At 32.0% G+C, this 72,089-nt stretch overlaps 2 protein-coding genes and 1 non-coding gene across 8 annotated transcripts; 1 reads left to right on the top strand and 2 right to left on the bottom strand.

Moving 5' to 3' along the window:
- Positions 1 to 25,130: 25,130 nt before the first annotated feature.
- LOC121214931 (small nucleolar RNA R71) lies at positions 25,131 to 25,237 on the top strand. The gene has a single exon (XR_005910668.1). It is a non-coding gene; the product is annotated as a small nucleolar RNA R71 (small nucleolar RNA).
- Positions 25,238 to 59,881: 34,644 nt separating this feature from the next.
- LOC107936456 (alpha/beta hydrolase domain-containing protein 17B) lies at positions 59,882 to 62,792 on the bottom strand. Its single transcript, XM_016869185.2, has 6 exons — positions 61,857 to 62,792; positions 61,696 to 61,732; positions 61,121 to 61,357; positions 60,958 to 61,005; positions 60,383 to 60,837; positions 59,882 to 60,289 (listed from the first exon to the last, which is right to left on the bottom strand). The coding sequence occupies exons 1-6, from the start codon at positions 62,159 to 62,161 to the stop codon at positions 60,217 to 60,219; spliced, it is 1,155 nt and encodes a 384-aa protein (XP_016724674.2). The 5' UTR covers positions 62,162 to 62,792; the 3' UTR covers positions 59,882 to 60,216.
- An 872-nt stretch (positions 62,793 to 63,664) lies between these two features.
- Positions 63,665 to 68,782, bottom strand: LOC107936434 (putative pentatricopeptide repeat-containing protein At1g13630). Of its 6 annotated transcripts, none has more exons than XM_016869164.2 (4): positions 68,120 to 68,782; positions 65,640 to 67,762; positions 65,017 to 65,121; positions 63,665 to 64,352 (listed from the first exon to the last, which is right to left on the bottom strand). In XM_016869164.2, the coding sequence occupies exons 1-2, from the start codon at positions 68,553 to 68,555 to the stop codon at positions 65,706 to 65,708; spliced, it is 2,493 nt and encodes an 830-aa protein (XP_016724653.2). In that variant the 5' UTR covers positions 68,556 to 68,782; the 3' UTR covers positions 63,665 to 64,352; positions 65,017 to 65,121; positions 65,640 to 65,705. The 6 variants fall into 6 exon arrangements, with proteins under 6 accessions (XP_016724653.2, XP_016724659.2, XP_040944544.1 ...); XM_016869170.2 differs by having other exon boundaries at positions 65,017 to 65,149; positions 68,120 to 68,753; XM_041088610.1 differs by having other exon boundaries at positions 63,665 to 64,294; positions 65,017 to 65,149; positions 68,120 to 68,753.
- Positions 68,783 to 72,089: the final 3,307 nt, after the last annotated feature.

Raw genomic sequence — 72,089 nt, 5'->3', positions numbered from 1 at the left:
TCTAATGGTTTAATTACCATATAAGTCCTTTCACATTAACTAAATAAACCAATTAACTAATTAAAACCAGTAGGAAGTAAATTTTGTAACTTTTACAATTTTAGTCCTTTTACCTTAATTAACTATGCAAAAGTTAAAATTTTTGGACCAAACTTTAATACACCTATATAATCACTCTGTAAATATTTAATAAAAATATTTACAGGCTTGGTTTATAGAAACAAGGTCTCGATACCTCATTTTCTAAAACCACTTAACTTTAGGGACATACCACTTGAACCTAATTATTCTTTCATTTAACAAAAATCATTAAATCAAAATTTATCATTACACTATATTTGACTTGTAAATATTAAATAATAATGTTTTTGAACTCACTTATCAAATTTGTGGCCCCAAAACCACTGTTTCCGATATCACTGAAAAACGGGCTATTACAATCACATATCCTACCACCTATGTGTGCATTAAAATCAGTACATCATATATCACATACAAGTATTCTCACATACTACCTATCATAATAATATCACATTCCACAATTCAACACATATATACTTACTGAAATTCCGCTTGCTTTCGCTACATATTTGCATTATTAGCATATCATTGTCATTGTCATTTGACATATATATCATGCCCACAACACAACACAATTCACAATAGTCATCACACATGTCTCATATCACAATATCGTATCATAATAATCAATCCACAATTATTCACATAATGACATAATTTGCCAAAATAACGCAAGGGAAATAGAAAGTTTACACTCAGAACTTAAGATAGGAATTTAGACTATTCCTAAGCTCCCAATTAACACTATGAATCATATCTAAAAGTAGCGATTCCAAACATTCACCGTTCACGTTTTTACCTAATTGCCGAAAGCCTAAACTAGCTTTTCTTTGCCTTTAATTCTACTCATTGAAGGTCCTAATGATTCCGAAGCTTTAATAAGGGTAAATCACACAACAACAAAATCAACAATCAGCCAAAGACTTACTTCAAACAATCAAAATATAAGCCTAAGCTAAGTTCTCATGTAGACATAACAAACTTGAATTTCAATTATCTCGGTCTATACTTAATTTTTTGCCTAAAATGAATTTCATTCATCTAATTATTCACCTAAGATTGATTCTCAATCTTTAAACTACATTAAACTACCCAATTGATGGTATTAAAACTTTTCGACATGTTTATGGCAATTTTCACGAAAATTCATTAAAACGTTGGAAATCTTCAACGAAAATTTAAATTAAGTTTAGAAACCTTCTAATCATGTTAAAAGTAATTGAAAAACACTTTGAAATCGCATTTTTACCCAAAATCCCGAAATCCACGATTAACGACCTAATTTTTGACTTTATTTAAAAAAATGCGATTTAATGGCTAAAAAATCAATTTAATGGATCAAATAACATAAAAAAACCAATAAGGAATCGAATTGTTACCTTAGTTGATGAAAAACTGAATGTTTCATCGAAAACCTGAAAAACCCAAACATTGAACAATGGAGAAATCTATGGTGTTCTTGGATATTTTTCTTGAAATACTATAGAGATTTATGACTTGAGGAATGATAGAAATCTAAGGAATTAAGTTTGATAATCAAAATTGAATGAGAGGAGCTTTGGAATGCAATGGACAGTAAAACAAAAATATAGAGAAGAGACTAACATGGGTTTTATAAAGATGAAAGGGGAAAAGAGGGTGAAAATTAAAATTTGGTTAAAAACTCATAATTTAGACCCTTTTACAAATTAGTTCTTATTTCAAAATTGAAAGTCTTTTGAACATTATTTTCAGAAAGTGTTTTAATTTCCAAAATGCCATAGACAAAAACATTCCTGAATACCATGCTAATGAAATTCTCAAGCTCACTACAGCAAAAATCCTCATTTTACCCTCGAAAATTCTAGGCTCAATTTTAGGGGTTGTGACAAAGATGTTCATAGATTATAAAGTTGATATATCTATAACTATAACATTTGTTGCATCATGTGTAAAATTTGGCGAAGGATGTATATGGAGGGTACGGGCCTCATTTCTAAAGCAGAAACAACTATGGAAAATAGCCAATGCATTGGTCCTTATACCTACACCGTTCAATGATATCCCAAGATCAGCATAAATTGAGCTCAAATATGATAGACATAATAGTAGCACCACTAGTGGAAGAAAACCAAATGTTTCAGTTTCGAGGCTAATAGTAGATATTCTTAGCGGATATGGATACCAAGTATCGTATGCTAAGGCATAGAAAGCAAAGCAAAAGTGCTATAAGAAATTGTAGAGGTTGTTGGCAACATTACAATAATGGGTATCAGGTACCATAGTTGAGCTAGAGGCATTACCAGCGTACAAGAGCAATCTACTAGCACGGGGTAAAAGAAATTTTAGTCACATTTTTGGGACATTTAAGTCTTGCATCGAAAGGTTTTCAGATTATAATCCCATTGTCTAAATTGACGGTTTATGTCTTTACAAGAAATACAAAAATATACTCCTCTGACAGCCTATAAACTTGTTATGGTTTATAGAATAAATATCACACCAAAAATATATAAAATTAAATTGGTGTTCGTAAGTGTACGAATCAAATTCTAATATAGTAAAGTTTACAAAGAAAGAATGGTAAGTATTCCGAGGAGTGTACCTAAAGGATTGTAGATTGGAGAAATTATTATTAAATTAATTACAAAAAATTAGTAATCTAATCGATTCACGAATTAGTAGTGCGAATCCAAATTAAAGTATTTATTAAACTAATTAAATTATTAAACCTAAATTAACCTAATGGACTTTCCTATTCCTAGTGTTGACAATGCGAGCCTCTAGCCTATGGTCAATTAAATCCCAAATTAATAAATAGAAGATTAAATAATTTCATAATTCGGGTTTTAATATGAAGTGGCTATTAATTAACTAGTATTACCTCATGGTCTCTACTAATTAATTAATCGCTAGATATTCGCTTATCTCCCGACCTCACTTTCTCCATCTAGATAAATTATGTTTACTCAGCAAACTTGTCTCCCAACCTCGTTTAACCTTTGATTACTTCTTAGGGTTTTCAAGTTTAAGGTTTAAGAACACATAACTTATACCAACTAAGTCTATTATGAACCCTTATTCTTTTGTTAATTAATTAATCAGTTCAATAAATGAATCGTGCAAGATATGAATAAAGCACAAGATATTATTCTAATATTCATACAAACATTAGCTGATCAGGCTAATGAAATATAAATAAAATAATAAAATAGAAGAGTAAAGAGAATGCTCATTGATAAATATAATGAAGCATGGATCCGGAGCAATCTCCACTCGCAATTGCCTTCACATTAGAATAGAAAAGTTTTGACTAAACAAACAGAAAAGAAAAGAAAATTAAAATCTGTGTTTGATGAATGTATTATTTGATTGATGCCCTAATTTGTGTACAAAAGCCTCTTATTTGTAGGCTAAAATGTGTGCACTTTATGCCTTATATGCCCCTGATACTTTGGGTGTAAGTAAGAAATAAAATCTATGAGAATCTGTCAAAATACGATTGTTGGTGTCATCCTTGCTTGTGACCTACATTCAGGCCATGGCTCAACATAGGCTACTAAGGCTCAACATAGGAGTTGCTATGGCTCAACACACGGTGTGTGTCATGCCATAGACTTTCTATGTCGCGCTATAACAATGATTTTATGGCTTTGGATGTTCTTGTCGTGCTATCACTGTAATATCCCTAAATCGGGTCTATTTTTTTGGGGTTCTGAGCGTGAATTTAGGAATTATTGGGTTAATAGTAATTTTTATTCAATTTAGGAGGTCAATTTCATCTAAAATTGATTAAACAATAATCTAGAAAAATAAAAATATTTTTTGGAAATTAGTTTTAAAGTAATTAACTAATTATTAGTGAAAATAATTAATTTGGGTCGAAAAAGAATCTTAAAATAATTTTTATTGGGGGTTAATTTCAGTTAAATTTAAATATTAATTTAATTTAATTTAATTGTAAAATAAAGAAAATTTTGGAGTATTTATTTGGCAAATAAACCTTTAAATTCAGAATTTTGAAGGGAAATGATCAATTGGTAAAGTAAGGGAAATGTGGGAGTAACCATTGGGCAAAATTCTCAATTTTTAAATTTTTAGTGGGTTGTTTTAGTGTTAAATACAATGTATCTAGCCTACTTTTCATACCGTTAACATCAGATTAGAGAGTTATAAATATTTTTTTCTTTGCATGGTTTTAAAGTTCTATCATCAAAGAATAAATTCAAAAAATTTCCTTCCAAAATACTCTCTGTTTTCACCCGAAATTATCCACAAAAGTAACCAAAAATATTCTAAAATTTCTCAAGATTCTTGAATCAAGATTTCCAATCAAAGAATTTAGAACGAATAAAATGTAATTATTATTTCTAAACTTATTTTTATGCTGATTAGAAGCATATTTACATGATTTGAGTGATAATTGCATGATTTTTTTATTAATGTCATATTCTTCAAAAGCTTAAGGTGTTTTAATGGTGGATCTTGAATTTTGAGAGGAAATCCACAAATCAGTGGATGTTCCAACTCAAAATGGATCTATTAGAAATTTCTCAAGATTCTTGAATCAAGATTTTCAATCAAAGGATTTAGAAAGAATCAAAGGTAATTATTATTTCTAAACTTATTTTTATGATGATTAGAAGCATATTTACATGATTTGAGTGATAATTGCATGATTTTTTTATTAATGTCATCTTCTTCAAAATCTTAAGGTGCTTTAATGGTGGATCTTGAATTTTGAGAAGAAATCTACAACTCAATGGATGTTCCAACTCAAAATGAATCTATTAGAAATTTCTTAGGATTCTTGAATCAAGATTTTCAATTAAAGGATTTAGAAAGATTCAAAGGTAATTATTATTTCTAAACTTATTTTTATGATGATTAGAAGCATATTTACATGATTTGAGTGATAATTGCATGAATTTTTTATTAATGTCATCTTCTTCAAAAGCTTAAGGTGCTTTAATGGTGGATCTTGAATTTTGAGAGGAAATCCACAAATCAATGGATGTTCCAACTCAAAATGGATCTATTAGAAATTTCTTAGGATTCTTGAATCAAGATTTTCAATTAAAGGATTTAGAAAGAATCAAAGGTAATTATTATTTCTAAACTTATTTTTATGATGATTAGAAGCATATTTACATGATTCGAGTGATAATTGCATGATTTTTTATTAATGTCATCTTTTTCAAAAGCTTAAGGTGCTTTAATGGTGGATCTTGAATTTTAAGAGGAAATCCACAAATCAATGGATGTTCCAACTCAAAATGGATCTATTAGAAATTTCTCAAGATTCTTGAATCAAGATTTTTAATCAAAGGATTTAAAACGAATTAAAGGTAATTATTATTTCTAAACTTATTTTTATGATGATTAGAAGCATATTTACATGATTTTGAGTGATAATTGCATGATCTTTTATTAATGTCATCTTCTTCAAAATCTTAAGGTGCTTTAATGGTGGATCTTGAATTTTGAGAGGAAATCCACAAATCAATGGATGTTCCAACTCAAAATGGATCTATTAGAAATTTCTTAAGATTCTTGAATCAAGATTTTCAATCAAAGAATTTAAAACGAATCAAAGGTAATTATTATTTCTAAACTTATTTTTATAATGATTAGAAGCATATTTACATGATTTGAGTGATAATTGCATGATTTTTTATTAGTGTCATCTTCTTCAAAATCTTAAGGTGCTTTAATGATGGATCTTGAATTTTGAGAGGAAATCCACAAATCAATGGATGTTCCAACTCAAAATGGATCTATTAGAAATTTCTCAAGATTTTTGAATCAAGATTTTCAATCAAAGGATTTGGAACGAATTAAAGGTAATTATTATTTCTAAACTTATTTTTGTGATTATTAGAAGCATATTTACATGATTTGAGATATAATTGCATGATTTTTTATTACTGTCATATTCTTCAAAAGCTTAAGGTGCTTTAATGGTGATCTTGAATTTTGAGAGGAAATTTACAAATCAATGGATGTTCCAACTCAAAATGGATCTATTTGAAGGTTTTTGATTTTATTTATCAAGATTAAACATGTTTTGTAAGGTAATTTAAAGAAATTCAAATTTCATAATCTTCATGAATCGATTTTCTGGATTTTTGTGAAATTGATTTAAATGTGAAATTGATGCTTAGCATATGCTTATTGGGTCTAATATTGATGTTTGGAAGTGATTAGAAGGGCTGGAGTGATCGATTTTGTGAGGAATCGAGTTTTCAACTTGACGATACAAATCCGGTAAGGTAACTTTGAGTGAGAATTTAGTGTAGCCTAATTGATGAAGATTTGTGTTTATTATATCTTTTGAAAGGTGGTAATATCTATTTTATCTCTGTTGAAGCTCCGAATCTTGAAGAGGATCAAGCTAATCGAAATTGAAGCTTGGATTTGCTTGGTTGATTACTTGGTTGTGGTTGAGTTAGTTGTGTGGTGAGTGTTATTAAAGTGAGATTTGGTAAATTGACCCTCACCTATACTCAATTGGATGATTAATTACTGATCGCAAAAATTTAATTGAGGTTTGGTTAGTTAATTTTGCAAGATTATTGATATATGTTCAAGTGATGAAATTTTTGTTAAGTGTTGGTAAGTGAGCATCTAGTGATTTTATGTGTTTGATTTGATTGATTATAATGGTGAACTAAGCAAGCATGCTGGAGTTTTTGGTTCATGGTATGTTGATATTTCAATTGATAAATGAACATTGATAATTGGAAATTGGTATGCTAGATTTAATTTGACATTAAAATAGCTATGTTACATGATTCACATATGCATTTTGGCACTTTAAATTGAGCACATTATTGACTGAAATTATGTTATGATTGATTGATTATGTAACACCCCCATACCCGACCCAATCGTCGAGTCAAGGCATCAGGATGTTACATTCATCGCCAAAGCAACTATTGAAAATTAAGATCAATTTATCATATTATTTAATTAATGTAGATCATTAACTCATTTTAGTAATAATTGAATTTACGATAGAACTAATAATGAGTTAAAAGAGCTCATTAAAACATCCACAATTGATCAAAGGCCAAATTGTAAAGTTCATAAAAATTTCTGAACTGTCGTCGTGACGTTAGGGTTTCCACGTCGTGACATGGCGAACTTGTCATCATGATGTCATCTCCATTTTCTTACAAGTTCCACGCTTTATTTTTATTTATTTATTTTTATATATCATTACCTGAATATATATTCCGATGTCATAACCGCCACTTCATTTTACATACCATCCACTTACATCTATTTCTAATATCAAGTTCTCATAAAAACATGATATTCAATCAAAGATAAAAAAAAGTATATAAAATTAACACAAATATTAAAGTTTTACAAATAAGACCATTGGAGGACTTGCACTTTCAAAAGTAGTTTACCCACTTTATGTATATTTCATATTTTTTTCTAAATTGAGCCAATCAATTTAATTCTTCATAAAATTTTAACAAGAATTCAATATCACATCAATTAACAATTATTCACTTATTATTTTATCAATTCGTTTAAACATATTCACATGTATTAATCATTCCATCACTTACAACAATTTCGAAACATTTCAAATTCATCTACTATATATATATATTAATATATATATTTTCCTCCTCCTCCTCTCCATTCCACATCCTTTATGTATATATTTATTAGAATCTTTAGCTTTTAGTATATAACATGCTTATATGCAACATTGTCTATAATTCTACTATTTACTTATATGTTCATATCAAAGTTGTCCACTTGAGTCATAGTCACTAAATTATTTATATCTTGAACTACAGAATTTGAAATTATGATCCACTTGATGTTTTTTGAAACTAGAGTTAAATATATTTTTACCATAAAAAATTTAGAATTTATAATTTAGCCAATTAGTACAATAAATTATTCAAATTTGTCCCTATTCTGTTGCTTGACAATTTTGACCTTTCTTTACTAAAAATTAATTATCTCTTAGTACGTGATTTGGATTATTTTTTCGTTTGCTTCTATTGAAAATAGACTCATTAATAATTGAAACATATAAATTTAAACTCATAATCATATTTTACAATTTTTTATGATTTTCCAAACTCAGAACAGGGGAACCTGAATCCACTATGACCTTGTTTCACGAAAATTAATATATCTCAAACTATAAAATCCCGTTTCTTTCACCATTTCTTCCATATGAAACTAGAATCAATAAGATTTAATTCCATATTTAATTCAATCTCCAACTAAATTTCTATAATTTTAGTTGAATTTTCAAAATTAAGTCACTACTGCTATCCAAACTATTTTAATGAAAATATCTTCTTTTCCAAGGTTCTTTGCACTATCTTTCATTCAATCACACATAGTTGTCATACTTTTGATTACTATACAATTTAGTCACTTATATTTATGTGTAGATTACATATTAATTTCTTAATCTTAGCACTTTTCACCATACAAATCGCATTCTCTCTTACTAATTTAGTGTTTTAAGTCTTTATTTTTCATCAAATACTTTCTATTTCTAGTATTTAGATTAAATACATGTTTCATACATATCACTCAAAACATCTTTAACTCAATCTATTGAAATACAAGTAGGTTTAGTATGAAACTTATCTCATTTGTCAAGAATTTCTTCATTTCTTCTTCATTTCCATGCATTTCTCATCTTCACCACATTCCTTCCTTTTTCTTCTCATTTTGTCCACTTTCATCTACTATTTTCTTGCTTCTAAATTGATAAACATATTCTCTAGAATCTCTACTTCATCTTCTCTCTATTTAAGGAAATTTTCAAAAATCTTGGCTAAAAAGGTAAATTTTCATGGCAAATGAATAAATTATAAAGAAAAGAAAACTTCTTTTCTCATCCTTTCACTTATGTTGGAAGGATGATAAATTTTCTTCATCCTTCCTTTCTTTTTATACTACCATTTTCTAAATAAAATATAAAATAATATTTAACTAATTAATTAAAAAAATCACCAAAATATCATCAACATCGTCATTACATTCTAGAATTCTTCCTCTTGATAATTGACCATTTTACCCTTTATGATCTTTCAAAATTCCATCCTTGAATCATCACTTAATTTGGTAAAATTACGATTTAGTCCCCCACAATTCTTCACCTATTCAATTTGGTCCCTGCATGCCAATTCCATATATTAGTAAATTGAATTATTTTCACTTTTGATTCTTCAAATTTCTCATTTTTACACTTCGATCCCCTAAATTTTGAATATTTACACTTGAGCCAAAAACTTTTCACATATTTACGATTTAATCCCTTCCTTAATACATCATGTCATGCTTCTTGATTTGACTCTCTTTTGATATATTGCAACTTTCATTTTCTTTGATCTCATATTATTTATGACCAATGGGGTTTTGAGGATGTTACAGATGATATTAGCATTATAGCATGGTGGATCCAGTGGATATAGTTGGCATGCCATAGGGTTTGTGAGTACCCACCATATTGATATGTTATTTGTGAGCAATGAGGCTTTCGGCGGACTGATTTGGAGTAGATAAGGGAGTGTTGAGCTTGTGCCTCCACTAAACGGGACTGATTTGAGGTGATATAAGGGAGCGTGTGGCCTCGGCCCGCTCAATCCAGGACTGATTCTGATTCTGATTAGGAGTAAGGAAATCTATTTATTCGATGTATGATCACTTGGTTAAGCCATGATTGTATATGCCAATATAAATGTTTGAAATGTTATATGCTAAATTGATGATTATATGCTGTGATTAATTATGATTTTTGATACATGGTTAAGCATATGACATTAAACTATAATGGATTGATATTGTGATTGAAAATTTGTATTTGACTGGTTTCAATTTAAGCATGATTTGGGTGCTAATTTACTCATCGTTTTATTAGCATTCATTGAGCTTTTTAAGCTTACACCCTCACATTCGTATAGTTAACTAACGGGATTGAGGACCTGAGGAGTCGAGCAAGAGAGTTCCAAGAGATTAAGGCTCGATAGAGATTTAGTTACACATTTTAGAGATGTTAACAGGTCATTGTGGAACTTTCAGGACTTAGTTGTAATTGGACTTGGAAATTGGACATTTTTAATTTTGGATGGTTTTATAATATCATATATGCATGTTTGAGTTTTGAATAAATTATTGTATATTGTTGCTTGATAACACGGTGATTGATAACATGGTTTGTGAGGCATGATAACAAGTCAAAGTCAAAGTTATGTCTTGGTCTGAGTGGGGATAGCATTTCTCTTCTGCATGTCTATGGAGTTTTGAAAAATCCAAACATCTCAGAGATAGATAGAGAGGTAGGAATTAATCGAACAAACCGCACTTCTTTGTATACGTCAGGAGTCCATTAATGAGAAGGGGCCACGGAAAGCTTGAACCCAATTCCTACAGTGATAAATATAAGCGCAATTGAAATTCCTGTTTACACTAACCATTGTTTAAATGAAGTTTCATGGAGCGGGTTACTAGCGATTAAGGTACTCCACTTGTTTGAATTAACCAGTAGGTGATATGCATGAAATTGAATGTTTAATTCTATTTAATTGAGGCTTAATTGGGACCATTTTACCAATTAAGGCCCATTTTCAACTTTATTTATGGAAATAGGCCAATTTTTTCATTATTTACTAGAAAGGGCCGAAAACTACAAAACGTGTCCACGTAGGAGCATTTTAGAGGGAAATTTCAGCAAATCGCGTCCCTGAGAGAGCGATTTTTCCATGTCAGCACAAAACGCGCTGACATAGACGCGCTTTACCCTATGTCAACAAAAGCAAAAACGCGCTGACGTAGGCGCGCTTTTGCCCATTCTCAAATTAAATTTTCAAGAAAGGTCATTTTAAAAAAAATTTAAAAATAGACCAAAGTTTATGAATATTTACGAGAATAAGCCTTTATAAAGACCTGAAGGGGCAACACCATTTTTTTATTTTATTTTAAGGTGTCATCAATTAATATGGAAATAAAACTTACAAAACAGATCTTTATATAGACCCAAAGTCTCATTTCCCTTGTTTTCTTAAGCAATGTGGGATATGAGACATGTATATATGTTGACTCATGAATAGGTTTGCAGTTTGTTCCTAAATAATGTGGGGTTCCTTCATCTTTTAACTAACAACATAAGATTAAAGGTTACACTATATTTTATATTTTTTTACTTATAGAGTTTAAATTTTTTCACAAAAAGTTAACATTTGTTACTTATAAATAAACATTTTAAAATCTATAAGTAAAAAAATTATAAAATATAAAATGAGTATGGTAAAATATTAAAAAATAAATATTTAAAAAATTACTAATAGTTGAGTGATCATTTTGTAAGTTTTTAAAATTCAATAGCCAAAAAATCATAGTTAAGTTACTACTAATGTAATTTAATCTAGATATAAAAATATGAAAAATAATTTTTATATTATATTTTATGTATATTATATAATTCTATAAAAAAACTTATTTAACATAATTATATACTATGTTTAAATAGATTATCTAATATGTTTAAATAGATTATCTATCTAGTCAAAATACATCTGGAATAAATTTATCAGAATTCACTAGGTGATGAAAATTAAATTAAAATTAGTATTAAAAAATTAATGAGTATAGTAAAATATTAAAAATAAATAAATATTTAAAAAAGATATATCAATTTTTAAAATTACAAAAAATACTATTTGAGTACCAAATACTCACCATTTATTTATTAATCAAACATTCATAATATAAAATAAATAAAAAAAAATTAAAAGTATAACTTCTAAATTTAAATAATGGAAAATTATTTTAAAAATTAGAATTGCATGGATATTAACTTCAAACATTTAAAATTGAATAGAAGATTATTGCATGTACAAGTTTCATATGTGCAATTTATTCTTTTTTTAATAGTCCTTTTGTATATGCTAACAATTCTAAAATGCAACAAAATTAAATATCTCAAAAGATAATTTTATAATATGAGAAAATGTTAACAAAATATAAAAAAATAGAAATTGTTTTGTAAAAAAATTATAAAATATAGTGGAGCATTTAATCTTATGTTGTTAGTTAAAAGAGGAAGGAATCTCATATTGTTTAGGAACAAGTTGCAAACCTATTCATGAGTCTATATATACACATATCTCATATCCCATATTGCTTAAGAAAACAAGGAAAATGAGACTTTGGGTCTATATAAAGATCTTCTTTGTAAGTTTTATTTTCATATTAATTAGTGACACTTAAAAAAAAATGGTGTTACCACTTTGGGTCTTTATAAAAGCTTATTTTTGTAAATTTTCAAAAAAGTTTATCTATTTTTATAATTTTTTTAAAAAAATGACCTTTATTGAAAATTTAATTCGAGAACGGGCAAAAGCGTGCCCACGTCAGTATGGTTTTACTGACACAGGGTAAAGCGCATCCATGTCAGCGCGTTTTGTGCTGACATGGCAAAATCGCTCCCTTAGGGACGCGATTTGCTGAAATTTCCCCCAAAAATGCTCCTACGTGGATGCGTTTTGTAATTTTTGGCCCTTTTCAGTAAATAATGAAAAAATTAGCCCATTTTTGTAAATAAAGTTGGAAATGGGTCTTTATTGGTAAAATGATCCTTAATTGGTGTTAATAGATTCAATTGAAGGTGTATGGATATGTATGATATTTAATTGTAGCTAATTCAAGTTTAATTGACCATTAAAATGCTCAAAATTGGGTTTAAAATCAAATTTTTCGCATAAAAAAATTGCAGTGGCCTGTTAGGGGTTTGAATTCTGGTCTTTTTAAATTGGTTGTCTAGTCCGTTTAAATTACAAATTAGTCCTGTAACTTGATAAGTCTAATTAGAGCCTTAAATGATAAGGGAACTTGATAAAATTTTAGGATTAGAGTTTTAATTGATAAAATTTGTTAGAAACACACTCAATTTAATATTCAAGTATAGTACTGATAGTTTGAAATTGTTACGATTTAGTCCTTAATGATAAAACTTGAATTAAACATAGAAGATAAACTTGGATTAAGTTGAAATTTTTAGGGCTTACATAAATTGAATAAAAGAGGGTTGGTAAATGTATAGATCTAAATTCAGTTTAGTTTAACCGTAGGTGGTAAAATGACAAAAATGCCCTTAGGATAAATTACTTATAAAAAGTTTAAAATTGGTTCACAAATTGTTTCTGCATTAATAAATAACTAATAAATGGATAAGATTGAGTTGTTATAAGGTCGAGGTGTGTCTTGGGAGGTCGTTAGTCAGAGAGTCACTTAGGTGGCTAATGTAACGCTTCGAATTCGGTCGATTCATCTCGATCGGGTTTGGGGTGTCACATTCATGGATCGGGAAGCTTGTGCATCACTTGTCCCAAGTTCCTACGTTAATTTTGCATAAAATTAGGCCTCTTGTACACTTAAATACACAAACTAATCCTACCTAAGGCTGTGTCGACCTAATAGGTCATCAACACTAAAAAATATGTTAAAACACTTATTTTTATTAATTTTTAATCATAACTACTAAATACCAAAAATGTAATAATAAATGCTAAAATGATTATAAAACAAGATCATTAAGTGTGGAAATAGACTAGAACTATTACTGCATTTGACATCAGGTCATTCTCCTCGAAGTATCACATGATAGAGATCGAAGAGTTGTCCCACTTACCTTTGCCATTTTCGAGGGTGAAACCACTGAAGCATATAGTTTTTTTTATTAAGGAATTTATGGTGGTACATTGTGAAGAAGGAAAATGTATGCTTCATATCTAAAAGAGCCCTAGGCATACTTCCTACAGTGGAATGTGAAGAGAATAAATGGACTCCTCTGAATGCTTACATGTTTTTTGCATTCAATATATAAGAGAAAACTTTATGAAGGAATTCAAGAACAAGATTTGGTATAAGGAAGTCGTTAAACCTGGTATGATTTATTTATTGTATTTTAAGGTAGAATGTATTCATGTGGTATAGGTCATCTAGGGTTTGTTTGTTTCTTGTAAAAGGTTTTACTGAAAACATTTTCATTGTTTTCCCACATTTGTTTGGTGGAAAATGAGTTGCCCAAGGTAATTCATTTTCCAAAACACGGTAAAATTAAATCTTTTTTTAAGGAAAATGTCTTATGCTTTCTAATATTGTAAGACATTTTCCAACCTTTATTGTATTGGGTTTGGTGTCCTAAGTGTAATATATTCGTTTTGTATACTTGTATTTTTTCAAACAAATTGGTTTAATAAAATTATCCATAAATTACATTAATATCCTTTGTATATTATCCTCAATGGTTTTTGCATGCAAAGTAAAATGGAAACAAATATTAGTTCACTGGTTATCTAATGTTTAACTAATACTAAGCGGTATTACATGGTCAGATTGTAACACAGAAAGAAAACTTATATTAGTAGATAAACCTAAAACATGTCCTTAGTCTAATCGAAAATGAACAAACTGATTGAAAGATTAATATGCTATCTATAAACTCTAATTGGGGAGATGCTTTATGTAGAGCATCAGAGTGGATGACTCTCAGAAGATAGAGACATAGATGTGACTGATTAGACTGACAGTACATTGAACATGACCCAAGTAGAATAGATATTGAATCCGTTTATAGATTACTAGACTAATAGTAATTGACTTTTCATAAAGGAAGATGTAATGGTTACCATGAGATAAAATAAGATCATATTAGGAGAATGAATTTATTTAAATAGATTAAAGTTATCCTATGAGGGTAACACACTTATGAAAATGTCATTGGACGAGCACTGGTCGAGTAGTTTTCATAATGGTATGTAATTAGGTAGAGCTCCATCACGATACTATAGTGGAATGATTTCGTAACTAAATGAGTTTATAATTAATAGGCGAAAAGCTTGAACTTAATTATAAATAATTTGAGCCTTAATTATATATATCCAATTGGTCCCAATGCTAGCTTGATGAAATAAAAAATGAATTGCATGAAGAATCAAATGAACAAAAATAGATGGAAATAATAAAGTTAGAAAAACGAGTTACATTCAGAAACCAATGTGTTTTCTTACTAAGTATGAAAATGACTTGAGAATTAATTTGAATTTTTAAATTATTATTTAATCAAATAACTAAAGTTTGAAAATAAAATAAAATTAATTAGTCATTTTGAATTCGTTGAATATGAAAATTAAATATATTTTCTCTAAGATTTTTTATGGTAAAATTATCATGACTTATGAAATTAAAATTGGGTTGAGAAAATTATTTAATTGAAAAATTAATTTATCTAATTAAATTATTTCAACAAATAATATTTATTTTGAGCAATATAAAAATATGTATTGAATTGGACTAAATTATAAAGTGCTAGATTAAAAGTTTAGGAAGCACATATAATTAGACCCAATACAAGAGAGGCCCCAAAACCCCTAATGAAACATATCAGGGGTGACAACCTTAGTATATTTAACTGGGGTGTGTCACCCCCTTCTCTTAGTTGAACTAAGAGACTAGTTTTTTTCTATAAAATAAGTATTATTTGTGTTCTACTAATTCAACCAAGATTCTTCTATCTCTCTCTATAAATAGATGACACCAGTAGAGCTAAAAATACACAATTTTGAGATATTGTTGTTTTATCCGAAAATAATGAGAATTTATTTTATAAGTACAAATTTTATTTTTTGGTAATAACAATTCTACTAGTTTCTATTGAAAGAGAATTACTTTCCTATAGAAAGTAAGAAATTGTTTCTAGTTCTGTGTTTGATTTTTGATTGTTTGAGCCCACACTTGAAGTGATTCGTGGCACAAAAATAGTGGAGAAGACTGTTCGATTAAAAACTGGGAACATCTAGGATTTGTCTTGGCAAAAGCACATTAAATTTTCAAGAAAACTTTATTCCAATAAATATCACAAACCGACTCAATTTTCAAAATTTTAAATTTCTCTTGTGCAGAAAACTGTTTTTAAACCAAATTTTTTCCAACATACTCCTCTAAGCCATTACCATTAAAACATCTTAGATTGTCTTTCGATCAAGAATCATCATCGATGTTGGTGCTTCTCCCTCTCCGACGGCGAGAACTCTAGTGAGATATCTTTTCCTTTCATCTTTCCTTTAACAAATTTGGTGTAAATCTTGAGATTTTTTCTGTTGAAAATCTATAAAATTTGTTTTTATTTATTTATTTATTTATAAATTTCCAGACCTTAGTATACTTGGTTGTAAGAGCAAAAACCATTCCAAATATTTAGTTTTGCATTTGAAATCAAGTATGGTTTTCATAGTCTAAGCCATTTTCTTTTCCTTTTGTCATCTGTTGTTTTCTCTGATTTATACTAGAAACTCTATTTTTCTTTTTCTTTTTGTCCATTATCATTGGTTTAGTGGTCACATTATCCATACTTTAAATGTTCAACTCTCAAAGGTAGGAAGCAAAAGTTCAAACATACAACCTCATGAAGAGAATACTAACATCATTTATTGTACAATAAGTATTAACATAATTTAGCCCAATTCATATATGGTAAGTTCACTCTTTCCACCTGATTACAAATATACATCATTATATCTATTAGCATTTCTAGTGTTGTGCGGTTTAGTTAGCCCTCCATAATCTTAGTAAAATGGGACTCGGACACGAATTTCATTCCATGCAACCAATATGCATATAAGAATCAAACAAAATGTGCATTCCAACCCTACACAACCAAGATATAAACATTAAGAGTGTTTTGACCCTACACAACTAAGGTTCTCATGAGAGAATGTTCTTAGGTCCACATAGAAATCTTAAGCCAAAGTGGAATGACAAAAATGTGCAAGTGTACAAAATCGCAACAAGTAATAAAGTGACAAGTAAATGTCGAGTTATCGTACCCACAGGGACTGTAAAAAGGAATATTTATGAAATTAATGTTAAAACACTTTGGTGATGGAAAATATTTTGGTTTAAAGATGATTAAAAACTGAGGGTTAAAAACTAAGTTAAAAAAATTAAAAATAAAAAGGTTCTAATGCAAGATTTCAAATAAGGTTTAATCAAGATGATATAATTGTGTTGGATTAATTACATTCCTTTAACTTAGAATTATTAATCTTATGTTTATGTTGCTGCGAACAAATTCAAGGCAACTCGGTAATTTGCTAACTACTTCTCATACAAACTTATGGAATTAATCAATCTCTTGAACATTTTTCAATGTCAATCCAAGCGATTAATAAAACTTCACAAGCATATAAAAGATCAAGTGAGGTAAGAGAGTATTTCTACTTTGAAATAGTTTAATCACAATAATCTTGCAAGTTATGCAAGGCATATGTATCGCCAAATACAATGCTAAATTAACTTCAGCTACCTTAGAAGAATAAACATGCACTGATTAATTATTGTGTCGATTAATTACAATTTCAATATGATTTAATAATTAATTCATTAGTTATCTAACATTTAATTTTGCAAGAATAACTTAGGCATGATTTTACTTAATCAAGCATATTACCGAGGCCTATAACAGAACAAACACAATTTCAATAATTCAAGCAGGCAAAATATAATCAACCCAACACGGATTAAATTCAAGCTAGATTGATTAAAATAACCATTTCAATAGCATAAATATTCATAAACATGTTTGTCAAAAAAACAAAGAAATTTAAAGAGATAGGGAACAAGAAGCAAATTCGGTGTTTCTCCGTGGCTTGACTAATTTCTCCATTCTTCATTCTCCGTTGTCCTTGGCTATCAAGGTGGCTTATGAATAATTTAATTGTTGCTCAAAAATGGCTTATGAAGACCTATTTCCCAAGAGAAGAAATCGGCACTTGAACAAAAGGGAAAATGGGAAGGAAAAGTTGAGAGAAAGTGAGAGAGGAGAAGAGAGGATGAGAGTGTGAGGGATGAGTTGAATGATCATCAATGGGTGGCTTGTATAGCTGATTTTGGCTGCGAAAAATAGCAAATTCCATCAACCAAAGAGACCCCCCTTGGCTGGCCACACACATGGCAAAGTGAGAGATTCAACTTTGCTAAAAATAGCCTGGGGCAAATCCTTAAAGCCATATTTTTTGGAGGGGTTTGAATACAAGGTTGAAAGTTCTTCAAGGGCTTCTTTGCAAGCTTATTTAGTCAGCTAAAATGCTGATTTAGGTCAGCATATGGACGGTTCTGGGTAGCCCAATTGGTAGCTGGTTCGGTTCAACCAATGCGGTTCAACTAGACCCTTTTTTTTCCATAATTAATTAATAATAATTTATTTAGCCCAAATTAAATTGGGAATAAATTAAAATTAATTATATTATGAATTAACACACATTTTTGGACCATCTTAGGCTGGAAATATTTTTTTCTCGATGCTTCAAATTGCTTCTCGATTTTATTCTTCGAGCATTGTCTGCCGAGCCAATTTTCGCCCTTTGTGCGAATCTGTGGAAAATAGTCAAAATTAATCAAAATTAACTGTAAAATTAATTAAAATTCATCATGTTCATATTTTTAACATAATTTAATTATTTTATAATATTTAATTATTTTTCGATAAGAATTTAATTGTAATAGTATGATTTTAAGTTAAAAAAGCCATGTAAAAACACAAAAATTTTCGTGTTTCCACACCCCCAAACTTAATTCGCTGCTCATCCCGAGTAGTGCACAGATTTGAAAAGAATTTTCTCGAAAACACTTTTTGAAAAACTCCTTCAGAACAACATTCTTCCCAAAATCATGAAATCAATATACTTATGCTCAAAAACAAGAAATTTGATAATTATGCTACTCAAGTATATATATCGTTAAAATTAATCTCAACAATTACTACAATAGAAAAATTAGACTAAATGTTTCTTAATAAAGACATGTTAATCCCTACCAATTTGATTTTAATCCCTTATTCAAAATTAAATTGCAACCATTAAGCTTAATGATGTCTTCATATGTTGAACAAAGCAATTTCTCTCCACTAATGTAGGTAACATTGAAACTTTGAATCAATAGGTCTTTAACAAGGTTGTAGTGTGGCTGGGCTTAGGGGTAGGTAAAAGATATATAATTTTAGGTTTAAAAAAAACCTTAGACTCAGCTTGTATCGAACCTTTCGAAATAATTACCTTCAATACATCGACTTTTCTTTCCTTTTTACATGCTCTTTAGTGCAATTTACTTCAAGTACATATGTTTTTTTCGAGTATTTTACTGTATGTACTACAATTTTTAGAGCATTTCATACTTCTTTGCAACTCCCCCAAACTTATTTTCAAAGAATACTCTGAATAGTACTGAGTCTAGTGTTTGGGACATTTTTAAGATAATTAAGAAAAGTGATGGCTAACTTTGTAAGGGTTCAAATAAAATTAGGCCATAAGTCTCAAAGTTGGGTTTCAAAGGATAAAAATTTCATCACGGTTGGCTTGAAAGGCTCAAACGGTCCAAACAACAGTTGCCTAAATCATTTTCAACGTCCCATGCTTCCTGGGATTTCGCCTCAAGAAACTACTAAGTCAACTCTAAATACTTAAACTTTCATGCATGCCTACCTTTCCTAAAGGACTAAAATTTTATGGTATGATTTGCATGCTTTATTAGAAATACATTTCATGTCATTATTAAGATAACATAACAATTTATTGAAATAATCAAACTTTATTCATACTTAAATTTAGCATACTTAACAAAATTCAAATTTATTGAACAAAAATATATCATATTCATAATTAAAGGAAAAATTTTATTCTGAGTGGAAATAATTTCAATTTTCGGTCCCCCCAACTTAAAATGAACAATGTCCTCATTGTTTAAAGTGAATAGATACTATATACCAGGTAGGATTCCAGAAAAGAGGAGGTGAGTCAATTTGATTGCTTAAGTACCAAGCTCTTCCTAGATCCAATCCCAGACATGTATATACCTATTGCCACACTTTAGACTTTACTACTTGTCCATAATTACTTTTGATTCTCATCTCTTATTTTATTGTGCAGAAATAAAAAATTCCTAATTAATCCTAATTCTAAGCTAAGTTGATAAAATTAATACATAAATTATAAATAATATAATTATATATTAAATTTTATCAAATTATTAATAATATTAAAGATATTTATTCTAGATGCTTTTTGAAAATATTCACAAAGAAAGGCACCTAGTTTTTTTTATTTACTAAAAGAGCAGCTAAATTTTAAAAATAATTCAATTAAGTCCCTAGACTTAATGATAATTTAAAATTGAGTTACAAATTAAAATTTGGATCAAAATTGACCCTTTTATTTGAAACTAAAAATTTATTTTTCCATTTAAGTGATAATTTCTTGGAAAGTTATGTCAAAATAAATTCTCAGGAAAGATTGGAGGGGTCACAAATGGTCTCTCTTAAGTTCCAATCTCCTAGAGAGAATTTATTTAAACATACGTTACCTGAAAATATACCCTAAATCATTTATTCAAAAAGAAAAATGAAAAATTAAGTATTCGAGAAAATGAACGAGATTTTATCTCGTTCAATTTTACCTCCCCAATAATGTTTCAGGCGCTGAGCATTACTCGGAAATTACCTCCCTTACCTTGGAGTTCAACAAATCCGTATGGATAGACTTGGTGAATTGTAAATGGATCGGACCAGCATGATTTTAGCTTACCTGGAAAGAACTTCAATCTGGAATTGAATAACAAGGCTTGCTAACCTGCTTCAAATTCTCGAACTCGAATGTGGCTGTCATGCCATTTCTTGAGTCTTTCTTTAAGTAATTTGACATTTTCATATGAGAACATTCAGAACTCTTCTAACTCATTGAGTTGGAAAATCCATTTCTCTTTCGTGAGCTTAGGATCCAAATTAAGCCGTTGAAGAGCCCAGTAAGTTTTGTGCTCTAACTCCAATGGTAGATGGCAGGCTTTCCCAAAGACCAACCTAAAGGGTGGCATCCCTAATGGTGTCTTGTATGCTGTTCTTTAAGCCCATAAAGCATCATCTAATATTGTGGACCAATCTCGTCGGTTTGGGTAGACTACCTTCTCAAGTATGCCTTTGATCTCCTTATTTGCTAGTTCAGCTTGCCCATTTGTCTGTGGATGGTAAGCTGTTGCAACCTTGTGTTTCACTCCGTGCTCGTCTAATAGCCATTTTAATCACTTATTCACAAAGTGGGATCCTTCATCACTAATGATAGCTCTTGGGGTTCCAAACCTTGTGAACACATGCTTCTGTAGAAACTTCATCACAACCTTAGCATCATTTGTCGAATATGCCTCAGCCTCAACCCACTTAGACACATAGTCTACTGCTACTAGTATGTACTTGTGATCACAAGACAGAGGAAAATGACCAAAAAAGTAAATACCTCATACATCGAATAACTCTACCTTAATGATGTTTGTTCGAGGCATCTCATTTCTGTTGGTGACATTTCCAACCCTTTGACATCGATCACAGCTCTTCACATAAGCATATGCATCCTTGAATAGTGTTAGCCAAAAAAATCTGGCTTGCAATACTTTGGCTGCTGTACATGTACCTTCGAAGTGTCCCCCACTTGGAGCTGAGTGACAGTGGTATAAAATATTTTGTATTTCATATTCTACCATGCATCTCCTGATCATTTGATTTGCACACCTTTTAAACACATATGGCTCTTCCCAGAAATAGTACTTCACATCGCGAAGAAACTTTTTCATTTGTTGATACGTCTTATCAATTGACATCAAACCACAAGCTAAATAGTTTGCAATATCAGTGAACCAAGGGGTATTATGGACATGATTTACCTTAAGGATATGTTCGTCTGGAAACGTCTCCTGAATTGGTATAAGAGGAGAATTCCCTTCTTGTGGCTCCAATCTGGACAAGTGATTTGCTACTTGATTTTTGACTCCCTTTTGATCTTGAATTTCTAGATCGAACTCTTGAAGTAGAAGTACCCATATGATCAGCCTCAGCTTAGCATCTTTCTTCGCAAGTAAATACTTAATTACCGAGTGGTCCGTATAGACAGTCACTTTGGTACCGACCAGATAAGATCGAAACTTGTCGAAAGCAGACACAATAGCAAGTAACTCTTTTTTTGTTACCGTATAATTCGGTTGAGCTCCTGTTAGGGTTCGACTTGCATAGTAGATGGGATGAAAAAATTTTAAGCATTCCTCATCAAACTTGAATATAGAGTCCTTATCCAATAATTTGCATAAGGGTTTAGCAACTTTGGAGAAGTCCTTGATAAATCTTCGATAAAAATTGGTATGGCCCAAAAAGCTCCTAACACCCTTTACAGATGTTGGAGGTGGGAGTCTCTTAGTAACTTCTACCTTTGCTTTGTCTACCTCGATCCCTTGTCTCATTATCCGATGCCCTAGAATAACTCCTTCTCATACTGTAAAATGACACTTTTCCCAGTTGAGTACAAGATTCGTTTCTTCGCATCGCCTTAGTACTTTAGTTAGATTGGCTAAGCAATCATCATAAGTATCTCCGAATACTGAAAGATCATCCATAAAAACTTCCAAATATTTCTCAACCATGTCAGTAAAAATAAGCATCATACATCTTTGAAATGTAGCAGGTGAATTACATAAACCAAATGGCATGCATCTAAATGCAAACGTACTGTACGGGCAGGTGAATGTTGTTTTGTGTTGATCTTCCGGTGCTACTATAATCTGATTATACCCTGAGTATCCATCGAGAAAACAGTAGTAATCTCGTCCTACGAGTCTATCCAGCATCTGGTCCAAGAACGGCAAAGGAAAGTGATCTTTCCTAGTCGCTTTGTTTAGCTTCCGGTAATCGATGCAGATTCTCCATCCCGTAAACGGTATCAACTAATTGTTCTCATTCTCTACGACTGTGATACCTTTTTTTTTTGGCACACACTGGATCGGGCTTACCCATGAACTATCTGAGATGGGATAGATGATACTTGCATCTAACCACTTGATGATCTATTTTTTTACTACGTCCTTCATGATGGGGTTCAGAGTCCGTTGTCCATCGATCGTCCCTTTTTTTCCATCTTCCAGGATAATATTGTGCATGCATACAGATGGACTAATACCATGAATGTTGGCTATGGTCCATCCGATGGCCTTCTTGAATTGTTTCAGAACTAAGATAGTTTCTCTTCTTGCTTAGTGGTCAATTTTGCTGAAACAATTGCAGGCAGAGTAGAAACGTTACCTAAATAAACATATTTTAAATGAGAAGGTAATACCTTGAGTTCTAATTTAGGTGGCTCCTCGATCGATGCTTTTGGTTGGGAATAGTCCCTCTTTTTTAACTCTAAAGATTCAAAATGGGATTGCAAATTAAATCCCATTTGATTAGCTTCTAGCAAAGCTAAGCATTCATCCTCATCTTCATCATTTGGAGGATCCAATGTCAAAATTCTTTCCAGTGGGTCCTCAACACAGTTGAGTTCCTTCTCCACTATTAAATCCTCTAAATCAGACACTGCAGAGCAATCATCCATTGTGTCAGGAAATTGCATAGACTTAAAGACGTTAAATGTTACTTGATCATCCTGAACACGCATAGTGAACTCGCCCTTGTGCACATCAATAGGGGTTCTTCTAGTTTCTAGGAACGATCTTCCTAGGATGATTGTTAGTTCTTTGTCTGCTTCAAAATCTAGAATTACAAAGTCAGCAGCAAAGATAAACTTATCTACACGTACCAATACGTTTTCGATTTTTTCTTCTGGATGTGCTAAGGATCGATCTGCTAATTGAAGCGTAACTGTAGTTGGTCTAACTTCTTTTATCCCTAACTTCCTAAATATTGACATAGACATCAAGTTGATACCTGCACCTAAGTCACATAATGCCTTACCACAATATGTTGCTCCAATGTTGTACGGTATGGTAAAACATCCAAGATCCTTCAATTTTGGGGGTAGGTTGTCTTGAAGATATGCACTGCATTCCTTCGCTAGAGCTACCGTCTCAAATTCTCCAAGTCTTCGTTTCTTAGACAAGATATCTTTCATGAACTTGACATAGTTCGGTATTTGCTCAAATGCTTCAACCAACGAGATGTTGATGTGAAGTTGCTTGAGTACGTCAAGGAACTTCTTGAATTGAATCTCCTGCTTCTGTTTCTGAAGTCTTTGAGGGTAGGGTGGTGGTGGTTTCATTACTGGGATTGATTCTGGTTGATTCGTCTTTGGCGATAATTCTGCATCTAACGACATTGTTAGTTGACCAGAATTAGCTGGTCCTGAGGTTACTTTGTCGATTTTTGCAGAGTCTGGTTTAGGTGAAACTGGAATTTCAAGACTTGGTTGAACTTCTCCTGAATCTTGAGCGTCAGCTGGCTTCTTTTCAATTTCGACAGTGTTGGGCTCTCCTGTCTTTCCGCTCCTCAATGTCAACGCTTTACAATGTTCCTTCCCTAGATTTCTCGGATTCTCCGTGTCACTAGGTAGAGTACCTTGTGGTCAATTCCTTAGAATGACGTTGTTTTTTTTCCATGTATGCCTTCAATAGATTCTCTAAGGTATTGGATGGTTCCGCTTGGGTTGGTTTCTAAACTTGTTGGGGGAAACTAGGCGGCTGATTTGGTCTAGGTTAGGCGTAAGTGTTACTAGTTCCAATCCCTTGGTTACTTCAGGAAAAATTCGAGTGATTTCGCCACGATGAGTTATAAAAGTTGGATTGCAGTCCTTGCCTCCCTCGGTTTTGGTTTTGGTTACCTATGTAATATACGAATTCGGGGTTCGATAGACATTCTTCAAACAAATGTCCTTCCTCAAAATACACATAGGCTATATTCTCAAATTGGTTAGGTGGTTGGGCTACAAAACTGTTAGACCCATTAGTGGTAAGATGCTTAAGCATTGAGGATATTGAAGATACTAAGATACGAGTGAAGTGAGAGCGTCCACTTCATGTATTCCAACGACTCATCTGACTGACGCTGCTCAATTGGTTGGCCATTGATAATTATTGCTAGCAATCCTCTCAATAATTTCGTAAGCCTCATTATAAGACTTAGAAAGGAGAGCACCATTAGTAGAGACGTCCACTACGATCCTTGTGTGAGCGTTGAGACCATTATAGAATGCCTCAAGTTGAATGCATTTTCATTGGTTGGGATTCCATGATGAGGGCACTTTCGTAATAACTCTTTGTACCTTTCCCATGCCTCATACAGGGACTCATCATCCATTTTTTAGAAGGCAGTGATCTCATTCCTCAACTTGGCATTCTTGCTTGGCGGGAAATACTTCATGAGGAATCTTTCGGCTAAATCTTGCCATGTAAAAATAGAGTTCGGTGGCAATGAGTTCAACCAAGCACGAGCTCTGTCCCTTAGCGAATATGGGAATAGCTTCAGTCATAATGCATCTTCGGGTACTCCGGCTAACTTGAAAGAATCGCTCACTTCCATAAATAGTCTTAAGAGAAGATGAGGATCTTCAGTAGGCATTCCACTGAATTGGCCTACAGTCTGAAGCATCTGAAACATGGCTGACTTCAGCTCGAATTGTTGTGCCTCGATTTTGGGTCTCCTAATGCTCGGATTAAGATCGTTAAATATTGGCATGGCATACTATCGTAAAGCTCTATCCCTATCATCAGCAATAAAGATAGGATTCTGAGCAAGGTTTGCTCCGTTTCCTTGATTCATATTCTCAAAGTTTAACTCTTCGGTCCTTCTTTGGTTCGCTTGTCTTCTTCCCTGTCAAAAGGTTCATTATATTTTAGGGTCCACAGGGAGTAAGCCGATAATCTGGTCAATACTCATAAACACCTAAAATAATCACAGAAAGATTAAGTAAGTAAAGATTTAAACAGGAAAATAAATAAACCAAAATGTAAAAACAGATTCACAAATAATGGCTTTTTTTTAAATAGTCCTCGGCAACGGCACCAAAAACTTGGAACGACGAAAATGTGTAAGTGTACACAATCACAAAAAGTAATAAAGTGACAAGTAAATGTCGAGTTATCATACCCACAGGGACTGTAAAAAGGAATATTTATGAAATTAATGTTAAAACACTTTGGTGATGGAAAATATTTTGGTTTAAAGATGATTAAAAACTAAGGGTTAAAAATTAAGTAAAAAAATTTAAAAATAAAAAGGTTCTAATGCACAATTTCAAATAAGGTTTAATCAAGATGATATAATTGTATTGGATTAATTACATTCCTTTAACTTAGAATTATTAAACTTATGTTTATACTGTTACGAACAAATTCACGGCAACTCGGTAATTTGCTAACTACTGCTCATACATACTTATTAAATTAATCAATATCTTGAACATTTTTCAATGTCAATCCAAGAGATTAATCAATCTTCACAAGCATATAAAAAATCAAGTGAGGTAAGAGAGTATTTCTACTTTGAAACAATTTAATCATAATAATCTTGCAAGTTATACAAGGCATATGTATCGCCAAATACAATGCCAAATACAAATACAATGCTAAATTAATATTGCAAGAATAATTGAGGCATGATTTTACTTAATCAAGCATCTTACCGAGGCCTATAACAGCACAAACACAATTTCAATAATTCAAGCAAGCAAAATATAATCAACCCAACATGGATTAAATTCAAGCAAGATTAATTAATAACCATTTCAATAGCATAAATATTCATAAACATGTTTGTCAAAAAAACAAAGAAATTTAAAGAGTTAGGGAACAAGAAGCAAATCCGGTGTTCCTCCGTGGCTTGACTGATTTCTTCGTTCTTCGTTCTTCATTGTCCTCGGCTATCAAGGTGGCTTATGAATAATTTAATTGTTGCTAAAAAATGGCTGATGAAGACCTCTTTCCCAAGAGAAGAAATCGACATTTGAACAAAAGGGAAAATGGAAAGGAAAAGTTGAGAGAAAGTGAGAGAGGAGAAGAGAGAATGAGAGTGTGAGGGATGAGTTGAATGATCAGTAAGGGGTGGCTTTTATAGTTGATTGTGGCTGCTAAAAATAGCAAATTCCATCAACCAAAGAGATCCCACTTGGCTGGTCACACACATGGAAAAGTTGAGAGATTCAACTTTGCTAAAAATAGCCTGGGGCGAATCCATAAAGCCACATTTTTTGGAGGGGTTTGAATGCAAGGTTGAAAGCTCTTCTAGGGATTCTTTGCAAGCTTATTTAGTCAGCTAAAATGCTGATTTGGGTCAGCATATGGATGGTTCTGGGCAGCCCAATTGGTGGCTAGTTCTGTTTACTAGATTCGGTTCAACCAATGCGGTTCAATTAGACCATTTTTTTCCATAATTAATTAATAATAATTTATTTATGCCAAATTAAATTGGGAATAAATTAAAATTAATTATATTATGAATTAACACACAGTTTTGGACCATCTTAGGCTGGAAATAATTTTTTCTCGATGCTTCAAATTGCTTCTCGATTTTATTCTTCGAGCATTGTCTGCCGAGCCAATTTTCGCCATTTGTGCGAATCTGTGGAAAATAGTCCAAATTAATCAAAATTAACTATAAAATTAATTAAAATTCATCATGGTCATATTTTTAACATAATTTAATTATTTTATAATATTTAATTATTTTTGACAAGAATTTAACCGAAATAGCATGATTTTAAGTTAAAAAGGGCATGTAAAAACACATAAATTTTCGTGTTTCCACAAGGTAACATAACAGATCTTCAAATCTCCACATTACCTATTCAAGCTCTAATAACCCCTATTGGCATGCTAACCATATCCCAACCCTTCTAACAAGTTTACAAGGGCATTTTACATAATAAAATGTATAAGATTTAACACTTCGAAAATAAAATTTCATTCACTCAGAGATTTCATATGTCCAAGTCAATATGGAACAATTTTTAATTATAAGTAAAGTTCATATTTCATATTTACATTCTCCCTTCATAATCATGTCTAAAGGTTATTATAAATTTTTGAACAACTTTGAGTTCAAATATTCCATTTAACACTCCATGTACATATATAAACATATTCACACACACATATTCACAATATTGGTTACATTAACTATCTAAATTTCAATTCACCTATATAATTTTTAAATATATTTATTTAATATTTACGAACTCGGTTTACAAAAACGAGGTCTTAAAACTGTAATTTTTGGTACCACTGGAAACGAGGTCGTTACAGTTCTCCCCCTATTAAGAAATTTCATCCCTAAAATTTACCTGAAATGATAGGGGAGATGTACTATTGAACTGGTTTCTCTTCGTTGACTACCCCTTGCAACTGAACCACCACGGTCAATTCTCCAACCTCTAGTTGCAGGAGCAGATCTTTGGGTAATAGCAGGAATATCATTAACATTTCTCGAAGAATTTTGAGCAATATGTTCTAAAGATCCGCAATAGAAACATGGTCACATTTTCTTCCAACATTCGGTTCAATGTTTTCTTCCACAAATTTTATAGTTCAAAATACTTACGTCCTTATTCGACTTTTCAATGTTGCCAATAGATACTGACTGTTGTCTAACCTAGTATTTCTCGAATTCAGCATTCAATGGAATGTATTTCCAAGAAATTCGAGACTCCCTAGCTCGCTTAGGTAGGGGTTGTGAACTAGTAATCTTGACTCTCATTCCAATTATTCAGAGAGACTTGCCTTTTTTTATCTAGGCCCAAGGCTTGTTTAACCAATTTCGCTCATTCGGCTAGATAAATAATTCCTTAAGCTTATGTGAGACTAACTGAACTAGGAGCTCATCTCGCAATCCCCGAAGAAATCTCTTACAACTTTCCTCTTCTGTAGGCATTAACTCGATAACATACTTGTTGAGTCACAAGAACTCTCATTCGTAGTTGACTACTAGCTTATTATCTTGCTTCAACATCATAAATTCTTCCATTCCATATTATAAATACAATTCACTAATATTCTTCTTTTGAATATCAAACAAAAAGATTGTCCAAGTGACCTGATTCACTGGCACATGACGTGTGACAGTTAGCCACCATTGATAAGCTTTTTTTAAGAGAGATATCATACAAAGGACACACTCCGGTGGTGAAAATTCTAACTGTTCGCCTAGCTGCAGCTACTGGCGCAATTTGTGGAGCAACTCTTGCTATTCTCTGAAGGATTTTCGTTATCATGTGGAGTAAATTCTCATCATATCAACCTTCTCATCGAGGTCTATCAACTTTTTTCTGTCGAGCACTGGCTAGATCAACACCCGGTCTTCAATCCCAATCCTATTCTCATTCTCAACAGAGTGATCATTTCTATTTATATCATTATTAACACAATTTTTCAATTCCTCCTACATCTTCAGCTATAAAACAGATAAATTTCATAACTAGAATCTAAATCCTGGATTAGACTTGACTCGACTTTAGCATGTACCTTTAGACTCAATTTTGAGCTTGATTTAGTTTGAGAATCAACTAAACCTATAGCTTTGATTCCACTAAATGTAACATCCTATACTTGTCCCGATCGTCGGGTTTGACCTACGAGATGTCACATTCATTGTTGAAGAAAATATGATTGAATTATATTCCATTAATACAAATTAACATGAAAAATACAATTAATATGAGCATATGTTATGACTTATAATCATTCCCAAATTTTTGTACGAGCTTACAAAAGCTCTAATGCTAACTGGAGGTTGAATTAGGACTAAATTGTAATGTTGAAAAAAAAATCAGGTTGACGTCGCGACATAGGGAGTTCCTTATCATGAGTGACATACTATTTTAGACTCGTCAAGCAACCAAGTCTGATGTCGCACTGTGGCCAGAGGTTTTGATCTTATCGTGAAAACTCTTGCATGACGTCGCAACATCACATATTTTCTCTGCAAAGATTGTTGAACATTAACCTACAATCTTCCCAAACAAATTCGAAACACATTCAACTCGTGATCAACCAACATATGCAACATGCTAACATCAATTTATATACTATAATACCTTATTCAATATTATGTCAATGCCTTATCACCTATAAGCTAATTATCTATTGCAACTCATTCAATTCATGTATATTCATACTTATTTCAATCAAGGTAATTAACATTATAGCAAATCACACGATTTCAAATCAAATTGAAATCCATTTACAATCCATATTCAATTAACTAAGTTCATACATTAACCTCTTAAACAAAAATTGCATATATACATAGTTCAACTTTGATTCAACCTAGGTACGTAGCGTGTAACCAACAAAAGAAACTATACAAATATTGTTGAGTCTGAGATTGATCTACCATAATTTGATAAGTGAAATTAGGCTCACCATTACATTGTGCAAGCAATTTATATATCTTTTAAAGTTTTTATTTAGTTTTCATTTTTGTCTTTAATAAATGAAATATTGTGTTTTTACTAATTTTGAGACTCAAAATGTCAAATGTGCCATTGAGGAAATAATGGTTGGTTGAGTGTTGTAGGGACTCATCAGAGGCTTGAACGAGACTGAAAACATCGCCTAGAAGGAGGGTACCATGACATCGAAGCATGAAATTTGTGATACCTCGAACAACGATAAATTAAAGATGATTGAGGCCCTTCACAGTGATATCGGGATATATAAGCATGGTATCATGATATCCAACTCCCAAGGGATCCCCAAGTCGAAACTGACGATGATATCCCGACACCAGACTATGGGTATAGCGTCATCCTTGACGAGGCAAACAAATGATGACACAGGGGCAATCCTTGTCCAACATGTCCCCCAACAAAAATTACACATTTGAGGGCAATTTGGTCAAAAATTTTGGGTTGTAATTAGATATTAAAAAGCCAATTTTGGCTACGAACAAGTGTTCAGTAGTGTACAGGGGCTTTTAGTTTTAGGGTATCTTCATATTTTAATTTTGGTTTAGGGTAGTTTTCTTCTCTATAGCTATAGGATTTAGTTTTTCTACAACTTCCTTATTTTCCTTGCATTTTCTTAGTTATTTAACTTAGTTTTTACTATAGCTAAGGTTTATTTACATGTTTAGTACTTTAAACTTTGTTGTAATCACACTTTAATCTCTAGTTTAATGCCACTTTCAATTTGCTTTCTTTTTATCTATTAAAAATCTCATCTTTATTGTTCTTTCTCATTTAGTTTGCTGTTAGTTGCTTTTTTTTTTTAATTCTTGCCAAGTAAAAATTACAACTTTTATCTTCTTGTTCAAGTTTTATGCTAGTGGATTTCACGTGTTCTTTTTTTTTGTTAGCTTAAAAATGGTGTGAGTGGCTAAATATTTAGGGGTTGGATGAAGGAAATGTTGGGTAATTGATTTTTAGATTCGAGGACTAAATTTCAAAGTTGGACTAAATCAAATAGACTTAAAAACTTAGGGTTGACGTCCCTAAGGGAAAATCAAGGTAAGTGAGACCGAGAGGAGATATTATTGGGCACCAATTTTGTTATTCCCGGGTTAGTCGGTAAGGTCAAGAGATAAATTATACTAATTTGTCTAACTTGGTAAAGTTGAACCCGAGAGGTAAAATGGAACCAAATTAGGAGTAATAATAATTTAGATTCCCAATTCGAAAGTTAACCAACCACATGGAAATCAACCAACCATTTTCTGTTATCGTGTTTACTCGTATTTGATAGTTGTGTAGTTTGTTTTCTTTAAAATTTAGTTCTTTGTAAATTTTAGCTAGTTAGTTAATACAATCAAACTCTTGAATGGCTTATCAAATTATAGCATATAGCGAGTAGTTGTTTAGACTCTTTAGTTACATGTTTTTCGCTAGAATTCACTTAATCGCCGACTTCTTTGGGTTCGATCCTCGGAGTACTCCTATACTCTGTTGTACAAATATATTACAACTAACCTGTCACACTTGCAAACACCACACTTATTATTTGATTGATTATTACTATATTCGTGTTGATTTCTCTCGGTTCCAATGTTCTCGTGTCGCGCATCGAGAGGCGGTTGATAGCGCTTGAAAAGAGTTAAATTTCATGCCTTTAGACTTAGCTAATTGCTTGTACTTAGGTACATTTAGTTTCATTTTAGGACATTTCATTCATATTTTCATCGTTTCATTAGGAGCTTGGACTATGTTTAAGTATTAGGTACTTTTAATTGCTTGTGGTAGGGTTGTGTTTGGTGGTTTGGCAGGTGCAGGTTGAGGAATGAGAAAAAAATGAGTGAAGGTTTGCCGGGGTAAAAGGTTGGAAATTTTGTCAACACGAATGTCGTGGCAATTTTAAGGAGACCGAGTCAACACTCAATGCATACTAGTTTCAGCCCAACTATACTTGTACCAGAAAAATCTTCCTAAAAAAGAGGAGATGATAAACTTGGGTTGTTGGATTTACCCTAGGGAAAAAACTATAAAAAGCCAAAGGAGGAAAACCTAATGGAGAAATAAGAGGGAGAGATCCTTAGGCAAGAATGGAAGGTAGTGACTGACCAGTAACGAGAAGAGGAAGACGAGGGCAGTCCTTATCAACCATCATAGGACACTGTGTTGCTGGAGTGTGAACTGGACACGTGAAAGTTGTCTTCTCGAAGTCTTCTGTATTCTTTACTTTTCCTTTCGTGAATCGAGTGATGAAAATAGTGTTGGATGTTATTTTGGTTTTGAATTTTATGTGCCAACCCATGAGCTAAATCTCATAGGGTTGGGATTACATGATGAAACCTTTATTTTCTTTAATGGTTGAAGCATATATCTGAATTAATTTACTATTTCATACAATTGTTTTTATTTCTAAATTGTATGTGTGCAATCCCTAGACATAGACTACTGTGCAACATGCCTATAAACTAATTTAAATCTGAAAAGGTTGGATTAGTTGGACCGAAATTGAATGGTATGAGCAAGTACTCGGCAGATACTTTTAGTAGATTCTAGACATAGAGCAACATTCATACAGAAAGAAACAGTGCAGGGTACCGTATTAAAGGCCTATAGACACAGGCAAGGTAACTTGAGGTTTTTGCTCTCGAAAGAAGCAGACCACTTTAGCTCTTCTAAGCAGTAGATTGACTACGATTTTTCCGAGGCATTTCTAACAGTAATGGTAGATTCTTAGTAATTCCAACATTCCATATCAACATCATATATCCCTTATCCCTTGCCGTAGTATCTTTTCAATCACATTCTTAGTTTTTTATTTGTTTAGTTAAATATTATTCGTATAATCATTTTCATAATTGACATTGCATTTATACTCTTGTGTTGCCATAACATTTTCAATTATTCATTAGTTACGAATTTTGTTCACATTAATATTCCTTTTGTTTACCATTGCATTCTTATATTATTTTGCTATAACATTAATCTAACTTTATTATAATAACTTGACCATTTATATACCTAGTCCGATCCTTGTAGAGACGATCTCACTTATCACTTTATTACTTGATCTAGTGTGTATATTTGCACAATTCGCATATCATTTTCACATGTGACAACGGTCAGGGATCTTTATCTGGATGCTGGAGTTGATGCTCGGGACCTCGATATGTCCATAACCTACGAAAGAAAAGCAAAACGTACGTTGTGCGATAAAGCTCAGTGGTATTTTCATGATTCAAGTCAAAACATTATAAGATTGTATCAAATATATACATCCAACTCAATTACCATTAATAATCAATTCATAAACCGTGCTAACCTTTAATCACTCATCTACATACATATCTATATACCACAAGTGCACCCAAATGAATCAATTAGATATTCATATACTTATTCAATTTAACACATTCAATTAAATCCACATTTTAATTCTAAATCGAATCAATCATTCTTGATCTTACCACATAAGTCATCAGGCTCGTTAATTGGTTCGCATGGTCTTTCACGTGCTAATGATAATCGAATATCATTTATAAATACCTGTGATTCAATTGTATAATGTTTGATCGTTTTTTTCAAATACTAGCCAACCAATTCACAATTTATATTCCCTATTAACCTAACTCGAATTTTAAGATTGATACACAAAATAGACAAATTGCATCTCAATCTGGCACCGTATTGCATCATTAGATATACCCAAGAAAAGTTACTGGAACACATAGTGCATCATCGAGCAAGTTGGTATAATTATACTAACACACGAGGTGCATCATCGGATAAACTGGAGCAATCATTTTGACATTTAAGTGCATTATCAGATATATCAGAGCAATTATACTAGCACGTAAGTGCATCATCAGATATATCGAACCAATTTCCAATTTCATCACATAGTTCAATTTAAATCCCATCATTCTCAATTCAACATCAATTTATCAATTCATCATATAATATAACATAATTCAGCTCAATTTCAAACCAATTTCATACCAATTTCCTATATCAGGTAACTATACTCTAAAAGGGTTGGTTGATAGAGATGTGGGTAAGCTACTTTTTGGATGAGGGACTAAGTGTAATAAATTAGACTAAATTGAATAAACCTAAAAACTTAAGATTGATAGCTTTAACGGAATATCTAGGTAAGTGAGACAGAGAGGTAATCTTGTTAAGCATCAATTTGTTAGTCCTGGGTTAGCCGGTGAGATCGAGAGATAAACTGAACCAAATTGTCTAATTTGGTAAAGTTGAGACCGAGAGGTAAAACAAAACCACTTTAAGAGTTTAAGTAACTTAGATCCCTAATTCGAAGATTAGTGAACCACATCAAAATCAAACAACCACCATTTATTATTCATTGGTTAAGTTAGTAACTTTGCATATTTTACAATTTAGTCATTGCGTTAATTTGTTGGTAAATTATTATAATTACTCTTGATTTTATGGCCTATCGTACTACAATTTAACAATTAGTTTGTTAGACTCTTTATTTTCCATGCTTGTAGCTAGAATTTGCTCAATCGTCGACTCATTTGGGTTCAATCATCGAAGTACTCTGTACCTCGTTATACAATTATATTACAACTGACTTGTCACACTTGCAGACACCACGCTTAGATTTTATTTGATTGTTGTCTTTATTTGTTGATTTCCTCTCCATCGTTCGTGAGGGCGACGAGAGGGCGGTCACTAAGCTATTTATACTTGCCAATACCGAGCCATTTCTTCCACATTATTGAGAGAGAAGGAAGACGAGAGAGGAAACAGAAGGTGGTGAGCTTGGGGGAATTGTGATCAATGCCATGTGTTATACTATTCATAGTTCTTGAACTATTTTGAGCTGATCTTTTTATTGAAATCATACCAACCCAAGCCTCAAAACGTCACAGGCCAAAAAGGCCTATGTAACCTTAACATCGAAAATTATAAAACTAAAACTTGCAAAACTTAATAAGAAATGAATAAGTTAGATTATTTCTTATATATATACACATCATATCCGCATATTTTATTAAGAAATAATAGTGTATTACAATACAATACAATTATTCAATACAATTCAGAACAATTATTCAAAAATAATACTAATCTTCAATAACTCAAATTAGCAATAGTGAAATACACTTATGGGCCTTAAATTGAGTCTACGATACCCTAAAAATAGATTGGAAACATTCAAGGATTGTTTTAATATGAAACAGAAAAATTTTAAAAATTTTAAAAACAGAGGTCACACGGCCGTGTGACAAAGGCCAGCCCGTGTGACCCCACACACGACCGTGTAGCTACCTCACATGCTCGTGTGACCACCCTACATGCCTATGTCTCAGACTGTGTAACTCATTGACTTTGTACACACGGACCGTGTGAAACCTGCACCTAAAATAAAAAGTGACACATGGCCGTGTGATAGCTTGTGTCCCAGGCCGTGTGCAGCACAAAAGACCCTTAAATAAGCCATTTTCAACTCACAAGTCTTAACACCAAGTCAAACCATTCTTACAAACATTCAAATGACCAAAACACATTCAAATGCACTCCAAAACAACCATTACTAGTCACTTTTAAAAGAGCATACATAAGAATTTAACTTCAAATATCTACACTATGTTTACAACCATCAACAAAAAGGCATTTAAAACACAAATTGACTTGCCAATTAACCAAAAAAAACCAAGACAACATTCAAGCCTTATTACATGCCATTTATAACCTTAACCAAAGTAACTGAAAGCTACCAAATCGAAGATTGGATAGTGTGATTTGCTCCACTATTCGATGATCTATAAGAAAGGAAAGACAAATACATAAGCATATAATGCTTAGTAAGCTCGTATAAAACTTAAACAATAACTTACCAAATAGACTCAATTTATAAAGTTAATGCATCATTCCATTACCATGCTTTTATGCATAACCAATGCCAAGTTATCAATTACCATTCTCAAAAGTTAGTGAACTTATACATAACACATTCAACATATACCCAATGTAATATTTATACATATCAAGCATTTGCTTAAGACTTTAATACCCGTTAAACCAAACAAATCTTCGTAGGATACATGGGAACCAGAATCACACAAAGTGTGTCTATATTGGTAAGTATAACCGTATCTTGTAATGCTCACACGAGATGTGAAATGGGCCTGCTCACATGAGCTGTGGTCCGGATGTTAAACTACACAATGCTGCTCACACGAGCTGTGGACAATCCGTTACAAATGCAGAACCTCAGCCATCAATAGGACATCCAAGACTAGCACCCGAAAACGTATAATCCCTAATGACGTGTCATTTGTATCCTAAGTATTCATAAGGTTCCAACGGGGCTTGTTTTCATACCATTCCATAATTCTCAACATTTTACACATTATCTTAAATTACGTAAAACTTACTATATCGACAAAATAACAAATTAAAAATTTATAGACAAAGAAATTATACGAGGTACAACATTAATAAATTTTCCATCAAATTAAAAAATTAATTAATTTACCATTATACGAACTTACCTTAACTACACGATTGAACAAAAAGGTACCAACGACTAATTTAAAACTTTAGCCTTTCCACGATTCAAGTCTGGTTGTTGCGTATCTTGATCTAAATAATAATTTTATTCAATTTAATCATTCAATATCAACTTAAACTAACTAATTCAAATTCATAATCCTTTTTAATGTGGTTTTACAAAATTACCCTCAACACTTTAACATTTTTACAATTAAGCCCTTAAACTAAAATTCACAATTTAACCACAATCCAAGCAAGACCCAACTAGCCAACTTTTCTACATGTTCATTTCAGCCCAAATTTTCTACCATTTCATATTATTCACATTGCACTTTACTATACTCTCAAATAGGTCCTTAAACTCAAAATCAACAAAAATCATTTAATAAAATACGTATACTTAACCTTTATACTCAAGGATTTAACAACTAATTACACAAATACATTTATCTCATTCATGGTAAGTCTATAAACTTCTAACGATTTCACCAATCAACCTTTAGGTTAGCTAGATTAAGCTAAAACGAACTCAGAAACATAAAAATAAATAGAAATGGACTTCAAAAACTCACCCAAGCAAGGAAGGAAGCTAGGCTAAAACTTTGCTTGTTCAACCATGGTGTTTCATGTTTATGGGAAGAAGGACAAGTAAAACAATCCAATTTTGTCTTCTTTTTCTCACACAATACCACTCATTACCATATTTTGAATTAAAAGAAAAATTTTAATCACCCAAATATCTAAAATTGGTGACCCAACCGTCCACCATTCTTTGATATGGTGTAATCACTATTTTAGTACACCTAATCCCTTGGTTGGTCGATAAATACAATTAGTTAATGAACTCAACTTTTGTAGCTTTTACAGTTTAGTCCTATTTACTTAATTAACGATTCAAACATTTAAATTTCTTAAATAAAATTTAATATGCCTTTAATAAATGTTCATAAATATTAAATTAATAATATTTGCTAACTCTTTTGTCGGAGTTGAGGTCCCAAAACCACCATTTTTGATAGCATTAAAAATCGAGCTATTACAACTCTCACCCTTAAGGAATTTTCATCCTCAAAAATCTTATTAAAGAACAAGTGCGGGTATTGTAATTTCATATCTTCTTTTGGTTCACAGGTAGGTTCCTCAACCCCACGACAATGCCAAAGAACCTTAACTAAAGCTATGCGTTTATTTCTCAACTCTTTGACTTCTCGGGCCAAAATTTTAACTGGTTCCTCACTATAAGACATATCCTGCTGTATCTTGGAATCGATTGGCGAAATCACATGTGAAGGATAAGATTTATATTGTTGCAACATTGTCACATGAAAAACATTATAAATTTTCTCTAACTCTGATGGTAAGGTTTAATGGTAAGCTACCGACCCAAGTCTCTTAATAATCTTTTACGGCCAGATGAAACGCGGACTAAGCTTTCCTTTATGGCCAAATCGAAGAATTTTCTTCCAATGCGATATTTTCAAGAACACTCTGTCATCAAATTAGAGTTTAATATCCTTTTTTTTCAAATCCGTATAAGACGACGATTGGAAGCAGCTTTTAAACAATCTCGTATCACTTTAACTTTTTATTTGGTTTTACGGATCAGATTGGCTCCAAAAATCTTCTTTTCACTTAATTCTCGACCATACACTACTTTATACAGGGCCATTTTAATACTTGACTGGTAACTATTATTATACGCAAACTCAACCAATGGAAGAAATTTCTCCCAGCTACCTTCGAATTTTAGAATACAACAACGGAGCATGTCCTCTAGTATCTGAATCACTTGTTTAGATTGGTTGTCTATCTATGGATGAAACGCAATACTAAAATGCAACTTAGTTCCCAGTGCTTCATGAAACTTACTCCAGAATCTAGAAGTAAATTGTGGGTCCTGATAAAAAATAATTGACAACGACACCCCGCGTAATCTGACAATCTCAGCAACACAGAACTCTACCAATTTCTTCAGTGAATAACCCATATGCACTAAAGTAAAATGTGCAGATTTCGTCAAACGATCCACAAAAACCCAAATGGTGTCCTTTTTCCTCAGAGACAATGACAATCTTGACACGAAATCCATGGTAACACATTCCCATTTCCACTCTGGAATCATAACAGGCTACATTAATCCAAAAGATAATTGATGTTCGACTTTAACTTACTAGCAAACCAAACATTTCGATACAAATTCTGAGACCTCACGTTCCATAGTTGACCACCAGTACATCTATTTCAAAACATTATACATTTTAATACTACCAGGATGAATCGAGTAACTGCTGTTGTGAACTTCCTGTAGAATGTTCTATTTAACTCCAAAATTCCTTGGAACACATATTCTGTTTCAAAAACACAAACTATCATCTATACCAATGTGAAAATCTGAATCTGATGACTCTTCAATCTGTCCTCGTTTATCAATCAACTGAGGATCAGTTTTCTAAGCTTCATAGATTTGTTGCACATATATCGGTTTAGTTTTTAGTTCAACTAAAATATATTCGTCATCAACAAGCATCAAATGAGTATTTAAAGCTCTAAAAAAAACTAATTATTTTTTACTTAAATCATCTGCAACAACATTTGCTTTTCTTGGGTGATAGTCGATAATCACATCATAATCTTTTATCAGCTCCAACCATCTATGCTGTCACAAATTCAATTCTTTTTGAGACATCAAGTATTTTAAACTCTTATGATCCATGAAAATGTGGCATTTTCTCCCGCATAAGTAGTGTCACCAAAATTTTAAGGCAAAAACAGTAGTTGCAAACTCTAAGTCATGTGTCGAGTAATTTTCTCGTGCGGTTCAACTGTCGAAAGGCATAAGCTACAAGTTTTTCCTCTTACATCAAAACATAGCCCAAACTGCTAAGTGAAGCATCACTGTAAAACACAAATTCTCTACCGGTCTCTGGCTGAATTAATATAGGGGCTTCAGTTAACATTGCTTTTAATTGATCAAAACTCCACTGATATTTATCGAACCAAACAAACTTCACATCTTTCTGAAATGGCTTTGTCAATGGTGAAACAATTATCGAAAAACATTTTATGAAACATCATTAATATACAGCCAAACCTAGAAAACTTCTAATCTCAATGCCATTTCGCAGAGGTTTCCAGTCCAAAATAGCTGATATTTTACTTGGATCCACTCTACTTCCATCTGTAGACACCACGTGACCCAAAACCCGACTTCTCGAAGCCAGAACTCACATTTACTAAATTTTGCAAATAACTTATCACGTAAAGCCTGTAAAATAATACTCAAATGTCGGGCATGTTCGGTCTCATCTTTCGAGTAAATTAGTATATCATTGATGAAAAGTACCACAGATCTATCTAAACACGACCGAAATATCCTATTCATCAAATAGGTGTTTGTTAAATCAAACAGCATAACCAAAAATTCATAGTGCCCGTACCTGGATCTAAAAGCTGTTTTTGGTACATCTGAATCTTTAACTCGAAGTTAATAATATCCCAAGCGAAGGTCAATTTTTGAAAATATTATCGCACCTTTCAACTGATCAAATACATAATCAATACGAGGCAAGGATACTTGTTCGTAATTGTGACTTTATATAAATTTCGATAATCAATACACAACCTCATCGACCCGTCCTTTTTCTTAACAAATAAAACAGGCGCACCCTAGGGAGAAAAACTAGGCCAAACAAATCCTCTATCTGAAAACTCTTGAAATTGTGTTTTCAACTCTCTTAACTCAGCTAGTGTCACTCTATATGAAGCAATCAATATCAGAGAAGTTCTTGGTACCGATTTAATAACAAATTTAACTTCTCTGACTGGCGGTAACCCTAGCAACTCTTCTGAAAATACATCCGCAAAATCACAAATAGTTGGAACTAATTCCAACTTTGATTCTGAAAGTTTTGTGTCTAAAATATATGTTAGGTATGCTTCGCACCCTTTTCAGACACATTTTTGGGCTGTCAAAGCAGTAATAATATTGGCAGCATTGCCAAATCTGTCTGATTCAACTTAATTGTTTCACCATTCTGGCATTTCAATACAATCTACTTTCATCTACAATTCACAAAGGCATCATGCAAATTCAACCAATCCATGCTGAGAATAACATCAAATTCATCAAAAGGTAATAACATCAAATCAGCCGGAAAGTCACAATTCCGAATTTTCAATGGACAATATTTACACACTTTATCAACTAACACATAAAAGCTTAACGGACTAGTTACCTTGACTATAAACTCAGTCGACTCTACTAGTATTTTCTTATCTGACACAAGAGTAGTGCATATATATGAATGTGTTGACCCCAGGTCAACTAGAGCATAAACATTAACATTAAAGAGAGAAAATGTACCAACAATCACATCAGGTGCTGCAACATCTTCACGAGCTCGAATTGCGTAAGCTCTAGTTGATGCCCAAGCTTCTGACCAAATCGCAAACTCTTTCGTTCCACTTCTACTATTTCCCATAATACCACTATTCTTCGACGGTCTACCCTTAGATGGTGTACCCCCAGATCGAGCACTTTGGGCTTTTTCTCTATCAAATCTCAAAGGAAATGTCTTCTGTTACAAAGTTGGCATTTGAGCTTGTTGACTCTATGAACACTACCAACACTAACTACAGAGGTAGCCTAGGGCCTCGATCTAACTTGTTTTCCTCAGTCTCTCCTTAAAAATCCAGATGGAGCTGACATACGACTGTAAGATTCTCTCACTTTCTTCGTTGTAGAAGAAAAAGATTTCCCCACTAGTCGTTTACCCGTGTCTTAGACCTTTGAATTCGCTTTGCTTTTTGCTTTGCTACGTTCTTCAGCCTTATGTGCCCGATCCACTAAAATCACAAACTCTTTTAACTCAAGTATCATGACGAGCAATTTGATATATTTGTTCAAACCATCTTCAAATCAGGTACACATGACGAATTTATTTGGACTACGTTCACGAGCATACTTACTAAGTCATACGAATTCTCTTTCGTATTCAGCTACAGTTTTATGAACTTGTTTCAATTATAGAAACTCTTTCCTCTTCCTATCAAGATAACTTTGACTGACGTATATCTTTTTTAATTTAGTTTGAAAGAAATCCCAGGTTACGCGATCTTTCCTACCACTTCTATTAGAGTGTTCCACCACTAATACGTTGAGTCTGTTAACAAAGGTATCGCACATTTTAAACAATCACTAGAAGAAAAAGACAACTCATCAAACACTCAAATAGTATTCTCTAACTAGAATTAAGCTTTTTCTGGGTCGTCTTCAGTTGTACCATAAAATTCTTTTGCCCTATATTTACGAATTTTACCTATTGGAGGCAAGTTCACACGTGCCTATTTAGAACCTTGAGGAATAGGAAGAACTGGTTGGGGTATGGGTTGTTGAGCCATCAGATTCATTTTTATAAAATCAAAAACCATTCAGACATCATATGGAAGAAAGCTTCTCGTGCCTCACTTCATCGGCCCTTAGAAACAGGCTTACTATGGGCTACCCCTTGAATAGAGGCTTCAGCATTACTCTCAGCTTCATTGGTATTAGCTAAGTTGGACGACATCTTTAATCAAAATGAAAAATCAGAATTAGTTTAGGTCAGTAAACATCACATTATCACACTATCATATTTACTTAATTAACGATTCAAACATTTAAATTTCTTAACTAAAATTTAATATGACTTTACTAAATGTTCCTAAATATTAAATTAATAATATTTACTGACTTTCTTGTTAGAGTTGTGGTCCCAAAACCACCATTTCTAAAACCATTGAAAATTGGGTTGTTACATGTCAAATCCATTCATTGTTCAACGTTTTTTAGGCATGTTTTGTGTGTTTGCTTGAGGACAAGTAAAGACTTAAGTGTGGGGGAGTTTGACCTGCCGTAAATTGACGTATGAAATTAGGCTCCCCATTACACTTTTTGAGCTTATTTTTGAGCAATTTATATATTTTTGTCATGTTTTTATTTAGTTTTCATTTTTGGCTTAATAAATGAAATGTTGTGTTTTTACTACATTTGAGACCCAAAATGGTCAAATGTGCCATCGAGGACCTAATGGTTGGTTGAGTGTTGTAGAGAGTCATCGACGGCCCGAACATGAGTAAAAACATCACCTAGAAGGAGAGTATCATGACATCGAAGAATGAAAGTTGTGATGTAACACCCTGTACTTGACCCAAATTACCGGATCCGGATACTAGGTGCTACAGGACTTCACACTCAACAAAAAAAAAATTGGTGTAACCCAATTACAACAACTTCTTAACAACTATTTAAAGGGAGTGTTTGTTAAATACAAGAAAACTTTAAATGTTGTATACAAGTCATTACAAGTTAAAACCTTGTTAAAGACAAACTCATACATGGCGTAAGATACAATTTGCCATATTTCTATAGTGTCCTCTATATGTATAATATTGCTACTCAAACTGCCTCCTTGGCACATTCCTAGCTTGGTCCATCCTAGCGTACCAATTCTTTAATCAGAACCTGAGTCATAAATAGACGCTTGTAAGTATAAACGAACTTAGTGAATTTTAATCCAGGTTACCTTTGAATGTTTATTGTTGAATTCCTTACCTTGAAGATTCTGGATTTCTTTTTAGTCTTTGGCGGATACTTTCCTAATATCAGGTGCATACCTATACACCAATACCCATACTTGACCACCATATATGCAATTCACTCATTAGGCAGATTACAAATTGCACCACTTAATACAGTTCTCATTTGCTCTTCAGAAAATGGATGCATTCCTCAGAAGGATATTCATACAGAATCTACCTTCAACAGATTCTCACATAGACAAGTGTTGAACACTTCACCCAAGATGGTGTACTTCTTGGCGGATACTTATACTAACTATTATTTTAAGATGCACCTTATACGGATCCTACCTTTGGCAGATTCTCATACTGGATTTAGCAGCTCTCAGAATACCAGTTAGATCATATATTAAAATCAACCCAGACCACAACTTATTCTAATGGATGATATATTCTAAGCCATCCCATGGAATCTTAGACAACAATGTTACATTTCATGAGAATGCCCAAGTTTGGAGGACGGCTTAGACCACCCAATATTATGAATACGTCAAGTTCTTTGGACTGACGAGCTACTAAGGCGGATTCACTCTTCAGAAAAATTGTTGAAAACTCTTTCAGGAAATACTCCTAAGGAAAATTAAAATTTCGTCACAAGGCTCTCCAAACAGGGATATCTTCAAACTTACCCAGATCTCTACCATAGAGTTAGCCAGAGGAGAAGTCTCAAAGCTTACCAAAATCTTACCACAAAGATGGTTAACCAGATTTCGCCTCCAGGGCATTACAAAATACACCACAAAGGCATCACATAATACGCCACAAATGTGCCATAAATGCATCACAGAATATGCCACACAAGCTTTCTAGAGAATTCTGTGTTTATTGTTCGGCAAACCATCTCTGTGGGTGCCATGGAGCTTCTCCCACATTGTCTTACACATATCTTCATGTTGTGTTCTGCCAGTTCCATTTTCATCTCACTGGAGGCTACACCATGAATATTGTCATATAATGCCATGGGTTTCTACCACTTAGTCTTACATATATCTTCATGATGTGATCTGCCAGTCTGGTTAGCATCATAGTTATCCTACCGAAGGCATCACATCCATAATTACATATATCACGTCATATACTGACATTCCATCGAACCCCTATTTCTCTAACATTCTCAACCACAGATCATACATATAGCATAAGTACACATTCATATAGACTTCACTCATACCTATAACAAAATCATATTTTCATGCATGCTTACCACACATTATCATGTTCAATCAACACAGTATACGCTTCATGTACAAACATATAACTATTTCCTAGAAAACACTTACACTCACGCATACCACACATCATACAATTTCACTCATGCAGATGCTTCATAAGGCTCACACACATACATTCAGTTACCTTAAGAGACATGCACCATTACAGGAACATCAGTCATATGAAGATTCTATTAGAATGACATGCAGGGGTAGAAACTAGGGACTCACCTGAAACTTACCTTTGTTGCAACTCAGAGTTCCTAAGTCGATCGTTCTTCTCGAACCAACAACAACAAATGCTTAAAATGACATGAAATTTCCATTAAAACCCCATTTTCAGAAAATTTACTAATATATTAATCATATACGACCCCCATGCAGGGTCTGCTATTCACTTCATATTGTATTTATGTCTTTTAACATCCTTAGTCTTTCCAAATCATAACATGCAGAGCTATCAGACTTACCAAGAGGTTGAAACATCCACCGTTTAACCCAAAAACCTTAGCTTCCAATTTATCGAAGAAGAGAAAATTTAGGTTTAAGAAGAATAACCAAAACGTAGAACAAAAGAAAAACTATTTGAATTTTCCCTTATTACTATATATATACTTAGTTCTCTCTTAGTAGATCTTGACAAGTGTCAAATGTTTACAGAAATTGTCCCTTAATTGCCCTACCAAAGTCAAGAAAAATATGAAAAGGAAATACATATGCAGATACTATTTGACTAGTCAAGTCCATTCAGTTGACTCTTAACCAATCCCATTGCAGGACCCATTTGCACAGTGTTCGAGCAAACCTGTTGTATCATACCTTTGGTGATAACTCTCATAAGACATGTTCTAAAAGATGATTTAATCCTCTACAACTTTCTCTTATATTGGGTAAGCACGTCATGCACGTCATGCACAACTTCCTCTACAACTTTCGGTTACCGTCTCTTTCTTCAATTAGAAAACAACTCGAGATAAAATCATTAGATACTACATAGGCAGATACATTAAGCACCAGGATTTTAACTTGCCAAAATTCTAAAAAATGGCAGACTATACTACAATAGTGCGCCAAAATAGATAACATTCATATCTACTTGTCTACTTATTTGATTCACCAAATTTTTGATGTGACACGTGATACACTGGACAATGATGAATTGAAGATGATTAAGGCCCTTCACACTGATATTGAGATATCTAAGCATGGGTATCACGATATCCAACTGCTAAGGGTTCCCCCAAGTCAACACTCACGAGGATATCGCAATACCAGACCATGGGTATCGCGATATCCCTGACGAGGCAAACAAAAAATAAGTACAGGGGCAATCCTTGTCCATCATGTCCGCCAACCAAAATTAGATGTCTAAGGGCAATTTTGTCTAAAATTTTGGGTTGTAATAAGACATTAAAAGCCACTTTTGGTTCTGGCTAAGAACAAGTGTAGAGTAGTGTAGAGGGAGCTTTTAGTTTTAGGTTATCTTTATATTTTAGTTTAGATTTAGGGTAGTTTCTTCTCCATAACTGTAGGATTTAATTTTTCTGCAACTTCCTTATTTTCCTGGCATTTTCTTAGTTATTTAAGTTAGTTTTTACTATAACTAAGGTTTATTTGCATGTTTAGTATTTTAAAATTTGTTGTAATCACACTTTAATCTCTAGTTTAATGCTACTTCAATTTGCTTTCTTTTTATCCATTAAAAATCTCATCTTTGTTGTTCTTTCTCATTTACTTTGTTGCTAGTTGCTTTTATTTTAAATCTTGCCAAGTATAAATCACATTTTTCCTCTTTTTGTTTTAGTTTTATGCCAATGGATTTCATGTTTTCTTTTTTGTTGTTTGTTAGCTTAAAAATGGTGTGAGTGGCTAAATATTTAAGGGTTGGTTGATGAAAATGTTGGGTAATTGATTTTGGATTCGGGGACTAAATTGCAAAATTGGAATAAATCGAATAGACTTAAAAACTTATGATTGACGTATCTAAGGGAAAATCAAGACAAGTGAGACCTAGAGAAGATATTATTAGGCACCAATTTGATTATTCCCGCGTTAGTCAGTAAGGTCGAGAGATAAATCAGACTAATTTGTCTAACTTGGTAAAGTTGAGGTCGAGAGGTAAAATGGAGTCAATTTAAGATTAATAGCAATTTAGATTCCCAAATCGAAAGTTAACCAACCACATAGAAATCAACCAACCGCTCAATGTTATCGTATTTACTCGTATTTGATAGTTGTGTAGTTTATTTTCTTTACAATTTAGTCTTTTCCAAATTTTAGCTAGTTAGTTTATACAATCAAACTCTTGAATGGCTTGTCATACTATAGCATATAACGAGTAGTTGTTTAGAATCTTTAATTGTATGTTTGTCGTTAGAATTCACTTTAATCGTCAACTTCTTTGGGTTCGATCCTTGGAGTACTCATGTACCCAGTTGTACATATTTATTATAACTAACCTATCACACTTGCAGACACCAGACTTCATATTTAATTGATTATTTTTGTATTCGTTTTGGTTTCTCTCGGTTCCAACATTCGCGTGTCGAGCGCTGAGAGGCGGTTAGAGATATTTATCTGGATGCTGGACTCGATGCTCAGGACCTCAATATGTATATAACCTACGTACGAAAAGTAAAACGTACATTTAGTGATAAAACTCAGTAGTATTTCCATGATTCAAGTCAAAACATTATAAGATTATATCACATATATATACATCCAACTCAATTACCATTAATAATAAATTTATACATAAACCATGCTAACCTTTAATCACAAATCAACATACATATATATATATGCCACAAGTGCACCCAAATGAATCAATTAGATATTACTTCAAAAATAAGCTAGTTTACCATACCATACTAGCATCATTAATATTCATATACTTATTCAATTTAACACATTCCATTAAATTCACATTTCAGTTCTGAATCGAATCAATCATTCCTGATCTTACCACATCGATCCTTAGGCTCGTTAATTAGTTTGCATGGTCTTTCATGTGCTAAAGATAATTGAATATCATTTATAAATACCTATGATTAAATTTCATAGCGTTTGATCATTTTTTTTCAAATACCAATCAACCAATTCACAATTTATATTCCTTATTAACCTAACTTGAATTTCAAGATTGATACACAAAATAGACAAACTACATCTCAATCTAGCACCGTATTGCATCATTAGATATACCTAAGAAAAGTTACTAAAACACATGTGCAACATCGGGCAAGCCGAAGTAATTATACTGACACACGAGGTGCATCATCAAATAAACTAGAGCAATCATTCTAGCACGTAAGTGCATCATCGGATATATCGAAGCAATTATACTGGCACATAAGTGCATCATCAGCTAAATCGAAGTATAACTTGTAGAGTTAATAGAGTAACCAATTTCCAATTTCATCACATAGGTCAATTCAAATCCCATCATTCTCAATTCATCATCAATTTATCAATTCGTCATATAATATAACATAATTCAACTCAATTTCATACTAATTTCAACAATAGCATTTCAACTCGATAACCATTAACAACTCACCTCAACATTATATCATGCAAAATGTGATGAATATACAGTAAATAGATTGATCTCGAACCATAGAGATACAAACCGAAAGCTTGCGTCACTCAACGTCGGCTCTCGCCTTTCCCGCCCTCTCAATGGTCTTGTGTTGTCTTTAGCTATGAGTAATAATAAAATAATAATACAATAGAAAATTTCAACTAAATCATAATTAAATACTAAATCTCACATATTTTACAAATTATCCAATTTTAGTCCCTAAAACCGAACAAGCATAACTTCTGATGCAGGGCCTCAAATTAAAATCTAATTTCATCAAAACTCATTAGGGACCCTCTATTTTCTAACCACACCAACAATTCTTGACAATTTTTCATTTTATTCAATTTGGTCCCCAATGTACGAAATTAACAACTAGGCTTTACAATTTAGTCCTTTTCACATATTAGGCTTAATTTCTAACAATTTGACACCTAAATAATTCAATTTTCAACAATGAGAACTTTCTAAAACTTTAAAATTTTCACAAATTGGTCTATGGGCTAACTAAATCAAGCTTTTGTGACATCAAATCTATAAAAAAAATACAAGAAAATGACCTAAATGGACTTACCAATTTATGGTCGAATGCTTCAAAAATGAAAGGTTTATTTGGTTCAACAATGGTGATTGGTTTAGGTGGAGAAGGAAGTAATTTGTTTTCTCTTTCTTTCCATCAAAATCACCTTTTATACATGGGTTATTGTTTTATTAATTTGGTTAATTATATTTTACTTATAATTAATCTTAATTTCACTTATTTAATTTAATAGCATCATACCGTCCACTAAGTCTTAATTAAGTATGGTCTAATTGTTATTTTGGATTTTTGGTTTATTACAATTTAAGTCCCCAAATCAGTTACTAATTAAAAATCTATAGCGGTTAGACTTTACAATTTAATCTCTAAGCCTTAATTAATCATAATATCGGCTAAATTAACTATCCAAATTTCAATTAACCTATATAATAACTTTGTAAATATATTTATTTAATATTTAAGCACTCGATTTACAAAAAAGGAATCTTGAAACCACAATTTCTGGTACCATTAGAAACCGAGTTGTTATAGATGTAAAATTATGAGAACTCACCTCGATCTTCACTTTCTCACTCTAACCAAATTTTCTCTAATGAAACCATAGAACCTAAGTATGGTTGATGAAAATGATGTGAAAATAGTGAACAAAAATGCTCAAATATGATGCTCAAATAAATTGATGGTGGATTGAAGAGATAATGGAAGGGAAATGGCAAAAGAAGAGACAAGAGTGCTTCTTCTTCCCTTTCTAAGTGACCAGCTGGTAAGTGATGAGAATGGGGTTCTCCCCCCCTCCGAGTTTTTTTATCATTTTTATATTATTATTATTACTCAAAAGGTCAAAAATATCAAGTCATGTGACCATAATTTATTTTTAAGGCAAAAATTGAGTTATAATATTCTAAAAGCATCCCATCACCGTACATACTTATCAAATTTAACATTTAATCACAATTATGCATCAATTGACTAAAATACCTTTCATGGTAAAATTATCCCTCAACTCATATATTTACGTAATTAAGCCCGAAACTTTAAAAATACTTTAATATGTTCCTACTAACTTCACAACAATCCCAAAAATTTAATTCCCTAAAAATTGAATTTTCTCATTGGATATGCGGATAAAGTTCTTGGCAACATCTTGTACGAAAAATTGAAAATTGTATATCTTTCAATAAGTGGAAGAAGTAAAAGATCAATTAAAAAAGATTTTAAGAGATATTATTGATCCAAATAATAAGTGAATTAGTGAAACAAGAATATACTTAAAATGTCGTGTGATTAACAAGTGAAATGAATATGAATAATACATTCATAAGCCCCTAATAAGGGAAGTTATGTAATCACTCGTGTAAAATGAACATAATACAATCAATGAGTAAAAGAATTGGCATAAAACTCTATTATTGTAAAAAAAAAAGAAAGAATGTCAACTTAGTAATATAGTGAATGATACAATGTATTATCATCGATTCAAAAATTTCTCCAATCTCATATTTTTAAATAGAATATAAATATATTATAGATAGATTATAAATATATTTTCAGTCTTGATGTCTATATATATATATATTTGGATAATTTAATGTCTAACTTAGTATTTATAGGGACGTGATTATTTGAGTTGCAATGTTTACACTTTGTGAACCAAATAGAGTTAGTTTGATATGCTGCCTTCCCTAATCAGCTACAAATTCTACTCTGCAAATACATTATCTATATTTTCTGTTTGATATGATCTTAGTATCTAATAGATTACACGGCACAATATCTGCAACTGCTCACCAATTGTTATTTCATTTTATTAAATATTAAAAGTTGTTTGATTTAGAAGAAACCCAAGAAACTTATGATCCAATTTAGGCAACTCAGCCAACGTGAATTGAATCTAGATTATTATCTAATCTATTAATTTAAAATTTTAATTATTTTAATTAAATTACAACTCTAATTTTTAATTATGTTCTAAATATGTGATTTCTGTTAGTTCAAATCTCCGGTGAGGAAAATCTCGAACACACGAACGAAACTCGAACAGAAAAAAATAGGACAAGGCTTCTAGACGTGTATCAAGCCACTATCTTTAAGGTTATATTCACCCCCACCTATCTTCGGTGTGCAAATGAGTTCCAAGAAAATTAACCTCGAGGATACAATGAAGCCAATGACTATTTGTGTTTTGCACTGACAAGAATAGTCCACTACGCACTGAGCAATGTATAACAAAAACTCAATTTCTACAAAGGATTTCTGCAGTAATACTTTATAGAATAATCTAATAAAATTAGAAAATGAAGGAAAGAAAGAATATTAGAATTTGTTGGTGTGTTTTCCAAAGGAAATCTCATTCCTATTTATAGGAATTTTCATGTCTCTTCATAGAGACATCTTTCATCAATAGGTGTCTTTCTGAATAATAATGTATTTAAAATAAACACATAATTATTCATTTAATATTATAACTGTTCAAATAATATTATTTAAATATTTATATTTTTTTTTCAAAAAAATCAAATAATATAATCTTTTGATTAATTACACTCATTCATTTATAGTTATTGGAACACTATAAATGTTCCAACAATCTTCCCCATTTTCAAAATATTTTAGATTTTGATATTCTTGGAAATCAATTTGCATAAATGAAGGTATCTTACGATTGAACCTTCACTTAGTGAATATATGTTAAAGTTAATCAAAATTGCATGGTAGACTAAGCTTTGAACCAACTATTCCATTTGATTAACCGAACACATCTCACATAATGATTTCAACATCGGTCAGTGCATAGTATCTAGGGACACTATTCTAGTCATGTGTCTGTGTCCTCTTTTCATGAGTGTTGTCAGAGCCAAGCCCTTGAGCTCTTAAAAATGGCCACACTTCCACTCACATAGGTAGATCCCATCAAGAGTGTTCTCGTAATTATAACACTCTGACATATTTATGTTATGGGTCCATTAAGAGTACATTACTCATCCTTCCCTTATCATTACGGGTACCTAGCACTTTAATCTTAGGATGGATTTATTTATAGTGCTAACGGTCACATACTAATGATGTACTTTGTCTTATTAAACTCAAGACTTGACGTTATACCAAGCGTTGTGTCAAGTTTCCATCATGGGTGACTCTAATTAACAGTCTTGAGTCTCATCCCTTTTGAGGTCCTTTTTACTACATCTCTAGCAAGACTTTTTGTCAAAGGATCTACCAAATTTTCACTTGACCTCACATAATTAATAGTGATCACTCCATCAGAGATTAATTGTTGGACATAACTATGTCTTAATCCAATGTGTCTAGACTTTCCATTATATACTTGGCTATAAGCCTTTGCTAGAGTAGCCTCACTATCACAACGGATAGAAATAGGTGAAATTGGCTTAGGCCATAAAAGTACATCATAAAGCAAATTTTTTAACCATTCTGCTTCTTTAGATGTAGCGGCGAATGCAATAAATTCTGCTGCCATGGTGGAATCAGTAATACATGTTTGTTTCTTGGAACCCCAAGAAATAGCTCTTCCATTAAGAATGAAGATCCATCCACTAATAGATGCATGATCTTCCAAACTTGTAATCCAACTAGCATACGAATACCCTTCTAAAACTGGAGGATATCCATTATAACACAATTCATAGTTAATAGTTTTCTTTAAGTACCTAAGTACTCTATTCAAAGCTTGCCAATGCAAACTAGTTGGAATACTTGTGTACCTACTCATTTTCCAATAGCAAGTGTAATATCTAGTCTTGTACAAGTCATTATGTACATAAGACAACCAATTAGACTTGCATATTTCAATTGATCAATTTTCCTACCAGCATTAGATACTAATTTTATTTGAGGATCCATGGGTGTAGATACTGGTATACAATTGAAAAGATCAAACTTTTTAAGCACATTTTCAATGTAATGTGATTATGATAAAGCTATAGTGTTTTCATCTCGGGTTATTTTAATCTTAAGAATAACATCTGCTACACCCATATCCTTCATAGCAAAGTTATTTAACAAGAATTTCTTTGTGTTTCTATTTGTTCCAAATTCGTGCCAAAAATGAGCATGTCATCTATATATAAGAAAATTATGACACCTTTTCCATTTTCAAATTTGATATATATGCACTTATCGGATTCATTTATTTTATAGCCGTTAGCTAAAACAACCTTGTCAAACTTTTGGTGCCATTTTTTTGGTGCTTGTTTAAGCCCATATAAAGATTTAACAAACTTACATACCTTATGCTCTTGTCCTGGAACAACAAATCCTTTCGGTTGCTCCATATACACTTCCTCTTCTAATTCACCATTTAAAAATGCAATTTTAACATCCATTTGGTGAACAACCAAATTATATAAAGAGGTAAGTGATATTAATAGTCTAATTGTAGCAATTCTTGCTACTGGAGCATAGGTATCAAAGTAATCAATACATTGTTTTTGTGTAAAACCTTTGGCTACCAACCTTGCTTTAAATTTATCAATGGTTCCATCGACCTTCATTTTGTTTTTGAAGATCCATTTACAACCTATTGGTTTGGAACCTGGTCGAAGATCAACTAAGATCCAAGTTTGATTTTCCATTATTGAATCCATTTCATCATTTATTGCTTCTTTCTAAAAAGCAGAGTCTTGAGATTTCATTGCCTCTTCAAATGTAATAGGATCAAACTTCATATTATAACAATAATGTAACTTATTGCATATACTTTCACCTTTTCCTTCTACAAGAAACATAATGAAAGCTGGTCTAAAATCTTTGACCTTTTTAGTCCTCTTACTTCTTCTTAATTCTTGACGAGATTCATCATTATTATCAATTTGTTCCAATGGAATCTCATTCTCATTTGAAGAATGAATCAATTGTTGTGGTTGTACTTGTCTTGATATAGAATTAAATCTATTTTCATCAAAAATAGCATCTCTTGATTCAATAACAGTATTAATTGAAATTGAATCATTTGGTTCAATTAGCATGAACATATATGCCTTGCTATTATGTGCATAATCTATAAATATGCATTCAATTCCTCTTTCACCTAATTGTTTACGTTTAGGTGTTGGAACTTTGACAATAGCTCTACAACCCCAAACCTTCAAATAGTTAAGGTTTGGTTTCCTTTTCTTCCATTGTTCATAGGGGGTTATTTTAGTTTCATTATTAGGAACTATATTCAATATATGACAAGCTGTTAGAACAGCTTCTCCCTAAAAACCTTGTCCAAGACCTGAATATGATAACATTGATGAATTTATCATTTCAGTCATGACTTTATTTTTTCTTTCAGCTACATCATTTTATTGTGGTGTGTAAGGGGCTGAAACTTGATGGACAATTCCAGTGGATTCAAAATAACTTGGATTATAGTATTCTCCACCTCTATCCAATCTTAAGCACTTGATAAATGATTCACACTGAAGTTCAACTTCAGATGTATAAACTTTAAATTTATCAAGTGCTTCATCTTTTGAATGCAATAAATATACATAACAATATCTAGAACAATCATTAATAAAAGTAACAAAATATTTTTTTCCACCTAATGTAGGAGTATTATGCATGTCACATAAATCACTATGTATCAAATCAAGCAATTTTGTTTTCCTTTTAACCTTAGGGAATGGGTTTTTTGTAATTTTAGTCAACATACATGTATTGTATTTTTTAATATTATTATTAAAAATAGGAATTAAATCTAACTTATACATGTCATTCAATTTTCTATAATTCAAATGACCTAATCTATAATGCCACAAATAAAAAGATTCAACCATATAAGTAGAAATAGTATTTTTATTCTTATTAATAATATTGAGTTTGAACATACTCTCATACATATACCCTTTCCCTACAAAAATTCCTCCCCTAGACAAAATAAGCTTATCTACCTCAAAAACAAGTTTGAAACCAAACTTATTCAACAGACTTCCGGACACTAAATTCGTCCTAACTTCTGGTACATAATATACATCATTTAAGGTTAAAACCTTTCCAGAAGTGAATTGTAGTTCAACAAACCCTTTGCCTTTGATTGCTGCGGTGGAAGAATTTCTCATGTACAAGACATTGTCATTTTCACATTGTGTGAACTTTTTGAACATGCTTTTGTCTTTGCACACATGTCTAGTTGCTTCGGTATCAATCCACCATGTATTATCATTTTGTGCCATATTAATTTCAGATATGATTGCAACGAACTTTTCGTTATTATCAGCCTTAGAAGATGATTTCTTCTTTAAAAATCAACATTCATTCTTGAAATGTCCTGACTTTCCACAATGATAGCATGAGCCCTTTTATTTCTTTTTGAACTTAGGTGCTTTATCAGTCTGTTTGAACTTTCTCTTGAGTGGTTTAGTAGTCTGCACTTTCTCCGTAACATGCATTTTTACATTTTCAAAATTTAGGTTCTGATCTTGTTTTCGATATTCTTGTTCAATATGAAGATGAGTTGCCAAAGTCTCAAGAGATATTTTCTCTTTTTTATGTTTTAGACTTCTTTTAAAGTCTTTCCAAGATGGAGAAAGTTTGTATACAACAATCATTTCATCCATTTTCATATCATATTGCTTGAATTGATTCAACATCTTTTCAATATCACGGAATTGTTCCATAACAGAACGACCATCAACCATTTGATAATTATTGAAACGACTGATAAGAAATTTCTTACTTATAACATCTTCGGTCATGTATCTTGTCTCCAATTTGTCGCATAATTCTTTAGCGGTGACCTCGTTTTGGTAGGTGTCAAACAAACCATTAGATAAACCATTCAATATGTGGCCCATGCACATGTAATCAGCATTGTCCCATTTTTGTCTTTCTCGGGTTGCAGCAATAGATTCATTTTCATTCTCTTCAGGTCTTGGAGTATCCAAAACATAAGCAATCTTCAAAGTTGATAATAAGAAGTGCATCTTTTTCTGCCATCGTCGAAAATTGCCACCATCAAACCAATCAAGTTTGACAAAGTTGGAAGCTAACTCCCTTAGTGTTCCACTTTCATGTGTTGTGGTAGTCATTATGAATATTATAACCTTAAAATTGTTAGTTCAAATCTCCGATGAGGAAAATCTCGAACACACGAACGAAACTTGAACAGAAAAAAATAGGACAAGGCTCCTAGGCGTGTATCAAGCCACTATCTATAAGGTTATATTCGCCCCCACCTATCTTCAGTGTGCAAATGAGTTCCAAGAAAATTAACCTCGAGGATACAATGAAGCCAATGACTATTTGCGTTTTGCACCGACGAGAATAGTCCATTACGCATTGAGCAATGCATAACAAAAACTCAATTTCTACAAAGGATTTCTGCAGTAATACTTTATAGAATAATCTAATAATATTAGAAAATGAAGGAAAGAAAGAGTATTAGAATTTGTTGGTGTGTTTTCCAAATAAAATCTCATTCCTATTTATAGGAATTTTCATGTCTCTTCATAGAGACATCTTTCATCAATAGGTGTCTTTCTGAATAATAATGTCTTTAAAATAAACACATAATTATTCATTTAATATTATAACTATTCAAATAATATTATTTAAATGTTTATAATTTTTTTAAAAAAAATCAAATAATATACTCTTTTGATTAATTACACCCATTCATTTATAGTTATTGGAACACTATAAATATTTGAAAATATTCCAACAATTTCCACACGCATACACTTGTGATAAAATTTCTAGTATTAATAATATTGTTAATTGAGCCGATGTCACAAATTAACTCGACACCCCAACTTAGGATTGATACCATAATGATAAACAATTGTATTCATTTAGTATTCTTCATATCATGTATTTATGTGTTTAAATTTCATTTTACTTAAAATTTAATCTAATTTTTTTATTTTAATATCGTACATATTTCACATGTTATTATTTATTAGAACCATACATTTCATTATTTATTTGTATGTTATTTTTAAGCACACATCTGTATTCTAAATATGTAGTTTTCACGTGCATATATGTATGATAAAATTTATAGTATCTATACTATTATTTAAGCCCTTGACTGAGTTGATGTTGTGAGTCAATCGAGCACTAAATTGGTTAAGAAAATTATAGAAATATCCTTTCGTGATTAAATCAAGTTATATTATTGGAGGGTATTTTAGAAATTTTATTAAAAAAAAGCCAATAAAAAATTTACATATGGTGGGACTTGAACCCGTGTTTTTTAAATCAATAAAATATTAATAATATCACTAAACCAAAGTTTTATTTTAGTATAATATTTATATTTTAATTGTATTATGCATACTTTATTACCTCTATGAATTGTATCTATACTACAATTTAAGCTCTTGCCTGAGTTGATCTCATGAGTCAATTAGGCACCAACTCAGTTAGGGAAATTATGGAAATACATTTTTTGTAATTAAAACAAGTTATATTATTCAAGAGTACGGTTAACATTTTTATTTAAAAAGTAATAAAAATATGCATATGATGATATTCGAACTCATGTTAATTATATTAGTAAAACCTTTAATCTACCACCTAGCTAAAGCTTTATTTTAATATTGTTATACATTTTAATGTTATTAAGTACACTTTATTAGCTCCATCAATTGTATATATCTATATTATTATTTAGGGTTCGTTTATTTACATGTAGAAGGTTTTACAGAAAATGTTTTCTACATTTTCCTATATTTGTTTCAAAGAAAACAACTTAGTCAACGGAGAATGACTTACAAAACATAAAATAAGCTCTTTTTTTTTCCTGTAAAATGACTTGCTATTTTGAAAAACGTAAGTCATTTTCTAGAAAAAAAATCTCATCTATAGCTAATTTTATTTTTATATGAAAATTAACTTAAATCAAACATAATATTATTATATTGATAATAAGTTTTATTTTTAAAAATATTTAAAATTATTAATATAAAATATTACATTTTTCAATATTATTAAACATACATATTTAATTATTTATATTTAATCATATAATAAATTATTAACATAATTTATTATTTTAATAAATTATTTAATATTTTAATTTTATTTTAATAATAATTTTTAAAAATTATAATTTTAAATAATATTATTCATATATTATTGAAAAGATTCAATATTAATATTTTAATAATACATATTTATTACAATTATAAATATATTAATAATAAATGTTTTGTATTATAAATGTTAAAATATGTCATAAGTTTATGTATTCTTCACAAATTTGCAATTTAGTCTCTATGCTTTTATTTTCAAGAATTTAGTCCATTTACTTTTCAGATTTGAAAATCAAGTCCAATGGTTGACATTGTTATTTTTTTTTTCAATTTTGTTGATGTCACGAGTCAACTGAAAACCAACTCGGTTAGGAAAATTATGAAAATGTCTTTCTGTAATTAAAATAAGTTATATTATTTGAGGGTATTTTAGTTTTTTTATTTAAAAAACCAATAAAAATATGGATATATTGATATTCAATCACACATAAATTACATTAGTAAAACCTTCAATCTACCACTTAGCTAAAATTTTATTTTGATTTTCTATAACATTTTAATTTTATTTTGCATACTTTATTACCTCCATTAATTGTAAGTATTAATAATATCATACATATTTCATGTGTTATTATTGTCAATTAGTTTCAAACCATACGTTTCATTATCTATTATATGTTTATTTTTAAACACACATTTATGTTCCAAATTTGTGGTTTCCACATACATATACGTGTGATAGGATGACAACACCAGGATAACAATTGTAGTACATTTAGTATTCTTAATATGATGTATTTACATGTTTAAATTTTATTTTACTCACAATTTAATATATTTTTTTCATTTTAATATCATATGTATTTAATGTGTCATTATTAATTAATATCAAACCATACATTTCACTATTTATTATATGTCATATTTAAACACCCCTATGTGTCCTCAATATGTGGTTTTCATACACATGCGCTTGTGATAGAATTTCTAGTATGACTAATGTTGTTGATTAAGATAGTGTCACAAATTAACTTTATGTCAACTTAAGATTGATGACAACGCTATGATAAATAATTGCATTCATTTAGTAATCTTAATCTGATTTATTCATGCATTTAAATTTTATTTTACTTACACTTTAATCTAATTTATTTTTATTTTAATAGAATACATATTTAATGTGTTATTATTATTAATTAATTTCAAATCATACATTTCATTATTTATTGTATGTTATTTTTAAACACAAAACTGTATTCTAAATACATGGTTTCACACACACGCGTGTGTGATAGAGTTTCTAGTTTAATTTAAACTCCTAATTATGTAAAATCTAAAGGATGAGTACTTAGTACATTAGTAGTGTAATTTTCTTATTCCACAAACAACCTTAAAAAATTGACATGTGTCTTTTTAAAAAAATATATATATTTAAATATTTTGACACTTGTCAATTCCTTAACTCTGCTTGTGGAGTCTAAAACCTCCGATGACTGTCTCTCAAATATTTTTCCAGATCTAAATTATTATCCAACCTATTAATTAAATTCCTAATTATCACATCTAAATTAAAAATCTAATTATCCTAGTTTAATTTAAACTCCTAAATATCTTAATTTAAATCTAAAATATTATCTAATATATTAATTTAAATTATTAATTATATTAAATAAATTAGAACTCTAATTATCCTAATTTAATTTAAAACCCCAATTATCTTAATTAAAATTTATCTAACCTATTAATTAAATTTGTAATTATCTTATCTAAATTAAAACTCTAATGATCCTAATTTATTTTAAACTCCTAATTATCTTAATCTACCCAAAATCTAATCTAAACTATTTAAAATCACATTATTATTTTTTTGACATTTTAAAAAAAATAATATAAGTTTTGGAATATTTTATTCCTATAAATAGAATAATTAATTTAAAATGTCGATGACAATTAAATTACTTAATTTCATTTACATATTTAGTACTATAAATGTTATATTTATATTAAATTTTATTTATATATGCAATTAATTCGTACAAAACTGATTATTTTAGTATCATTAAATCCACCAAAAAAAATTAAATTCTATAAAATTTGACCTTCCTTTTAACATCAAAAGAAGAAAACCACAATATTGGATGAAATGAAAATGTCGAACACTTGCATTTCACATCATCGGAATTTGATGATGTCATTACCAATATAATAAATTATGACAGAATCACACAACACTGTACAAATTAAGCAATTTGTTTGAAGATAAGTAGCAAATTAAGAAAAATCTCGACGCTCACTTGCTGATTACAAACTTCATAATGCATAAAAACTACCATCTTCAATTACATTCTTCTTATTTTGAATTAAATCCGAAAAAAGAAATTAATTAACCACAGGATAACAAGAAAAGGAACCCAGTCTAAGGAGGATGTTCATGCACATGTATGAGAAATGGCACTGACGATTAATTCCTTGTAACTCAAACCTCAGCTGCTGTCTGCTTCAAACAATCAACATTGCACAATCCAACAGATCGTACCATATCTCCCAGCCTGCCATTACAAGAAGTTAAACACGCATCAAAATAATGCAAAGAAGGGTTCATATATGCATGTACATGTATTTATGTATATTGTATATCTAACCGGTCAAAACTGTTTCTTGCTCTCTCTGAATGATCAGTGCTGTTCCTAGCTTTGAAACTGCGATCAATGCTCTTTCTTGATTTCTCTCTTTTGTCAATGCTGGCTCTTGCTTTGTCTCTACTGTCTGTGCTTAGCCTGGATTTTTCTCTATGCCCAAAACTTGGCCTACCCTTTTCTCTATAGTCAATGCTTGGCCTGGATTTCTCCTTGCTTTGCTCGGTAACATTGTTCGAAGCTTGCTCTGTCTGATCCTTAGGTTTCAGGTCCGGTGCATCGCGGGGACGTTGAAGCTTCTCAATGGCCGATATGAACTTCCTAAGGTGCCTTAAGTACTCAGGGTAGAGTTCCAAATCACAATGGTTTCCCCCTTTGAGCCACAAAGGTTCATACTTCTCTTTGCATAGTTCCCAAAGTTGCTTCCCATGAGAGAAGTTCACCACTTCATCTTCAGTTCCCTGCAAAACAGTGTTAACTAATAACCACCCAAGTACCCTTATAACAACTGATCAAATTGAAAACTCGGTACCGTATTTCATTTTAACAATGAACGATTCGGATGGAGAAAAAGGACTCACATGAATTACCAAAACAGGGCAGTCAACTAGAGGAATTTTATCAATGTTCTGCAATAATAATAATTAAACAACAAAAGAGAACCATTGTCACATCTTGAAACAGTAAAAGTTTTGAGTATAGTCCAAGTTTGTGAATAGAGATTGAAGGAAGCAAAAAGCAGACCTTATAAATGTCAAACCATAATGTACGCTTGACTGGATACATGACACGAAGGCCAGACAAGATTGGACTGTGGAGAATTACAGCCCTCAAGTGAGGCAACCGAATGGCTAGTTCTAAAGCAGGTCCACTCCCAACTGATTGCCCATACAATATTGTGTCTTCCTGTTTTATTCCATACATCTCTTCCAAGCATTTGTTAGCTGCCTCTATGTCTGCGTATGTGTCTTGCTCACTTGGCTAAACATGTGGCATATATATATACACACACACTCATCAGAATAGTATCTCTGAAGTCTCCGTTAATATAGAAGCTAAAAAACACCAAGGTTAACATGGAATTTTGCTACTGTACTAGGAGAAGATTGTCACATGATAATAAAGACTATAAATTGACAATAAAAAAGGATTTCACTTCATGTTCCTATTTCATATCTCCACTCTCTCTCTCTCTCTCTTTTGACTTTCCACAATCTCATCAGACTAAGCACACGTGTTCATTCATATATCTTGGTTTGATCCTCAGTTTTTCAGAAAAATCCTACATTGAAATGAATGGATATAAGAATAGATTATACCTTTCCACTGGATTGTCCATATCCTGAGTAATCATATCTGCATCAACACAAAAAAAGAAAAATTCTAAATTTGCAATTTCTGTATGTTCTCAAGGTCTTTTTTTTTCAGGGTTAATCTAAAGGAAAAATGATTGAACATTTGATATACAATTGAAACTGACCCCATAAGATTAACATTAAGGTGGACACTGAGCTCAGTGAAAATATGATACATCTGACCAATATCAGCAGCGTTTCCATGAGAATATAGCACTGTGAGTGAAGCAGATGGGTTCTTCACATACATAGCCACAATCTCATTCCCTCTCTTGGTACTCAGCTTCAATACATCCACGTTATCTCTCTGGTAATTAACATCTGAGAACCTCATTTTCCCACTTGCTTCATCCACAGTTATGTTGTAGGAAGGCGGGTTCGGCGGGAAAAATGCAAACTTGGCTGCCATGGATGATGTTGCAGTCCCCATTTTTGATCCACAAACATAAAAAAAAAAAAAACACACACACACACTTTGATGGTGATTAAATGTTCTTGGTGTCACTAGTTTATTAAAATTTGCATAGTATAAGACTCTTGGAGACTTAAGACTATGCTTTAGATTTTAGATTGGTTTTGTTTAAAAGACCAGAGAGTGAAAGAGATAAAAGACAGAAGTGAAGATTAAGGAATTAAAGATTCTGGGATTTGGTTGTGGAGAAAATTTTGGCACGAAAGGGAGATTGTGGGAGGAAGCAAACATGGAAAGCATTAAGTCAAGAGTGAAGAATTTCTTGTCGGTTATTAATCAAGAGTGATTTCCGGCCTCAAAAAATGGGTTCTAATTACAAAAAGTTAATATTGCAATCTTTATTTTGTTGTCTTTTTATTAATTAGTAGTAAATTTTTAGATAAATTGGGTCAAAAATTATTTTTGAATTTCGAATTCCAATTATATAACACCTTGCTATGCTATGATACAGTGGGCCAAGCTGGTTTAGTGATAATTCAGTGGCAGACGTATTACATGTTCTATCTTCCCTGTTTTCTTGTCCTTATGGAACAGTGCTTAAGAAATAATAGGCTCAATTATAATTAAAAAGAAAAAACAAACAAACTGAACTCAATTCAAGTTTCATTTATTTTTATTGCAATCACTTGAACTCTCTATTTTCAGTCATTAAGATCAATGACAATGTCAGAATGGACAAATTGGTTAAAAAGCATGCTTGCTTAGAGTAGCCTTTTTTCCATTTCTTTTTACCAAAGCCTATATATAAGGGCTAAGGCTATAAAGTGTCCAAATTAGGCCTTTCATTCTTTAACCTAAATAGATTCCATTCAGGAGGTTGCACTGATCCACTGATGGTTCGGCAGAAAAAAAGCATTTCGAAATTTGTGGGAAAAAAAAGGGGGATTTTAGAATTGTTATGAACAGAAAAAGTAGATGAATGATGAAGTGGTGGGGCTAATGACCAAAGATATGTAAAAAAAGAAATTTGTATGAGGTGGGTCTAGTTTTGGAGAAAGGAGAGGGAACATTCATGATTTCATATAACTACATTTGATGATCTTTGTTTGACTTTGAAGCATCCCACTACCATATTTTTAGATTATTTGGGTTGCTCAGTGAGAACAAGAATGACTTGGATTCAAAACCCTTTGTTTAGTTTACTTGTATCCATGGTTAAGCTTGCTTTTTACAAACAGGATCTTCCTATTAACTGTACAAAACACTCGATATGCTTCTACTCTACCTTGGATCATGAAATGATGAAAACAACAATAATTTGGCTTCTCTCTCCTAGTTCCACTCGATTGCAAGATTTTGGTTGTCTTTTAGCTCACAAAGTTTAGATGTCTTCTCAATGGGTCCTCTATGGTGCAAGTCAGGGCTTCATGCAAACATGCAATGGAAAAGCTTTTAATCCAGATTATCATTAGTAATTCAGTATCATGACAGTGTTTTGGTTTGGGCCAAAAGAAACCATGATTTCTTATAATAACTTCATTAATCTCTGTCTAAATGAGCCTCATCCTTGTTAAGCAAACCAATGGTTTACAAATTGCAATTAAAGATTCCAGATTGATGTCCTCCATCTGCATGAAACCAAATGGTCCACTCGACACAAAAGAATCAATTACAGGCAGCAGCAAAAATCTAGTGATATTTTTGGTTGAAATCAAAGCATTTACTTTACGGAATTACTATATGTATCTGCCATTCCCCTCCAATCTGGATATGATAGCAAGTAGTAATAACTAACTTAGTGGCTAAAAGAAGAAACAGGCCATTATACTTCTCATTCTTTCATACTCACCAAGTCATAACACATTGACATGCCTCCACTTTGATAGAGCTGTGTGTTTCTTTACTCTTTAGTCTCTGGCATCCAGCCTCCAATCTCCGCCGCCTATTTGCCAATGCTCAATTGTCAAGACAGTTCACATATTCATCTTCTTCCACCCAAACCATCTTCCTAATATGTCTCTTCACTGAGCATATCAACCAACTACCATTTCCACTGTTGCCAGCCCAAACCCAACCCCCCAAATCCTGGTCTTCCCATACCCTGTCCCAAGGCAACATGCTGGCTTTTCTTGACCTCAATCAACCCTCTTCCTAAAGCAATAAGTCAGAAGAAATGGAGCTTTATTCAAGTTACATGTATGCATATTGCCTGCGTGTGTACATATGCATATATATAATTAGCAATCCTAGATTAAAATATTTTGTATCATACTTTTTCATCTTTTTAACATAACTTCCCTTAACTGGGGGTGGTTATCATGAAACCAAAAAAAAGTCTTCTGAGCTAAACGGAAATGGGTTAGGCCCTATAGATAAGTAGCCTTAAAATATTGTCAACAATCACAAAACACTATTCTACATTGGAGGAGATATTCAACTTTCCAACCCCAATGAGACATTACCTTCACTTCGTTCAAACATTAAATAAACAAGCAATCTTTTACATGAGAGACAAGTATAACTCATCCTGTATTATATGGCAACTCTTAACACATTAATGTGGATCAAAGTAGGCATTCAGACATGCAGAAGTAACCTTCTTATTGTCATGATTCTACATCCTCCATTTTCAATTATAACATGAACTAATGAATCAGAGAGAACAGCCTCTTTTAGGCTACAAAATAATTTCAAGCTTTTATCAGAACCACTTGTTTTATTTTAGAATGACAAGGCCTAGATTTTTCTCCTCCTTTCTTTTCATTTTATGTGTGTCTTATTGGCTCTTAAGATGTTATCTATTTATTTTGAAGCTATTGTTACGAATAAACTACAGTTCCTACGTAGTAGAAAGCGTGCAGAAAAGCACTTACCTATCACGCAGTTGGCAGCTCCAAAAGCTGATTACACTTGGGCAAATGAATTTTGCTGATGTAAGCTTGATATCAAGCCAATTTCTTTTCATTCCTCATTTGATCCTATAAGTAAGCAGACATCTTCAAACATCTAGCAAAATAGATTCACTAAATGAAGATAGTTCAATAGACTTAACATAGTTTCAATTAAGAAATTTATTATTATTATTTTTTTTTTTTTTTTTTGGGCGGGGGGGTGGGGGGACATAGGAAGCATTCAACCATCCCCAATCTTTATGATACATATGACAATTAATAAGGTATCCCTCAGCCTATCCTTTCAAACACCACACCATTCATGAATAAAGGATGCAGAATAGTTTTAAATTTCCAAGCAATTAGTAGAATTTGATATTTAATGGGCAGCAATTATTTTCATTCGAAGCACGATTCCTCAAAACTTTAAGCATAATTTAAGTAGCCTTCTATCAGCCTAACCGTTGTCATTTTCACAGCATAGATTGTTCCTTTATTAATATTAAGAGGGGAGAAAAGGATAATTTGTTTCATAAGGACCATTTAACTTGAATCTGCAGTAAAAAACCATAAGAAACTTATATTTATGATCTAATGTTATGTACCTTGAAGTGACAAACCTCAGTTCACCAATTAGGCAGTTCCTTCTCAATGAAAATCATTATTTCTCATTATCTCCGAGGAAGTAAGCCAGCTTTGATTGTCAATGCAAGCATTTGATAACCAGATATGATATCACCACATTGCTGGTAAGCATTGAGCAAAGCTTCACAAATTTCTTGATCTGGAGAAATGCCATGAAATAACATGATAGAGAAAAACTGTTGAGCCTCAGTTATCAAACACCTTTTGCACAGTCTATTGATAAGTGCAGTATAATCTTTTATTGAAATTTCAAAGCCCATCTCCATCATTAGGTGGAAAAACGTGAATGCACAGTGCACATCACCCTTCATACAATGTGCTTTGATTATTTGAGTGTAACCAACTCTGGTCAATTTGATATTTTGTTCATGAAGAGAAATCAGCAACTTATTAGCATCCTTAAGGTTACCATATACACAGAGACCATTTATAAGAATGCTATATGTAACTGGTGTAGGCTCAAGATTATTTAGCCACATTTCATTAAGTAACTTAAAAGCAGTTTTAATGTTCCGAGCTTTGCAGAAGCATTGTATGATGGTATTGTATGTTACTTGATCTGGGTTTAGACCCTTAATACGCATATCCTCAAGCAATTGGACAGCTTCTTGTAACTTCTGCTGTTTGCATAGCCCTTTGATAATTACAGTGTAAGTAACATGAGTTGGCCTGATACAGTTTGCATGCATTTCTTGAAGCAACTCCATCATGCAGCGCAGATTTCCATTTTTGCAATATGCATTCATAAGAGTGGTGTATGTCACAGCAGTTGGTTCCAAGCCAAGCAACCTTATAGTCTCCATCAATCTTCTTGCCTCAGTAAAGTTTCTTCTTTTGCAGAACCCATAAATGAGAGAATTAAAAGTTACTGTAGTAGGAGTAATCCCTTTTTCAGTTATTAGCCTATATAACTCTACAGCCTCCTCAAGATTGCCATGCTTCACATACCCATCAATCATAATATTATAGAGAACAATATCATGGGCAGAGTCATTCATTACCAGAGAATCAAAATACATTCTTGCCTCCAATACCATCCCATTCTTACATAAACTCAATAGAATGGCCCCAGCTGAATGTGAATTTGGGGGAATGCTCTTTGAGCACATTTCTTTGTACAGTAGAAGAGCGCTTTGCACTTCTCCTTGCTTGCAGAGCCCATGAATAAGGATGGAATATGTTATATGATCTGGTTCCACACCATGATTTTCCATTTCATAAAACAACACCAGGGCCTCATGAACCTGTCCGATCTTACACAAACTGCTGAGCAATACGCTGTATGAGAGGGCACTCAACTGAAATCCACGTGAAAGCATCTCTTCCTGCAACTTTAATCCTTCCTCGACATTCCCATTCTGACAGTGGCCACATATGAGCATCATATATGTTACAACATCTGGATTCAACCCTTTATCTAGCATTCTTTGAATGACCATCCAAGCCCCACCCATCTGACCAAGTAGATCGAATCCTTTCATGAGAATGTTATATGTCACTATATCAGGCTCTACACCATGCTTCTCCATGTCACTTGTGAACTCTAATGCTTCCTCCATGGAACCAGCTATACAAAGTCCATGAATAAGAATATTATAACTATACACATCAGGAAGTAGTCCATACTTAAGCATCATGCAAAAAAATGATTTTGCAACATCAGTGAAGCCTAATTTGCAATATCTTGACATAATTGTATTTAATGAAACAACAGAAGGACCGAGCCCCTTTGCTTCAGTCTCTCGCAGGAATGAAACTGCATCTTGTAGCTTGGATTGGCTACAAAGGCCATCTATGACTATAGAATTAGTTTGCTTGCTCTGAGTAGCTCCAGCAACTTTGATTTCATTATAAACGTCCCACATGATATAAGCATGCCTCAAATTGTATAAAAGACTATTATAGGTCAGAATTGAAGCACGCAATTTGAGGTCCTTCATCTTCGCAAGAACATAGAGAGCATCGTGAACCATCTCAAATCTTGAATAAACAAAAGCCAACATATCCCATACTAAACTTTTCTGGTCCCAGTCTCTAAAGCCATTCAAAAGGAGCTCACAAAGTGAAGGAGCAGAGCCAGAGCCTATCAGAAATCACACAAAATCTATAAACAAAAAGAAATAAGCATTTCAAATTTTTGAACACTCCCTGATGCAACTAAAAAATAAATAAACAAATAAAACAAGAACTTTGTAACTAAAAAACATTTGGCAAATCATCTGGTTAAAACAATATTGCACCCTGATGCAAAGCAAGCTTAGTTTGACACAAGTCCAACAATTGCAACCACCAACAACATATATCACTAAGAAAATGTCATGAAAAATACAAGAAATTTACTATGTATAGAAGCCAAAAAAACCCAATTTAAAGTTAAAATCCAACAAAAAATGCACCAAAGAGAAAAATGAACAATTAAACAAATACCCTAAACAAGTACCTTCCTCTTTTAACATTTGTTCGACAACAAACCGCAACTCTTTGTGCCGCCTCTGTCCCGCCAAAACATGGGCCACAACGAACCGAGAAAACCTCGAATGCCGAAACCAATACTCATTCCTCATTAAATCAAAGAAAACTACTGCAAAATCAGGGCTTTCAACTCTCAGAGAATTTATAATTTTATCAACCTGTAACTGATCCAAACTCAAAACAACGTTCCTAAAGTAATCCCCAGCTAAAAACCTCCTAAAGCCCATTTTTTTCAACCCAGAAAGGATCTCGGAAACAGGGTCTTTAGGAGAGTGGGAAAGAGAGGGCTCTTCTTCTACCAGCCTGGCAACGGAGACTGAAGGTTTGAAGAATGTTAGGGAAGAAAGAAGGGAGCAAAAATGAGGTTTTGCTAGGAAACTGAAGGGTTTCCATTTATTCAGCATTGAAAACCAGAGTCTTAAAGTTTTCTTTCTTTTTTTTTTTTTTTGGGGGGGGGGGGAGGGGGAGAGAAATTGACAAATTGTTTTGAATTAGGGATTTAGGGCTTAAGAGAGCCGTTAATTTCCCGGTAATTTCAGTGACTCAGAGATGAAGGGATGGCTGAGTCGCCGACGAGGAATATGACTCATCATCTATCCTAGGGAAATTATAAACGGCGTGACTCTTGTACACTTCGTTAGGATAAATTAAAAAATTCTAATAATTTTTTTGTAAATTAAAACATATTTATAAAATTTTAAAAATAAAAGTATAAAACTTTATAATTTAAAAATATAAAAAGTAAAAGTAAAATATTTAGTAAATATATTGAATCGTTGGAAAATTAGATGAAAAAGTTTTTAAAAAAATCTACCAGTGATTTTTAACCTAAATTAAAGATTTCAAATAAAAAAATTTAACTTTCCAAATCAAATCTTAATTTTAATCTAAACTAAAAAAATTAAAATTACATTTACACCTTTAACCCCATTAATAATTATGCTTCCAAGCTCTCCACGTTGAATATATTGTTAATCCATTTATTTTTAGTGTTGAATCTCGTATGTCTACTTAATGGCTTGTTTGTGCCATGGTAACTCTTGAGCAGGTCAAGCCTGTAAAGAATATAGATTTTAAAAATAATAATTTTTTGGCTGTAGGAAGTTTTTTTATTATCATCTAGTGGAATCAAACACTAAAATACTACTTGTGGGATCTCATTTGCTATTATTATTCTATTTTATAATATCATATCTAAATTAAATGTTTTATTTTTTTAATAGTAATAAAAAATATTATTAAATTTTTTAAAAATAATTTTTCATAATACTTTTCAAAACCACTTTTAAACCTTAATAATAAATTGGTCTTTACTTTAAAACTCAATTTTAAAAAAATAAAAAAAAATCTCTAAGTTATAACCATTGATTTCATTTTTCTTTTCTTTTTGTCGTCCTGTTCGTGTCATCTATTCTAAAACAAGTTTTCTATAAAACCTTCAATTTTAGCGATAAAAACTTCTTGAAACTCCTTTGTAGCAACATATTCCTTTCATCAGATTTTGATAATTGTTAATCTCTGTTTCTTTATAATCAAATAATCATTTTAGTATTTAATTCAATTAATTCAAGAAATCACTCTTTACTTTATTGTTTGAACTTAGGTTTTAGAAAAATTGTTATATAACAATATGCTCCGTTGAAGGCAAATGTCCAATTATTGATATGGTGTTGCTTTCCCCTCTTTTAACTCGATGCTAATGGAACTTCGGTAATACAAATAATTTGTCACAATGTTCATTTCTTATATTTTATTTTCTTTAAGCTAATTGCAATCGACCATTTCCTCCAAACTATTCGTGCGTACAGATAAAATAAATTTATGAGAAATTAATCGAAGGTTTCAGGGTATTTGTAACTATGCTACTTTCTTTAATATTCTATTCACCGCAACTTCTATTTTGGTATGCAAAAGAGTCACAAGTGTTGAGGAAAATTGTGCTGAGAGTTGCTGAATGGCACTCGGTAGTGTCAACAACAGACTGCCATTGAAGTGGTTAAATACTTGTCTTATCTGGTTTGACAATTTAATGAAGAAAATCATTGGACCTAGTTATGTGCTATTTAATTGAAGATCTTTTTGTCTGTCTATGGAAACCAATCCTTGTCTATTGGAGATTGGATTGGATTCAAGTGAATCAAATTAACCTTTGGAATGTGAAAAATCGATAAATATTATGCTACTATTTTGGAAGTAAGAACTTCAATTGGTTGTTCTTTGATTAGTGTGATTATATTAGATATTTTCAAGGAGTTACTTTGTATTCACTTAGATTTTATGTTAGCAAGCCAACTGGGATATGTGGAGAGACTTGTATACGTTATGTATGAGAGCTTATTGAGTGCATTCAAATCACTTCATTAAGTAATTTTTTGTGAGAGAGTGCAAATTATATTGTAAACATTATTGAGAATGTTTACTGCCTAAGTTCTTAAGGGGAGGATTTGGAGGTAGTGTTCTAGTCTTTAGGTGCAAAGGTGAGATATTTATACATAGGGAATGATAGAGTCTGAATCATTTGTTATAGTTTGGTTAAAGAAAGTGGAATTACTCACTGAGCTAAGCTTTGCAGAAGTAGGGAAACTAAACTGCATAAACAAACCTCTATGTTATTTCCATTTTGTTACATAGGTTTTCTTAATGCCAAACTGTAGTGGCCACTGCAATTTGACACTTCCATTATAGTTTTGCATTTTAGCAAACGAGCAACTAGAGGTAGCAACAATTGGTATCAAAGAAGACACTTAACGCATTTAATGGTGAATCTTGATGTTGCTTTTTTGCTAATAATGGAAGGTTCATCTTTTACTCGTCCCCCTATGCTTGAGAATGACAATTATCCCTACAGGAAGGCAAGAATGAAAACCTACATTAAGTCTGTCGATGAAAAGGCATGGAGATCTGTAGTCACTGTTTGACAAGCTCTTACTATTGATACAAATGTTGGAAAGGTTCCCAAGTTGTGTGACTTGTCCAATCAAACATTTGCTTTTGTTGAAGAGTATTTGAATTCTAAATTGGTGAGAAAGGTCTTAAGGTCACTGCTAGGAAAATTCTCTATTAAAGTGACTGCCATTTAAAAGACTAGAGATCTGAGAGCTTAAAGATTGATGAGTTGATAAGATCTCTAAAAATGTTCAAGTTGAACCTGGACGAATCCAAGAAGGTTAATGTAATGACCCAATAGTCACGGGTATCGAAAAGTGTATTTTTGGGACTCTGTTTTCGTAAAACAAATTCGTAAATATTTATTTAAAATATTTATGAAGTTAGTTGTGAAGTTAATTAGGTTTTGGTTAGGTGAAATTGCTTGAATTAAGAGTAATTAGGTAAAAGGACTAAATTGTATAAAGGGTAAAAGTTGAATTATAGATTAAAAAATTAAGGGACCAAAGGAGCAATTATGCAAATGGTCATAATTGAGGCAACATAAGTGTATATATATTATGAATTTTTAAAGTTAAAATATATATATTATAATATTAAAATTTAAATATATATTATATTATAATAATTAAATAAAGAAAAAGAATAGAAAAAAAAGAGCATAGAAATGAAGCAGAAGAGAAAAAGGAAAGAAAATGAGAAAGAAGGAGAATTAGGGTTGCAAGGGTTCAAAGCTCAAATTGGTTAGTTAATTTAGTCTCATTTCTTATAATTTTTATGTTTTTAGAATCTTGGTATTAAAAACTACTCGACCTATGTCAAAATTTTAGAAATTATTGAGTTTTAAATGTTGTCTGTGTCGAATAATTAGAGTATTAGTTTAAAGTGGAAATTGAATGAAATTATAGGATAAATGTAAAGAAATAAAGTTAGTCTCGGTTTAGGGACTAAATTGGAATTTAGGCAAATATTGAATAAAAATTGAAATATTCAATGTGAAAATTGAATTGTATTGAATTGATGAATTTTAATTGTTTTAATTTCGTAGCTAA

This window comes from Gossypium hirsutum, chromosome D02, assembly GCF_007990345.1.
Source record: "Gossypium hirsutum isolate 1008001.06 chromosome D02, Gossypium_hirsutum_v2.1, whole genome shotgun sequence".
NCBI classification, from domain to species: Eukaryota; Viridiplantae; Streptophyta; class Magnoliopsida; order Malvales; family Malvaceae; genus Gossypium; species Gossypium hirsutum.
Note: the sequence above shows the minus strand (reverse complement) of the source record. Positions and strands in the feature narration are given on the sequence as shown.

Coding starts and splice junctions, on each gene's coding strand:
- LOC107936434 (XM_016869164.2), bottom strand. CDS start 68,555: ATGCTGAATAAATGGAAACCCTTCAGTTTCCTAGCAAAACCTCATTTT. Junction 67,763..68,119: donor ACAAATGTTAAAAGAGGAAG/GTACTTGTTTAG, acceptor GATTTCTGATAG/GCTCTGGCTCTGCTCCTTCA.
- LOC107936456 (XM_016869185.2), bottom strand. CDS start 62,161: ATGGGGACTGCAACATCATCCATGGCAGCCAAGTTTGCATTTTTCCCG. Junction 61,733..61,856: donor CTTAATGTTAATCTTATGGG/GTCAGTTTCAAT, acceptor GTGTTGATGCAG/ATATGATTACTCAGGATATG. Junction 61,358..61,695: donor ATGGACAATCCAGTGGAAAG/GTATAATCTATT, acceptor CCACATGTTTAG/CCAAGTGAGCAAGACACATA.